Genomic DNA, 72,089 nt, shown 5'->3' on the forward strand with positions numbered 1-72,089 from the left:
TCAATGTTTTTTTTTTGTGAAAGCCCTTAGCAACAAAAGGAGCTTTGTAGCAAGCTATAGAGTCATCAACATGTCATTTAATCCGAAACACCCATTTGGAGCCAATGATATTATAGTGAGAAAGATGAGGAATGAGGTAATAAGTGTGATTAAGTTGGAGTGCATGAAACTCATTTTGCATGATCATGCACCACTTGAGGTCGACATTAGTCTGTTTAAACGATGTAGGTTCAGGTGTGAGTAAAACAAAGCTAAAATAGGCAAGGGATAGAGGATAGCGGGTAGTGGTGAACACACGGGGTTTAAGAGAGTTAGTCATAGATCGAGTGATCATGGGGTGAGTATGGTCAGACAGACGATTTATGACATAATTAGGAAGTGCAGAGGAAGAGGGGCAGTGGTGAAAAAGAGTCTGATGGACCAGCAACGGGGACATGACTCACAATAAGGGAAGGTGCAGACGAAGCAGAAGAGATGGGAATATCAGGTGGAGCTGGCAGATTAGAAGGAAGTGATTGATCTAGATCCAGAGGAGGTAGGACAACAGTTGAAGAGAGACCTCATTTGAAAAAATTAGGTGAGGAAGTATAAGCAGACATATAGATGGCTCCAAGAATAGATTCGTCAAAGTAAATATGATGAGAAATATAGGTGTGGTTGTGAGACGGGTCAAAGCAAAGATAGCCCTTGTGGCGAGAGGCATAGCCAAGAAATGTATAGGGAGTAGTCTTTGGGATAAAATTTAGAGGTATGATAGAGTGTTAAAAGTGGGTAACAATGGGCACCAAAGACACAAAGATGATGATAGTCGACCGGTTTGTGAAAAAGAAGCTCGTAGGGAGACTTATGGTTAAGTGCTAGGGTTGGAAGGCGATTAATGATGTAAACTACAATACGAAAGACATCTACCATAAAGAATATGGCAAAGAGAAAGTGTGTAGAAGACTGAGCCTGATTTCAATGGCATGCCGATGTTTGAGCTCAACAAGCCCGTTCTATTTTGGGGTATACATGCACAAAAATCGATAAAATATTTTATGGTCTCGTAAAAAATTTAAAATTCACGAATGGTAAATTTGCCTCCATTATCAGATTGAAAAATACGGATGGAAAGTTGCAGTTGCTTTTCAGTGACATGATTAAAAACTTTAAAACACTCAAACACTTGAGAAACAAGAAAAATCATTTATTATGAGAAGATAAAAGTGAAATCCTTCACGTGAGGAAACTTGAGCAAGTCTCTGTAGATGAATCTTGCCTATTTGACGATCCTTGACTTAATGAGTCTAGATCCAGGCTATCAAAATATTCTTTATAGTTGGACCAACATCTGCTCCAGATCCATTTGAGCCATCATTGTAACCAGAGCTAAGTCCTGGATCCGAATTGATAGGTCATGTACTTGTCATTGGGAACCTTATAATCCTCGCATTGGAGGAGCAAATTAATGAACCTAGAATTAAAGGTGACAAACAAAGCTCAATTTTTGAAAACTAAATGTGTCCCATGAGCTTGGTTCATAAGTTGACCGGCAGTGGGGCATTAGTTGGGGCAGCACCTATGTGTGGATTTTAACTACATTTGATCCATAAATGCCCGATATAGAATTCTTTGAATCTGTATCCATTTTTGCCGTGCAAAATTTGCCTGAAATAGGTCTATATATCGGTAGGACCAGGTGGGTGTAGGTGTGATCTATCCAACCCAACATAATGGTTCCCTTAACCAGGCCCTCTTACTCCATGTGCCTCGTTCTTGCTTGACCTGATCTGGATCAGGTAGGTTTTCGGTCCAATCTAGTTAGTTATAACCCGAGCTCTTTTCTCAATAAGAACTTGTATATATATAGTAAAATGAAAACCTACAAAATGAATACATCGTTAAATGAAACATGCTATTGGATTTTCGGTATTTTTTGAAATTTTGACCATACTTGTTTTTATAGGAATCACTTCTTGGAGCATTTGATTCAACAGGATGGATAGGTTTTTATAAGGTTTCAAAAATCAACGGCCTACAATTTTCATAAATTTTCAAATTTAGTTTACCTAAGTGGGCTTTTGGGTTTAGTTTACCCAAATTTGACCGCATTCATCCTAGTTATAAGTCTGTTGGGTGCACTAGATGAGTCCATGTCTTGATGGCTGCCTGGATCAAGACTGGTTTGGGTGTAATCTCTCAAATCTCAAATCTGAGCAAGATCCTTGGATTTGGGACACGAGGATCTGAGAAGTGGCCCTTCTCATCAGTTCTCAAAATCAAGATCTCGGGATCCCATCATATCCCCGATTTGAGATTTCATGTTTGAAAGGCCTTGGATCTTGGCGTAGGGTATGGCTGTATTGCCATGCCTAAATCACCTCAGATTCTCGGATTTGAGATCTGAGTAGGGCTGGTAAATGATCATTATGGTTTCTGATTACTATACATTTAAACAAAAAGTGCTCAAGAAATCATTTTGATTTTGACATATCTTTTAGTGGGTGTTTTGATAAATTTTAACATAGCTGCAATTGCAGTAACATGGATTAGACATTCCATTCAAGGCATAGCAACTGAAAATAGTATGTTACTTTAAAAAAATAAGCAGGGAAACCCTTTATCCACTGTGATGTTGGTTGAACATCATCCTTCAGTGATTGATTTTCTTCAAGCAAACCAGCACTACGTCACCAATGGCCTCATTAGGGATGGCAGTGGACCGGGGGAAAGCGGGGCCCTGCCCCGCCTCGCCCCGTTTGGACCGGGGATGAAGGGTATGAAACGGGGATGGAGGCGGGGGTGGAGGATAAAATCCATCCCCGCCGTGGAGGCGGGGCGGGGGTGGACGTGCACTTTTCCCCGCCCCACCCCGTCCCCGCCTAATCCCCGCCCCAACCACTTTTCCCCGCAATATCCCCGCCCCGCCCCGCCTCATCCCCGTTTGGACCGGGGATGAAGGGTATGAAACGGGATGGAGGATAAAATCCATCCCCGCTGCGGAGGCGGGGCGGGGGTGGAAACCTTGTCCCCCCCCCCCCCCCCCCGCCCGGCCCCACTGCCATCCCTAGGCCTCATAGGGCTAAAGCTGCTAGTATCGATCTAGTGAATCAACACAATTCATCAAAATTCCGACTTTGTTTCCTTAAAGGGTCAGTTAGCTATGGAGGGACCTTTTCAACTATGTACATTTAATTATGACAAGCAAATCTCCAAAACTTAGTTAGCAAAATACTATTTGACCATATATAGCAAAATCATTAGTTGGTAATTACCATGACAAACGTGACAAGACATGCTGACACAAGCACGGAAGGCACTAATGGGGTAATGTTGGCTAGCCTCGTTTGTAAGGAACTCTTAGTAAAAAATTGTAACATTTTTACTTTTTTTTTCAGGTTTTCTTTTTCACATATGTCCCTTCAGATGTGATCTAGATATTAAGTTTGATGGAAACCAACCTTTGGATCATGGTTTTATGATGTATGTCATATTTTAGGAGGGTTGAAAAATCAATGGCCTACAATGTACTAAATTTTCAAACTTTCAAAAAAACATAATTTTTAGAGTGAAAAACTATGATCCAAGGGTGAATTCCAACTGTTTCGACCATGTTGAACACATCCATAAAGTCAGATTTTGGTTAAAGCAACCTCTCCCTGTGAATTCCAACAACTAGGAGGTTTTTACCCGCAAGGGTAGCAAATGCTATCCCAAAACTAATGAGTAGAAATCACTTTTTTCTTCAAATTCTTTTGATTTTTTTTGTAGGTCAAATGTTACAGATGTGATCTACATGGTTGTTTAGTAGAAAATTCGTTTTGAATCATGTGATTATAAGTAATTAGGTTTTTAAAGGGGTTCAAAAATCAATGTCCCACAATGTGCCAAAATTTCATAACTCAAAATATCACATTTTTACATTAAAAAAGGCATGATCCAAGGCTTGATCCAAGGCTTGATCCTCATCCAACAAACTATGTTGAACACATGTATGTGGTTAAATTGTGTCAGAACTTGTATCTATGATTTCTTGCTCATTAGTTTCATACCTTCATTAGTAGCCAATATTTACCCGATATATATATATATACACGAAAATGTGTAGGTGCATGATTACTTTGGAACATGACCAGAACAAACGCGATGGACGATCAGCACAAGTTTGCGTCAACTAACACCTTTAGTGGCAACAAAAGTCGCTACTAAAAGTGTTTTTGCAAAAATAGTGTCGCTGCACGTGATGGACGCTCAGTGCAAGTTCATTTTGGTCATATTCAGAAGTGGTCATTTACCTACGCACTATATATATATATATATATATATATATATATATATATATATATATATATATATATATATATATATATATATATATATATATATATATATATATAAGGCATGTTTTGTTAGGTTTGGTTAGACTCCTTCAAAAATCATAATTTTAAGTATTTTTTCTCACTTCTGACACCGTAGATGTGATCTATAGGTTTTGTTTAGTGGGAACCATCATTTGGATCGGCGGAATCTGGCATATATACAAGTTTTTTCGGTTATCCAAAATCAATAGTTATGATGGTACAAGTTTCTTCTAACCTAGGAAAATATGTTTTCATAAAAAAAAAAACATGATTCAAGAGTCGATTCTCACTAAATCGAGCATGCTAAACACATCTAATGGTTAAGATCTATCATAAAACACCTAAAACCTATGGGTCAGAACAAGAAATGGGGCCTAATATGTTCAGTTATCATAAAACACCTAAGACCATACCCGGACCTGATAAGAACTACATGAATCAGAGCCTGACCATACCCGATAAAGTAATACTTTTTATCATTTTTACATTGAAAAATTGCAGTTCTTAATTGAAACTCGGGTCTGGTATAAAATTTCACAAACTATACCTTTATCCATGTACTAATTGGACCTTCGGGGACCGGACCTGGGACTTAATTGAGTCTTCTTATTTGTCACCATACCGGACCCTATTGTTGGAGGAGTGTGGAGCCTCTTCCCTACCTCGATATGAATCCTATACTTATTTAATTGGATATGAATTTTTTTAAGGTAGTTTTGTAATTTTATCTTAGACTTCTTGTAGCCTAGGATCATACTACAAAAGTCACATAGACTCCTTGTAATATTCGAACTACTCTTGCAGATTTTTTTTTAACTTTTTGGCTTCCTCTATTTAAAGAGGGTCATCCGCTCTAGTTATAAGGCATCTCATAATCAAATAACATGGTTTCAGTGTGGCCGGAGATATAGGCAATTCTTGTCAAACCACACAAATCTTTGTTCCTCATGTGGTTTGATCCCTTCTTTTGCTTCTTCTCATTTATTTGTTTGTCGATTCGTCGGTTGTGTGCCTATCATTTTCCCAACACCTATAGGATTTGGTCTGGGTCCGGTCCGGTTAAACCAGACCCGTTGACACCCCCCTAATGGCAGGGCATGGTAACAACAATGCTAGCTGGTTATATGTACTCAAAACCAAGTGGGTATCCTCCCAATCTGGGGATACCATTCAACTACTTGCAGAATGTCACATTTGGTAGCTTGTTCCATGCTGGAGACTGAAGTCGACGTTAAGGATTTCTGGGCTGCCCTTGACCAGGGATGTCTATTCTTTTGCAATTTTGCATATGCCTTGGTGCATTCTTTTTTGTTGTATACCTTTGACAGATTCTTAATAAAGGTAACTATTTTTTTGAATAATTTAAACAGCAGTAACTGACATGAAACTTGTTAAATAAGGAAATTAGTGGTTTTCCTTTTAGCTAGGGTTTGGCAGACCTCAACCAGTTATACAACCATACCATTTTGGGTTCGAACTTGCAACGTCCCAACACAAAGTGACGTGCACTAACTGCTCTTGGCAGACAAACGGAGGCCCCCTGTTGGTGGAAATTATAGGTTTTCACTCTCCATTGAAGTTGGTTGCCCACTTCAATATGGTTTGACTAAATATGAACATTAAAAATAAGTGACTTGTATTTAGATTGATGGGAACCTTTGATAGAGAGAGGTGTTGTGTGGGCATGAATCAAATTGCGCCACTCTTGAAACAAACGGAGGTGGCAGTGGAAAATATGCCTTATCTTGTTATTAACCATACATATTTGAGGGTCACCATGCACTCCATTCCATGATGGTGCTCTCCAACAGATCAATCCATTCTTCATGGTTTCATGGCATCCAAGGGATTCAAGGTGGAGACCTACATGTGGATGGAGATTCATTTGCTTAAAGGTGGGCGTTGACATGACTAGACCTTGACCACCTTTGGAGACATAAATCTCCAAGTTCTTATGCTTTTCTTAAAGAGGGTGTTTCACTTTGAAACAAAAATTAAAGATCAATATTCTATTCTATAAGAAATACGAACACAATGCTCGGAATTATCTGTCATTCAATATTCCATTGTGAGGAAATATATACAGTTTATCTTAGATTATAGGAACAAAAGAAGCACCTTATTCAAGGGGAATGAAAACCTACCCACTAGAAAACCTACCATACCTACCCACTAAGAAACATTTTATCAAATTTTCGGTGCTTTTTTGAAATTCCGACTTTCACGCCTGTGTGCTTGTGTTTTTATAGGAATCAGTTCTTGGAGCATTGGATTCCCTTGCATGGGTAGGTTTTTACAAGGTTTAAAAAATCAATGGCCTATACTTTTTATAAAATTTTGAGGCTCCAAATACCATTTTATCATCCAAAATGCATGATCCAAGTGTAAATTTATAGTAAATCAATCATGCTGAACACATCTGTAAGGTCAGAATTTCGAAAAAACACTGAAAATTCGATAAAATGTTTCTTAGTGGGTAGGTTTGGTAAGTTTTCTAGTGGGTAGGTTTTTATTTCTCCTTTATTCTATACTTTGCGGGGTGGCCAGTTGGTTGTGTGTAAGGAGCAGCCGGATCATCATCCCCTTTTGGTGCTCGAGCTTGTCTGTTGCATTTTGATGATCGAGGAATGTAAGGCAGGGTGATTGTAAACCCCAACCAGAGTTTACCTCACAGTGAAGCAGGTGGCCTCGTTCTCAGAAGGGTTCCTTGTCATTAAAAAAAGAAAGAAAGAAGTGGGGGCGCTTAGTCTGGAGGTGGCATTGTTAAGCAGGTTAGTAAATGTCTCAAAGTTAATACATTAATGTAAGCAAATTATGATTGAAAAATGGCTTGCCTTTTTGGAATGATATTGTGATAAATAGAGCAGAAGGTTTTTATCAATGAGTTATTTTGCTAGATATGGCTTTCCAATATTCATTGACTCTGCTAGAATGGTAGCTAGGCATGCACACGAGCCGAGTTCGAGCCACCCTGGGCTGTTTGAACTCGGCTTGCTTCAAAATGCTTGTGCTCAAGCTCTGCTTTAGCTCGGAGCCGAGCTTGAAAAATATTATTCAGATTCGGCTCAGATTTGAGCTCGAAATGAGCCGAGCTTGGCCATTGATCCAAAAAGACTATTGGTAAAGGGTCCTGCAAAGGGTATAGAGAAAAAAGACGTAGGGCATGAAATTCGATCTCTAACACTTCTTGAAGAAGAGACTAGTGCCTTACCCATTAAGGAAACAACAATTTTCTGATTTTATCTTATATATATATACTTTTATGGGAGCCTTATCGAGCTTGATCAAACTCAACTCGATTATTCATACTGATGAGCTTAGACTTGTGTTCAAGCTCGACTCATTTATTTTTTCGAACAAGCTTGATCCGAGCTTAAACAGGTTGAGCACTAGTCAGCTCAGCTGGTTGTCCATCCCTAATGATAGCTTGAAAATGAAATCAAATGAAAGGATTGAGAGTGATTTAGTAAGGAATCAAGTAGTTGGACTCAACTGGACAAGGACCTTTTTTTGTGTAGGATGCTCCCTAGCTATCCATGAGAGACAAGACCACTTGGTGAGCACTCCTCACATTGGGCCCCTTGTGGGGGCCTCACACTCCTCACTGCACAAGAAAATGTGGGTGAAATTCTCTTTGCCTTTTCATGGAAGCAAAACGCTGGGTCCTACCCATGTTGCTTATATCACTACTTGTCTCTCTCAAACACAATCGCATTTCATTCTTCACCACTATGCACCCCAATTATAGTAGTCTTCCCTCTTTTTCCTACGTCTAAAATAATCACTAACAAGTCTAATCTAAAAGCACCAAAGGCTATAACTTCAAAAACTCAGATTTAAGAAAGGTCAGAGTTCCAACGTAATCACTTTAACAGCATTTTAAAATTTGAATTACACTTCCCCACTCGAGACACACTTAGCTTGACCACTATGAAATTTGGTAATTAGACAATAAATTTTTTTTATCAATCTATTTTTGACCTGTTCATGAGATAGACGAAAGGTGCTTTGATCTCTTATGTATTATCAAACATGGTCAAAACTCAATGTTTTTGTGGGTCAAGTGTTGATATGCATATATATTTCATTTTTGTTCACAGAGTCATTGACTCTTTTTTCAAATGAAAGGATGGAGAAACCACCTTCTAAGTAAGAGACCGGGTCGTGATAGACTATGTCTGTCATACTTACTGTCACTTCTCCAGTGGTGTAAGCCATGAAGGACATGAAACTGGGATCGAGGTGGGGATGGAGGTTACAATCAAAACTTGTGCAGGGATGGAGTGCAGAATTTTGGGACGGTGCGGGGGTGGAGGCCTTGTTCCCCACCTTCGCCACGGTTCACTACCATTTCTACTTGTATTATTCTTTGAAAATTGAAAATTACTTAATTATTCTATTAAAAAAATATAAAATTTTAGTGATGTGATCTATGTACTTGATTTTATAGGGATCGGCTCTTGAAGTGTTGATTCCGACACATGGATAGATTTTTATATGGTTCGAAAAATCAACAGTCCAAAATCTTTGTAAAATTTTTAGGATCCAAATATCATTTTTTTCATTGAAAACACATGATCCAGTTGTGGATTCCTTGTAAATCGATCATGCCTAATACATTTGTAGGTCGGAACTGCAAAAAAAATACCGAAAGAGCAGAAAAACCCATCAAGCACGTATCACAAGCACCGAATATATATATATATATATATATATATATATATATATATATATATATATATATATATATATATATATATATATATATATATTAGTGCCTCTTTGAAAAGTTAAATGTCGGTTATGACTTTGTTGTGGGGAAATAATTGTTAGAGTTGAATGGAAACGTTCCATTTACATCTTTCACAAAAGTAAAAGTTTCATAGAAGCACAATTGAATGGTTGGTCTTAAGTTTCTCGGATTTTTATTGCTGTTGGAAAAAAGGTAGTGATAGTAAAGATGGTGTGGAAAGTTGAGAAGAGAATATTCATTGATCTTTAAGGCCGACCAACTCCTACATTGTCTGCATTTTCTACCCCATCCTGGAAGAATGGCTTTGAATTTGCTTTATTAATTTCTAGATATACATGTAAGGTAGTTTACCAACTGATTTGTTCCCCCCTTTCATCCGAGCCCAGAGTGAATCGGTTTTTGTTTTGGATTCACGGAATTAGGTTGAATTGGAATCCAGTTTCATCAAAATCCCCCCTTCTGTTTTCAATAGAAGAGCTTTTAAAGTGATTGGAATCTGATTCCACCCAACTCCATCAATCCAAACACACCTTTAGGAGAAGGAAAAGATCATTGAAACTAGGAAAGACGGGAAGTTCTACTGGATCATTCTAATAAAGCCTATCAAAGATCAATAGAAGCAGCTTGATGTATATCAGTTCTGCTTTTGCATACATGAGTTTGGTTAGAATGATCGCTGGTGGATCCAGATTCCGTATTGAATTTTGCATCTGAATCCCTACTAAAATCCAAATCTGAATATATGTAGGATTTTTTAGTTATATTAAGATTCAGCTTCAGCTGATCTCCATCCAACTCCAAATCTGAATTCAATTATGTTGGATCCAATTAGGTTGAACTCGGTAATGCTTAAAATGGAACCGAGTCAGACCCATTTACATCCGTAGAGTAAGAAGAGTTGTTTTCTTCTTATATATATATATTGAAAGAAAGAAAACTTTTATTAAAAAGATAATAGCATGGTTAGTACACTCACCAGGAGGCTAGTAATCACCCCATTTTTTTTTTTTTTGGATAATCCAAGGGAAACCCCCCACCGACCCACCTTCTCTGGCCTCCGGTTGCTAAAACCCTTAAGGTCCCCCCTGCTGACCGGGAAGTATGCCCAGCTTTGATCTTGCGATATGGGTTTCGAACTTGTGACGTCCTGTCAACTTGGTGACATTCACAAGTTGCCCCTACCAGATGAGCGGAGCCCTTGTGGGCTAATCACCCAATTAACATAGGAAAAGCTGCAAAAGCTGATTAGGTTCGGCTAGTCTTGTGTTGGTTAGGACCAACATTTGACAAATGGTTGAGTAACCATTTTGTAGGCTCCAGATATCTTATTGTATCTTATGATTCAATATGTCATTCTTAGAGATAAGTTCCTCAAAATATTATGTTACTTTAACTTGTCCACATCAGTCCCATTAATGATCTTTGACTTTTTAGAGGCATCCATTATCATCAACTTTAATGCCATTAAAATTATATTTGAGCATGATGTTTTTCCCCCTCCTCTTTTGGGATGGTTAGGGCCTTAGTACTTCAACTTATTTATGGTGATGTATGCACTGCAAGTGGCTTATTAATCATGATTTATGGCCTACAAATTATAAAATCAAATTGTTGAAAATGGAAAAGAGTGTGATGAGGTTTTGATACTTTTATGTGCATTATTCTACTATTTTTTTTTTTTTATGATGAGGAACCCTCTCCGAAGCGAGAAAAAACTCAGGCGGGGCCTCATGACCACCCTGCCATACGTGGCCTACCTCTAAAAAATATATGTAATAAAGTTGGTATATTATCCCACTAGAGATCCGCACACCTGGCTAGGTGGGTTGGATTAAAATGTTCAAGCTGCACAATGTCAGGAGTTTGATACTCAGGATTTTGGGTCCCTTGCTGCGAGGCCAAAATGGCAGGCTCCCTGGTAGGTGAGGAGGGTGGCCTCCTGTTTTTTAGAACTTTCCATGTGGCAGGTATCCCAGCTTTTTCTGAGTAATAAAGCTAAACAAGAAAAAGGTTATTATATCAATCTTAGTTCAGTGATCAAGCCTGCATTGAATGAGCTCAGTCGTCGTCTTCACTCAACTTTATTCCAAGTTACATCACATGTTAGAGAGCCTACCTTAATTATCTGTCAATGTAAATTTTGTAATGGTTGAACCTACTTCTATGTATTCCACTGCATCTTGATGTTTCTAAGAGACACTGTGTCATGTGATCTACCGTGTATGAAGCATGCATGTCATCTGTCAATTTGATGCTAAGACTAGGAGGAATATCCACAGAACTGCTATTTAATTGATGGTTGACTTCCAAGTAATTTAAGGGCACATTTATATACATATTTATGAGAAAGCTTATTAATTTGATTGAGAAGAAATTGTCCATCGTTATGTTGGCATTTCGTTTTCATCATCTATCATGCATGAAAGCTAACTTAAAAGAAGAAGATTTTAATTCCTACTGAATTTCTTTCAGTGATCATGGTGCTGTTGAAAAAAACACCTACAAAACTTAAAAGTATCTGTGAAGAGCTAAGAGTAAAGCTTTCATCTTCTCTAAAAGCAAAGCTTGCCTTTTGTTAATGACGTGACCTGAAATTTTGCATGGAAATATGATGTTTGACATTACTGTGAGAAAGTTTAGTTAATTCCATCTTGAGATACTTTGGCTAACCTAGCTATCATTTTTTTTTAAAGGAAAATTTTTCTTCTAAATATTGATAGCGACGACATACTTTTGTTTAGTCCCCCACTCAAAGGGAATGAAAAAGTTTCCCCCTATTGCATGAGTTGTTCCATCTTTAGGTGACTTGATTGAGAGCACTGAACAGCACGCAGGCCTTCACTCTACCTTTCAGATCATATCCATATAACATATTTCAAACCAAGTATGGCCAAAGATCACATTTCCAATCTAGCCTTTGAAACAGTAGCGTGTTAGACCGCTTAACTCTTTTCTTTTCTTTTTTTTTTGAATGTCAGGGAGAAACTACAGACTTTTGGGCAGTTTGATAGCGCGGGTAAAATTCTCCCCAAGGTAAAACTTTTCATTTTTTTAGTGGCGTCCACACATGACATACAGAGTGAATCATGTCAAACACCGAGGAATCTCACCCAGCATTTACAACCACAAACCCCACCCTTTGTGGAGGAATCTCACCCATCGTTTACAACCATCCTTTGCTCAAGATCTAATGCCTTTTGAGGCCTTGCGGCAACCCTCCTCATTATAAACTTGTAAAGTTTTTTAACAATGATTAATACGGAACAAAACATTTTTCATAAAATGGGTTTTGCCTTTCAAGAGATTTTCTCAAACAACTAGTAATAAAAAAAGATTATTTTTTGCCAAAAAACCTTGTTTTCAAAAGATTTATATTTTTAGTCAAATAACAAATAAGCTTAAAACTCTGTGGGCTTACCCCTGACCCTAGGGAGTCACTATGCTTCAACATTAAGGTGATTAAAAAGTGATAAAAAATTAAATAAAAGTATATTTTTACTTAAATACAACTTTTTTCGGCAAAGGCTCCACACACCTAGTTACCTGAGACGACTTAGGGTGTTCAAGTTAAAGGTTGAGAGTTTGATACCTTGGTTGCTAGGACGAAGCAAACTCCTTGTTGGGTGAAGAGGGTGGCCACGAGGTCTTAACCAATGTTGTCCGTTCTGTATCGGCCTAAAAATAATAGGAAGTTATTATGTGTCAATCATAACGTCACACATGTTAAAACAATTAAAATAATTTTAAAATAATATTAAAAGGATATTTTCTAGTATTTTTATATTTATTAAAAAATAGCCGATTCAGGTCAAATTACTGCTGATACAAAGCGTATATGGGCCGACCGATACGCACCCATATTGATAACATTGGTCTTAACCAGTTGGGGTTAGGACATATGACAGGATGTCATTTTCTCTCGAGCCCCCCACCTGAACTACGATTTTCCCTTGTTAAAATATTAAAAAAAACTTAAAGGCAACTTTTACCAAGAGTATATATCTATCATATATAAGTTTTATAATAAAAATGTTTAAAGAAAATCATACAATTTTATAAAATTAAAAGTTTATTTCCAACATCAAGAAAGTTTATCTTTATACTTGACAAAAAACACGCTTTTTATTTTCTAAAACAAGCTTCTCATAAAGTTTTTAATTTGTGTTTCTCAAACAATCTTATGAAGTTTTTATATGCTTCTAAGTAGGGGTTGGCAATGGGCTGGGCGGCCCAACGGGCTAAGCCAACTGGGCCTGCCATGGCCTGGTTTGGGTCAAGGTTTTAGGCTTGGGCCCGTTAGCTACCAGGGCAAAACCCAGCCCATTATATACGTCAACCAGGTTTGGACCTCAGCTATTTATTAATTTTTAATAATATAAAAATAAAAAAATTAATTAATTGCATAGTAACTTAGTAATTATTATTACTACCTAATTAATTGTATTAATTTTATAAAAACTAAAAAGATAATAAGTTGGGTACATGAGAACTTGTTAATTATTTATTATATACCTAATTAGTTGCACGATCTGGGACGGGCCCCGCTTCACATTGGTTTATTTGGCCAATAGGCATGGGTCATGGGCTGCTCTTCAAACCCGAGCCCGTTAAGAACCGAGCCAAAGCCAGGGCCATTAGTAAATGGGTTGAGCTATCTCCGGGCTGCACCGCACTTAAAGCCCGACAAGGCAAGCTCTAAATAGGGTTGGGCCGGACCGAGCTCTAAACAGGCACGAGCCCGACCCACCCTTACTTCTAAGACCTCTATTAAAAAACATATTGCACTACAAGGAAAATGCATATTGGCGACAGATGCTATCCATCACTAATCCGTCGTTAAAAAAGGTAGCAACGTATTTTGCGACGAAATAGCGATGAATTACATCTGACACATAACCCTAGTCGCTAAAGTGCGGCAGTATTTATCTGTCACCAAATCGTTGCTAAGTGGCGACTGCTTAGTGACAGATCTTGTACGTCGCAAATACATCGTTAAATAAAGACTGATTCGGATATGCGACAGAATTTAATTCGTCGCTATGCCGTCACTAATGTTCGTCGCCAAATTGGCGACGAGCATTAGCGACAACTTAAATTCCATCGCAAACCGACGACTGCTTCAAAGTTAAGCAAACCTTAACAACCAAATAAAGTCCTTGAGAAGTTATAATTAGTTATAAGTTTGTCAAACAAATTAAACAAACAAATCTAATCCTCACCAAGATTTTGGGCATCATCATCTTCATTTTCTCGATTTGCCCCTCCCTCCATGCCTCCATCAACTCCTCTACGTTGATCATCTCCAGCATCCTACAAAAGAGAACCAAAATGTTAGTATTTATAAACAAAATTTAATGAAATAAATTATATGCAATCCACCTAATCTAATGCAACAAAGTAAATGGTTGAATGACACGTAGACTAGTAATAAACTGAAGGACATTAACAGAATTATAAGAAAAAATTTCTAGTAATTCAATCATGCATACCTGACGGGCACCTGAGCTCATGTTGAATGCAGATGAAGTTCTCCTGTCTTGAAAAAAGGTGCACAACTCATTACGGACAATGTTGAGAATTGCTTCATTTAAAAAATATTGCATTTTGTCCTTAAGACGCTGACAGACACCATCCCAAGATATAGCAGGGTCAATCGAACGTTGGGAGTTGATGCTGGAGGGAGAACTCTGTGAGCCATGGCTACAGGAGGCAACGACCGGTGTGGTGTTCATGTTACTCCCAAACCCGAACACACGACTCTTTTTGGGTTTATCTGTAGCAGTCACTCATGCTGCAAGATCAAAAAGAAGATACTGAGTGGAGTCATCGCCATAACGTTGCACCATTTGCTGCTCGAATGACTCCTACAAAGTAATAATTGGAATATGAATAAGAATTACAATGTTTATGATAACATAATTCAAAGTAACTTGTATATTACAATGTTTATTAATACAATAAATACATACCGATGTCGCTCTCGCCTTCTCTGATACAAAATCTCATGTGCTCTTACATTTATGTGTTTTAACAAACACATCCTTGTAAGGCACAATGCCTCCTTTTTCTGCTTCCTGCAATGTTACATGATAAAAAAAATTGATTAATAAGTATGCAGAAATACTTACAAATTTGACAATATATATATATATATATATATATATATATATATATATATATATATATATATATATATATATATTAATGAGTTACCATTTTCTTCTGGTGGCTCCCAAAAGTCCTACATCCACCTGTGTGTAGCTGGGCATCGCTGCTTGATTTTGTGCAGCCTTTGCTGAGCGATTTCAAAAATCATTGCTCTCCCACTTGTCGCACATGCCCTCCCAATAATCTCTCCTGACAGTAGAAGGCCCATGGCCCTTCCACTGCAGTGGATCATCTATCCCACCAACTATTTTTTTTATTGCAGTCTTCATATTGTGCGTGCCTTTATATAAGAATAAGGGTGATATACAAGATTGCACAAACTATCGTGGTATAAAACTCATGAGTCATACTATGAAACTTTGGGAGAGGGTGATTGAGTCTAGGTTGAGGAAGGTTGTCATGATATCGGAGAATCAATTTGGTTTTATGCCTGGAAGATCAACTATGGAAGCTATATATCTTCTTAGACAACTTATTGAAAGATATAGAGAGAGGAACAAAGATTTGCATATGGTTTTTATTGATTTAGAGAAGGCATACGATAGAGTACCTAGGGACGTTCTCTGGTGGACAATGATGAAGAAAGGTGTTTCTCTCAAGTACATTAGTATAATTAAAGATATGTATGAAGGAGTAGTAACCAATGTCCGCACTTGTGGAGGGGTGACAACCAATTTTCCGATAACGGTTGGGTTACATCAAGGATCTGCTTTAAGCCCTTTCCTATTTGCGATAGTGATGGATGAGCTTACGAGATCAATTCAAGAAAATGTACCGTGGTGTATGTTGTTTGCTGATTATATTGTTTTGATTGATGAGTCTAAAGCTGGGGTTAATGCTAAGTTAGAATTATGGAGACAGACATTGGAAGCTAGAGGTTTTAAGTTGAGTAAGAGTAAGACTGAATATATGGAATGTCGGTTTAGTAAGCAACGAAGTAGGGATGGGAGTGTAGTGAAGCTTGGTGAGCAAGATATACCGGTGAATGATTATTTCAAATATTTGGGATCTATCATTCAAAAGTATGGAGAAATTGATGGAGATGTAAATCATAGGATAAAGGTTGGGTGGATGAAATGGAAAAGTGCTACTGGAGTGCTGTGCGATCGTAGAATGCCATTGCGGTTGAAGGGAAAGTTTTATAGGACGACTATTAGACCCGCTTTACTATATGGTACGGAATGTTGGGCTGCCAAGAGACATCATATTCAAAAAATGAGTGTAGCTGAGATGCGGATGCTTAGATGGATGTGTGGAAATACAATAAAAGATAAGATTCGGAACGAAGAGATACGTAAGAAGGTAGGTGTTGCACCCATTGAAAATAAGATGCGAGAGAATCGTTTACGGTGGTTTGGACATATTCGGCGAAGGGCTAATGATGCTCCAGTTAGAAGGTTGGAGAAATGGGAAAATATATTAGTTAAAAGAGGTCGGGGTAGGCCTAGGAAGACTTGGATGGAGATGATAGGAAAGGATATGAATGCTTTGAACCTCACCGAGGACATGGCGTTGGATAGAAATGATTGGAGGAAAAGGATTCATGTGGAAGACCCAAAATGAATTTCTTTTTTGGTTCATATCGCTGACCCCAATTGTTTTGGGATGAAGGCGTAGTTGTTGTTGTTGTTGTAGTCTTCATATTGTGCAGCATGTTGGCAAATCGATTGACAACCACCTTCTGTCACATTACCCTCGCGTCGTTCTCCTCGATTCCACTCGCGAAGCGATGAGAAGCCTACACATACTTTCAGAAAGTTAGCACACATAAATATAAAACACTTCTTGTTATTTTAAATAATTGCATACCATGAATGAGAAAATTAATCTGTCCAACACCTCTCTCGGGTACTCTTTCCATTGCGCTACCGGTCCTGGAAGATAATGCAGTAATGACTTCGTAATTCCTTATATTACTTTTTGCTGCTCAAACCTCACACTACACATAAAAAGATACACATTAACAATCGACTGTCAATATACACTTTTTATAAGTTAAATATTGGATAAATGGCAATGAAATACTTACAATCGACCATTGATATACACTATTTGAATTACTTGTCGTGTGTCACATTGAGAAGACCCTGCATCTGACGTAGATGGGTCATGTGTTGGCGAAACAGCACCTACAGAACAATGAGTTAGAAATTCACATAATGTACATTTCAACTAATCAAGTATACAATTATTTAAATAATATACGTATCGAAGCAACCTGTGAAGATGAAGGCTGAGACTGGCTACCACTGGGTGCTCGATGACTGTGTCATCCACAAACCATATTCTAACAAATAAAAATGTACTAGCAATATATTCAAACATTGCAATACATTTCAATATATTCAAATCATTACAATACATTTCAATATATTCAAATAATTCTAATTATTCAAATCAAATTGAAAAAAACTTCATGCAAGACATTCAAATATTGCAATACATTCAAATAATTCTAACACATTACATTTACATTTAATTCATAACTCTATACTTATCGAACATATATAATAAATTCGAAAAATAAGTTCATGCAATACATTCAAACATTGTAATATATTTTAATATATTCAAATCATTATAATATATTTCAATACATTCAAATCATTCTAATCATTCTAATCATTCAGATCAAATTGAAAAAAAAATCATGCAAGAAATTCAAATATTACAATATATTTAAAAAATTCTAACACGTTACATGTGCATTCAATTCATAACTCTATACCTATCGAACACACATAATCAATTCGAAAAATAAGTTCATGCAATACATTCAAACATTGCAATACATTTGAATACATTCAAATCATTACGATACATTTCAATACATTCAAATCATTACGATACATTTCAATACATTCAAATCATTATAATACATTTCAATACATTCAAATCATTCAGATCAAATCGAAAAAAAACTTCACGCAATACATTTCAATATATTCAAATCATTACAATACATTTCAATACATCCAAATCATTCTAATCATTCAGATAATTTAGGTATGTATTACAAGATGTATTTCACTAGCTCATGAATGATTCATCGTCACTTGTCTGACTTTCATCCTCTTCTTCTTCATCCTCCTCCTCTTCGTCATCATCTTCTTCATTTAGCGCCCATCGACTTCGTATATCATTTGGATCACATTCTTTCATGCATGCGATATCGAACAATGGAGATATGATATGCATACCATGTGCAATATTGTGACCATAAGTGAAGTCATACATATCATCTGATAGATAGTAATCACCATCTTCAACAATCTTGTCTTCCTGTAACTGATCATACTCGGGGTATAGTTTAGACTTCACCTTACAAATTGTCCACCATTCATTTGTATCTGACTTTCTTGTACTCGGATATGAAATATAGTAAACTTGTTGAGCTTGCGAGGCTAATATGAATGCTTCATATGTTTTAAACCTTGATTTATGATTCACCTCCACAATGCCTAAGACTTTGTTGACTCTTGTTGTTGTGGGATCAAACCAATGACACTTGAATAAAGTTAAGCTATTATTTGTGCCTAAGTAAGTCAACTCCATTATTTTTTCTATAACACCGTAGTAGTCATGTTCATTTTCACCATAGTTGCTACCCTTGACGCACACGCCACTATTTATCATTGACTTGTTGACACCATAGTCTTTTGTATGGAACCGATAACCATTTACGATGTACCCGTTGTAACATTGCACAACTTTAGACGGACCATTTTGTAAATCACATATTCTTTGATTTTTAACATCACCATGGTGGACCTACAAGCATAAACAATGACTATGATCACGACCAATTAAGTATCTTATTATTGTTTAAAGGGAAAGAATGTATACAATCGTCCTTACCAACTCTTTCAACCATGTAATAAACTTATTTTCACATCTTTTTGTACCTCTGCATCAGTGAGATGTTGAAGTTTTCTTCGCAACTCCACATCAAATCGTTTGCACTTAACATAAACTTATTTTACCGAATTATGTACGCACGAACAAAACTTAGTGTTATGTATTAAGTATACTTACTCGATGTATGGGTCGATTGCTGAGCAATTAGAAAGGATATAGATTTGTGTTGCGTCTTGCTCTCGATCTTCCAAGAGTCTTGATCGGCAATTGCCAAATGCATGCCCAAATGGTTGAAATATAGACAATTTGTCAGTTACAATTAATTATTCTCCATCATCAGTACTTTGTCATTGTACTATTTGAGTTTCAATTCTGGTCTTTTACATACTACTTTTAAATCCATGCGTGTCTTCAGATTATCCTTCATTTTTTCTTTCACATTCATTATTGTATTAAACATATTATCAAACACATTTTTTCTCCATATGCATGACATCGAAATTATATCATATCAATAAGGTCGACCCATATGGTAATTCCCTAAATATAAATTTCTTTGTCCAATTGTGATCCTTCTCAAATCCAATAAAGGGCATTGGCCTACGGGCATCTGTCGGTCCACATGAAAAGTATCACAATCTTCTTGAAATCTCTATGCCAGACAACCTTGTGGGTGGACTTTTCATTTCAGTTGTGTCTGCTCGAAACACATTCTTTTGTCGTCAGAATGGATGATCGCTGGATAGAAATCGATGTTAACAATCAAACCAGCACGACTTCTTTCCATGTGTCAATCTAAATGATTTTGTATCCTCCATGCAGTACGAACATACCAACCTCACACGTGTGCTCCAATCAGATAACATACCATATGCAGGGAAGTCATTGATTGTCCATAGAACAATAACTTTCATATTGGAGTTTTATTTTTTGTGGGCATCATACGTGAGAACACCATCATTCCACAATATTTTCAGTTCATCAATCAATGACCTTAAATATACATCAACATTTTGGCCCGAAGACGTCGGACCAGGGATAAATAGAGACAAGAAAAGATTTTAACGCTTCATACACAAGCTTGGAGGAAGGTTGTATAGGGTGACAAATATCAGCCAACAAGAGTATGAGGTTGATCTAACCTCCAAATAGATTAAATTCATCTGTACATAAACTTAGCCTAACATTTTTCACTTTCAAAGCAAAGTTTTGATGAGTACGATCAAAGTGTCTCTAAGCTTCTACGTCTACAGGATGTGTGATCTTGTCTCCATCATGTCGAACTTTATTTGCATGCCATATCATTTGTTTAGCTGTCCTCGAAGACATATAAAGTTGTTGCAATCTAGGGGTGAGAGGGAAGTAGCAGAGTGACTTATATGACACTTCTTTTGACCTTGTGCTACCATTTCCCTTTATCTTTGGCTTGAACCGAGGATGTCCACATGATGGACATGATCTACTATTTTCTTGATCTTTGAAATACAACATACAGTGATTCAGACACGCATTTATCTTTTGATACCCCATACCTAGAGCATTGACCATAACCATCGTACAATAGAGATTTTGTGGTAATTTCTCATCTTTGGGCAACATACTCTTCATAATAGAGCATAGACGGTCAAAACATGATTGACTCAAATTATACTCTGACTTCAAATTCAATAGTTAAAGAACTGCAGACAAGATAGTGTGACTCTCACAACCATTCCACAATGATTTATTAGCATCTCTAAGTAAGTCATAAAATGTACTAGTTGCATCGTTTGTTGTTTCTTCATCTACCCCTGTTGGTGCATCACTATGTCCCATAACAGAACCCATTTCTGGTCCTACAACATTAAATATCAAATCCACATATGGATTATCGTGTACCACATCCACCCGTGCGTCAAAATTATTCTAAAATTTTTCACCATGAAGCATCCAATTCTGATAACCACTAATAAAACTCTTCCTGTATAGGTGATGTCTAACGCCATGAGATTTTACAAATCGATTATTCTTACACATCGTGCACGGGCATCTGATCTGACAGGTGGGATCCACTGTACTGACACTTGTCGTTGTGAATTCAATAAAATTGTCAACACCATTCATATATTCATGCGACACCTCATTATCAACTATCCTACGATACATTCATTCACGGTTTGCAGCCATTTTGTCCTATAATATTACAGATATTATCATCACCAGCATTACATAAAGAGGATATTTAGAAATTTGAAATCACATTACATAAAACGATACATTCATTTGAAAAAAAAATCATGATATAAAAACACATGGAAGGCATAATCAAGCGGATATTTAAAAATTTGAAATCACATTACATAAAATGATACATTCATTTGAACAAATTTTTTTTGTAGCATCACCACATAAATTAATGCTATGATGATACATAGATTCTCTTTTATACACATCAAGAGGATATTTAGAAATTTGAAATCACATTACATAAAATGATACATTCATTTGAATAAAAAATTCATGATACAAAAATACATGGAAAGCATAATCAAATGAAAAATAATTTTGTGCAAGCATGAATACAGAAACATCAAACATTGCAATACATTCAAATTATTCATATCAAAACATATATCAAACATGTACCTGCAGCAAACACACTCCAACATCCTGCTAACTACTACCATACTGAGCATGAAATCCGTACTCCAAAAATAAGAACACTTTTATTTTCATACATTAAAATCATGTTTAGCATGATCTCCAAACTCTATCAAAGTAGTCTTAGATATCCACAACTAAGTGAGTGTGTGAACAGAAAAGTGTTGCATCTAATAAATTAAATAACATGTGATGTGCTTGCATCACTTACTCACCATAGGTATTTACCCGATTTGAATTACTTATGTTTGTGCATTTTTTTCTTATTTCTTTTTGCATTGCATTTTTAGCCACATGCGATGCTTAGCATTAAGCATCGCATCTCTTTGACTCAACAATGTACCTGCGAAGCACAAATATACAATACAATACAGGGAGGCGGCCCAGGGGGTTACCTGCGAGGTCGTCGGAGACTGGATAAAAGCATGAGGGATGTCCGAAACACGAAAGAAAAAAAGGGGGAAAGGAAATGTTCAGACGGGGGTGTCGGCCTAGGTCGGATGCGCGACAGAAGGGGCTCGGCAAGACTGTCGAAGAGGGAGTGGGTAAAAGTGAGTTATGTAGGAGAGTCGACGGCAATGTTGTCGGGCAGGGGGGCGACAGGAGGCAGGCCGGGGGGCTACGGGCGGCGGGTTGGGGGTTAGACAGGCGGCGGGTCGGGGGGGGGGGGGCGACAAGAGGCGGATATTAAGAAAGGGAAATCACAATCTCTAGATTCCCTTTTGGAGTGTGCTCTTTCCTTTTCTCTGATAATTCTTGTATTAATGTTTGGTTTTATCAAGGAATTCATGTAAAAATTCACGCTAGGATTGTTCAAGAAAGGGGTCCATGAACAGAGATGTAAATAGGTTGGATTCATGTGCAAAGCTGCCAACCCAATTTGAATAGGGTTTGGCCAAAATGGGTAACCCCTCTTGAGAGAGAGAGAGAGAGAGAGAGAGAGAGAGAGAGAGAGAGAGAGAGCAACTGAGTTCCCTTGTCTGGCAGGAGCAGTTAGTGCACGTCACCTTGTATTGGGACGTAGCAAGTTGGAATCCCAATGGTATATTGTTGTATAACTGGTAGGGGTCTGACTAACCCCAACTTTGGTTGTCAAAAAGAAAGCGAGAGAGAGTTGGACTTATGGCACGTTTGGAAGCTAGAAAAACTTTGGTAAGAAAAGAAAGTTTTGCCAATGAGAGTTTTTTATATGAGAAGTTTTTCAAAAGAAAGTTTTTCGCTTGTTTGTATAACATGAGAAAAATCGAGTGAAAAACTGTAAAAAAATGAGAGAGAGGAGGAGGAGGGTGGTGGTGATATGGATGATAAAATGGTGGGTGGTGGCGGGGAGTGTTAAAAATAAATTTTCTCTTGGTAGAAAACATTACTTCACTTCTCTCCTAATGAAAAAGTCTCTCATTTGGAAGGATCAAAAAATCCATACAATTTTTTATTTGGCATCACTTTTCCTACATCTTTCTCGCTTCCAAACATAACAGGTGGGTGCACAAAAGTTGAAATACTCTTACACCCCAGACCTAGACAAGTGGGTGCATAGAACTACTCTTACACTACTTTAAACAAGTGAGATCCTAAGAAACTGCGTTAAGCTCATAATTACCGGATACGAAAAGCAATGCATGAAGCTAAAGAGAGAGAGGAAGCAAATGTTAAAAAAATAGTATGAAGCAAAATACAGTTGTGAAGTAATTGTGCAAGCACATGAAAAATAAAAAAGAAAACTCATAAAAAGCAATATGAGGCACAAGTATAAGCAAATAAAAAATGATGTGAAAACAACAAAGAAGTATAAAACAATAAAGCAAGAATTTTATTATTTTTTAACATGAAAAATTATGACAAATTGAGATGGTCAAAACCCATCAACCGAGTTACGGCCAATCTTACGAATTTGCCATGGAACCCACCTGAGCCAGTTGACCAGGCAGGTCACCCATTCACAGCCACACGTCTAGCATGAGGTAAGTCTTTTTTTTTTTTAAGGTAAGCTGGGGTTAGGCAGACACCTACCAGTTTATACAACTATGCCAATGGGTTTTGAACCTGCAACGCCCCAACACATGGTAACTTGCACTAGTTCTTCCTACCAGACATGCAGAGCGCCGTTGGTCAAGTCTTTTTAAGAGGCCTAAACTTGGTCTACAATGAAAAGGGAAAGTTTGAGAAAACTGCTTCCAAAATATGAGAAACTTGTTTCTCTTTATTGGGAAGCCCACTTTCTCCTCGCTTCTCAACTCTCTTAACACTTTCCTCTCACTTCTTGTGGCTTCTCACTAGCCTTTCCCTCAGTTCTGAGCAACTGAACCGTAAGGGTAAAACGAATATGTTCTATATGACTATATAGTCAAAAACATGTTTTAGAAAGTTCAATCACATTGTATAAGCATATTTTCTATTTTCTAAAAGCTACAAATTCACGGTCTACAATTCCTCGAAATCACACGTTTACCTTGAAACCACCCAATCCAAAAGTACATTTCTAGAAAATAGACCATGCTTACCTTAATTGGCCAAATAAAGTTGGCCCCTATCTGATGCCCGTAGGATGCAAGCCAGTAGAATAGTTTCAGGCCCGGTTCAAAATTGTCTCAATTATAATACTACATGGTATTCATGATACTAAACATTTTGTGGTCAATTACATGCGGAGATAAGACTGAATATGGGTAAAGGGCATCATACCATTTGATATGATATGGCATTCACTTCGCTGGAAAGTGGTAGAGTATATAAGGCTGCCTAAAAACATGAGTGCCACCTATATATATATATATATATAAAGAGAGAGAGAGAGAAACTAGAATACGAGAATTGTCATGTGAACTGAGCATTTTCAACATTTTTTTTTTAAATCCAACCATGTAGATGTGTTCAGCATGATGAATTTGCTAAGAATCAGCAGTTTTGGATAATGTATTTTCCATAAAAAAAATACTATTTTTGGGCGCTTGAATATTTATGAAGATTATGAACCTACCGTTGATTTTTAAAGCCTTAAAAAAATCTTGTTTATGCATCATATTCAAATAATTCAAGAGTTGGTCCTTATAAAACCAAGCATGTAGATCACATCCATACGGTTAGATTCAAGAGAAAACAACAAAAAATCCATGAAAATCACAAAAAATCCATGAAAATCGTGGTTTACAAAGTACATTTTCAGTTCTCATATTCCGGTGATTCTATATATATATAATCAATCCAAAACTGCCTGAACAAGTGAACGAGGAACTCATCCCTTGATTATTAGCGCCATCTCATATCCACTGTATAAGAACTTTATCTCAACCGACTTTTCAAATTGCGCGGCCAAATGAAGCTTTTTGTATCAAGAAAATACTAAAAAAGTAAATTGTCAACTGCAAGACCATTGTATCAAGAAAGTCAGCAATGGAATCTCTTAGTTGTTGAGGGTCTTCTTCCACTCCTGTTTCCACCTTCCTTTCATCTAACCGCCCCCTCCCCCACACCCACACCCCGCGGCCCAAGGACCTCTTTTCCTTCATCTTCCTTCTTTCCGTTGACCAACCACATCAAGAAAACGACAACACCATAGCCACCAACACAATCCATTGTCAGATTCCAACCCATATTTTATCATTTGATCTGCACCATCCAAGGTTTCTTACAGTATGGTGTAGTAGATACCTGAAAACAAGGTTGGAATCGGAGCAGAAATGAAGAACTACTGCATCAAATCAAAGAGGCAAGCGGCTGGGAAGCCTTCTCTTTATCAGGAGATGATTGCCCAGCCTTCTCAATCCATCAAGGGATGGTGGGGATCTGAAAAAGAAGTTGAAAAGATCTCGATCACCGAAAATTGTTGGGCGGCACTGGATCACCTAAAAAACAAGGAAAAGATGGAACCAACCGGTCACAGAAGAACCCTGTGCAGAAGGTGAACAACAACAAATCACCAAATTACATGAAGCCCACAAGCAGTTCAGATAAGAGGAAGGAGAGCATGCAGTTAAGCACCCATGTACAATCTAGTAATAGAAATCAGAGTTCTGCACATTTGAATTATGCTCGTAAGAAAACTAGCATGCACGGGAATCACTCGAAAACAGTGTCAAAAGATTTGAAGTCATTGGCAAGGTCCTCTAGCTTGAAACCCAGAAAGCCTTCTATGAAGGCCACTGGGGTTCCATTATATTTGGTGCAAGACATCTCCAGAGCAACTTGCTCTTGCACTTTAAAGGATTCAAAGCTCCCTGACTATGTAGACCTTCATCCTGGAGGCACAGAATCTGAAGGAACCTCAGTCATGAAGGTCTGCCCATATACTTACTGTTCCCTCAATGGCCATTTTTATAAACCTTTGCCTACATTAAAGTGCTTCCTGTCGGCAAGGAGGCACTCGCTTAAGGCCCAAAAGAGTATAAAGATTAAAGGAATCACACCATGTAGAATTAAGCATGCCACAAAAGGTAAGAAGAAAATTGATACAGGGCACAATTTGGTGCCTGATCTAATATCAGAGGCAGGTATGGTAAGCTCACCAAGGTCGCTAAGCAGTTGGGATGAAGAACAGAGTGGATTGCTGATGAGAGACTGGAGTGATGAATTATTTGTAGAGATATATGCAAAGTCGATACCTGATATTACAGACTATGAGGGATTTGAAAACTGTGGAATTATGGAACACAGCCCTTTAGATGTTCCTCAATCAAGCATTGAAGAAACTGATCTGAAGGATTTCTGTGAACCATCAGTTGTTTCATATGAAAAAGTACTCTCTGGATGTGGTCACAGAACTGATACAGAAACAGAGGAAGATTGCTTAGATGAATCAGAGATTTTAGCCAACGGTTCATACTGTGAACTTAGCCTTGATGATGGTGACAATGGTGATGACCCACGAGGTCAGAGTATTGATTTTTTCTTTGCAGATGCAGATTTTGCAAATCCTTCATTAGGAGCTCCTCAAGACATTGATGGCAATAGGGAGGAAGAGAACCAGCCTTTGAATGAGAATAGCAGTTCTCTTCAAGCAGATAATGTTGGGTCGGACGGGGTTTCCACCGCCGGTCTGGAGCGCCGGCGACTGTGCCATCACCTGATCCGGCGAAAGCCCTGCAAAGAACAGAAGAATAACACAACAGCATACCTGAGGCGGCCATTGGCGGAGAGCGGAGGACGTTGTCGGAGAAGGGCGCTCTTCAACTCAGTCGGTCTGCAGCCACCACAAGCGCAGGCTACCGAATGTAGACGATGAGTCGACATTCTTCCCTCCTTTACTGTTTTCTCACAGAGACTGCGTGTTTTTCGCTGTTTTGGGTTGCTTATGAAACCCCTTTAAATAAGCATAGTATGGGAACAGTTTGCATAACTGTTCCCCCTTATCTATGCTAGTTTATCGGGATGGATCATCCCTGATGTGGGGAGTTACCACATCGTGGATAACCACCATGTTTTACGTGGTGGTTAATCCAACATTCTCCCACTTGATCCGATGATAAACTCTTTAACCAGAAAATCTTATGGGAATAACTTGATGAATAGAATGACCTTTTTATTCTATTCTATAGGTCCTTAGTTAAATCTCTAATCCTTATGAGATTAACAACAATCATAATGAGAAATACAAAGAAAGTAACTAACTATCTAACAAATTAATTAATTAATTAATGCTAACATACTATATGGACATACAAACTACTTTAACAAATTCTGAAACTAAAGAATAATAAAAACTAACCTATGCTCGCTATTCGAATTAACTAATCAATAAACAAAATAAAGAATCCGCTATATGTATTTTAAAATAAATAAACAATTTTGAATTGAACTAAAACTAACTATTGAATTAATGTGATATTAAAACTGAAGCTAATCAATTGAATTAAATCAAAATTGATCTGCAGCTAATACGATTGCATAAAAAATAATGTTAACTATACTAAAACAGAAAATCGATAATTGAAATATAGAGCAAATTGGCTAATTAATTATTTCTAATCTAAATTAATTTTAATCTAATCTAATTTAATGACATTAAACAAACAATGCTAATTTAACTACTGTGAGAACATGAATTAACTAAATTAAAAATGCTAATTAAAAATCAGAAATAACGATTAACTATCTAATTTGACTAATTATTAAACCTAATTAAAAATAATAATTACAATAAAATAGTTATTTTCTAATCTACTTGCTACAATTAAATTTTTAGAACTAAATATTAATTATAACTAACTAATAAAAATAATAAATAACTCTAATCTATTCAGCTTAATTAAAAGAATTAAAATAACTAACAATTTATACTACCGATTTCTAATTTAAGTTAGTAATTAAATAAAAACTAATTAAAATTAACAAAAACTAATTGACATGTACGAAAAGTAATAAGAACGTGATTCAATCAATAAAGAACTAATCTATTAATGAAAATAATCAAGAAACATTCAGATCTAATTTTTGAAAAATAAAAATAATAAAAAATCTACCAAAAACCCTAATCAACTATTTAAAAAATTCTAAATAATTAATTAAAACTAAATAACAAATTAAAGAATCTATTATAAATTGAGTCTAACCTAGATATGAACCTAAACTTAAAAAAAATCATAGAAATAATAAAAATAACCTATTCTACAACTAACAATTTCAAGAAAATATGACAAATATGAAGAAAAATATTAAGAATCGAAAAACCTTAATTTTTGCCTAATTTATTTTTAGAGAAACCTAAATCCAAAAACCAAGAAACTCATATTTGATATAAATCTACTCTAAATCTAATCTAATCAAAACAAAAATATAAATAAGCTATGCTACGAATCAATACATACTGTTTTTATATATCAGAACTTACTTGACAGGTCTTTTCGGTTGAGTTCTTCGACCGAACGACTCAAGACTCGATTAAAATACCAAAAAAATGATCAGACACCATAGATTGACTCTAAATGACAAATAATACTTAATATCAAAATCCCAAAACAAAATGAAAAAGAAAAGTGGCCAAGATTTATTTTCTTTATATTTTTCTAAAAAGGTAAAAATAAATCAAAAAGTAAAAAGGGGTGAAAAAGAGCAGACTTAAACTTCAGATTGCATGTCATATGCGTAGCTTTCTTGTTGAAATTTTGTTTTTGTTGCAGCATGCCTGGAAACTGAGTTAACGAAGGGAGAGATCAGTGATGAAAGAAAGAAATCAGTCGGTTGCAAAGGAAGAGGGTTCTCGGCCGGCCAATCGTGAAGGTAGATGGTGGTTCACACAAAATCCAAGGGTTAAAGCTTCCAGCCATGTGTACCTATAATAAATACGAAAAACAACAATGAAAAAGAAAGTTAGAACTGTGAAAAAAAGGATGGTATAGAGAAGCAAAATAGCATAAAGAAGGGAAGCTGAAAGGAGGGAGAGGCAGGGAGGAAGAAAGGGGAAAGGGGGATCTGGTAAAAGGGGCATGAAACCCTAGGTGTAAGACAATGAGAGCATGTTGGACGTTTTCCTTTTATAAAAATTATAAAATAGGTCCCCATTTTAACTAGTTATAAAATAGTACCCAAAACCTTCAAAAATTACTAAAAAGTGCCTACACCATTTTCAAAGAAGTTTTTTCTAAATTTATTTATGTGTGGATATTAGATTAAGGTCTAGAGGATGAGTGGACCAAATCTCAATGCTATTTGAATAATTTTGGATTGGATCTAGATTCAGATCGCATCAGTACAAACCTTATTTCTCAGAAAATAATTTAATTTCTTTGTTTTAACTCTGATTCTGATGAAATTTGAATCATAGCTCCTTCACACCTAAAACAACATAAACAAGGGTGTTTAAGTTATAAAAGTTTATATGAATGCATGATTTTATGATAATATGATATACATTTCATGCATTATCAAATGTGTTTAAAGACAGACTCAAAAACTGCATAATATAATCTACGAGACTGTGGTCAATGTTCTATGGGGTTGTAATACCTATGACTTTGTTTTAGTTTTAACTTTTAAATTCAGGTTAAAATTAATTTTTAATTCAGGTAAAATTTGAGAGTCTAAGTTGACTAAGCAGTGTTTTGGACTCAAACTAAGTTTTAGAAGTGTCTTACAGGGGTCACGCTCAACCGAGTGGGGGTGCCAGGCATGGTCAGTGTGGCCCACAGGGGCTCAAGGGTGACTCAGAGATATATGGATCTTCAATAGGCTAGGTTCAGATCCAAACTTGAGTTTGGATTCAGTGTTATTTTTTATCTTTAAATATATTTTAGATGTGTATCTCTTTGTTTAGTTCCTAGATCAAACCCAAATAGAGATTGGATCTGGATCAAACTTTTAGATCTAAATTGGATTTTGGATCTTGATCATTTTGGATTGGGACTCAAGTGGGATCCGCTCCAGACTCTAGAGACCTAATTAGGAGGGTCTTTAAAACCCTAGAAGATTCTAGAGAGGGTGGGACACCCCCCCCTAGTGGACTCCCTCAACTAATTAAATTAATTAGTTAGAAATTAAAGATAAATTAGTAGGTAATTAAATTAATTAATTATTTAATTAGGTAGTTAGTTAGTGAAATTCTGGAATAGGATTCTTAGGTTAGTTTTGAAGAGGATTGGGCTCTAAGGAGAGGATGCCCCCCCCCCCCCCTTTGTGGACTTTCTGATATTAAAAAAGAAAAAAGAGAGAGAGGACTCTCTCCTATATTCTTCTTCTTTTTTTCTTAAGGCTTTTTCAACAGTCATTAAAGTTGATCCAAGGTGCTAGGATGAGCGACGAAGGTGTTGGTGGTTCCAAAAATACGTTTCAGGTAAGATTCATCCTACACGTATTATAGATCCAATGCAAATGCATAAACTATGTGTCTTATCGATTCTATGGGTTGATTCATGGTAGATTAGATCTGAAATAGGTTTGAAAAAAGTTTTGGAAGTATTTTTAATTCAATATCATACTTTAAACCAGATCTACAAAATTGTTTTTGGTAAATCTATGCTCGGACAGCTAAACGAGGAAATCGGGTAACCCAAAACACATAGTTTTGTGTTCCTACATAAATTTAGATGGTTAAATCTTTATTTTCATCATGAATGAATGTATAATTTGCTTTCTTGCATGTGTTTACAGTATGAATCTTGTTCTTGCAATTTTATTTTATGTGTTTTATGGTATTTTAGCATGGTAGCATCTTAAACTAATTATTTTGTGCAAAAATCATTATTTACATTGATAGTTTAGATTCCAAAGCATGTATCATGATCATATGACATCTCTTTATGATTGTAGATAGTGTTTATAAATTGTCCAAGTGTTGATGCATGATTAAAAATCGATCTTTCATATTTATGCTTGAGTTTTCTTGTTTTTCTCATGACTTATATTATATTTTCCATGCTATCTTGATTTTCTTGACCGATCCGTCATGGTAAAATAAATATACCTCTCAAATTGGATCACCAATGGTCAAACCCTTTCATGAAGACCTTTCAGACATCTGGAAGGTATCTCAAAAAAATATTGAGCCTTATTGGTTGTACAAAAGTGAGGGTTATGACTGCTGCAACCCAAGACAGAAATTTTGTCTTGTGTGCAAAGAGATTCTTGACAGTCGGTTTTACACAGAATCTAATAAATCAATAATTTTAAGTTAATGGCTGATTTTTAGATATATCATTTAAATCATATGAATAGATCTTAAAAAAATAAAATAAAAATATGTTTCATTTTCTGTAAATCTTGAAGGCTCACACAAATCATGAAACATTCAAGATTTTACAAAAAATATGGAGATGAAACTGTCTCAGAAAGGGTCCGGTTTAGAAAATCTAGAAATTTCATATGATGGAGTTTTTCAACAAACTCAGCTGATTATGAAATCTAATACGCATACCTTTCTCTATAAAATTTGAAATGATGAAATCCCTCTCGGATTGTGTTTGATAACTACTTCTTTGGGAAGCAAAATTCTAGCAGGTTATGTCAAGAACAGAAAAATAGTTTTAGGTTCGTGAATTTCCACAGGCAAACAAAATTATTTTTCTGAGATCTACCATTTTGAATTGAAATCTAATATCCTCTTATATGACTATAAATTTTTATAGAGTTATATTTGTTCATTTTGATGATCTGTTAGACCCGTGAACAACATGCAAAATATGATATTATATGGTTCTTGATTTTAGTTAATACCTTGACTTATGAATTTATTTTTTTAAAATTGTATACTTGATTATGATGTGAGATGTTAATCATGTATATATTGATATAATATTTGCCATGAATATGTTGTATGTATGCATGTAGACTGTTTGGGCATGATGACATATGAGACTGCATGTTAAACATGAGAATTAAGCATGATAATTAGACCAAATGGTATACATGATCATGCATGTGTTATTCTTTAAAATTGAAATGAATCTCATGCATCATGGAGTGTGGTATGTGACATGTGATATGTTGTAAGTCATGTGAGGCATGCATACATGAGGATCAAATGCAAGTCAGGTTCAGTGGAACTAATGGGGTACTTGTGAGTACCTGATTTGGCTTTGTTAAATATGCCCATATATACACACACACTTTAACTAAACTCTTGGTTGCTCCTTACTAGAAAACTCATACTTTGAGTTGAGTTCAAATGTGCTATATTAGGACACCTTAGTGACTATAGGGGGTGTGGGTTTTTGCCTTACGAGGTTGTAGTTTGAACTGCCCATAGTGGAGCTTGGGGTTGTAGAGCATGGTACTCAGTACATCCAGTGTTGTAGTTAGACCCAATATAAATAACACCTCATAGCTCATTTGTTCAAGTGGCTTACCTTGAAGAGGGTAGGAGGTACACTCACCGATTGACACATTTTGAGGGCATTGACACCTCTTGGCCTCCCAGTCGTTGGTGTAGAAGGCTGAGGTTGTCAATTTATCCTAGGTAAACAGTCAGGCTATGCATAGTAGGAATCAATTTTCTGGACCACTATTAAGTTTTCTCTCTCGGTTAAAGACCTCTTCAGTGGATGTTTGGCCTAGCTCTTCCAAAATATCAGTTAATTAAAATAGATAGCATAATAAACCTTCAATTAATTATTGAGTCAAGATTATGTTTGGAGTGTGTACCCTTTAGGAAAGAAAATAAAAGTAATGCATTAGATTAGGTTCACCAGTGGTTAAATAACTCATTGAATATTAGCATAAATTTCTATGCATGTCATGTATAACTTCTAGTTCATGCATATATTGGCATACATAAATCCTTTTTATTATTGTCTTCAATACTAATGCTATTACGCAGGTACATTACTTGATTATAAGAATAAAATATTATTTAATCCTGCATGATTAAATTATTATTGTTGTTATCTTTGACTGTGTTGAGTTTATATGCTATAACTTGCTATGATTTATTTGCATTGAGAAAGATGTATGTTTTATGTACTTGTATTCTTTCCATGCCTAGGTGTAGGGTATTTAACTACTGGGGTTATGGCTAATGCCCTTATATTTTATTATTTTAGGTAACGAATAAGCTGAAGGGCAATAACAAAAGGCTCAGAGTGGTGTCAGGAGGGTCATAGTCATTTAGGTCGTTGGATGGACTAAATTATTTTATTTACTTTATTTTTCTCTCTTTAGTCCCGTGAACTCCGATATTTGGAAGACTAGTATTTGATTTATTACAATTCAATTAATGGTTTGATTAAATTATTCTAGTTTTTCAAGTGTGTGTTGGTAATTGTAACCCGCCCAAGGTTTGAACCGAATAAAAAAAGAGTTTTCACTGTGTTATAAAAAAAATTGTATAACGAGATTTAAACAAAAATCTCTAAAATTTTTAATTTAAAAAATTGGGGCATTACAGGTTTGGTATTAGAGCCTAAATAAAGGATTTGTGACTCTTGACTCATCGAGCATTCAATCATCATTGTAAGTGTGATTAAGCTTAATTATTATTTCTTTTGGTATTATTGTTGTTTGAAAACTGTAGTGTGATATATGAACTTAGAAATATGCTAGGAACACTATATTGGGAGTTTAATATAAACTCATTTGTTTCTTTGCTATTTTTCATATAGATGGCTTTGCAGTCAAGGTGCAATGACATAATAAACATGTTGAATAACCTTGTTGGGGTTGTCCAACATCAGGCCACTACAATGCAGGCCATGGACAACAATCTACAACAGGTTGCCCAAGATTGACAACCTCTATCGGGAGTAGGTGGTGGTACCACTTACAAGAAGTTTAAGGACATGGATCTACATGCTTTCACGAGTACCACTTATAAGAAGTCCAGAAGTTCACAAGAAATTATAGGAGTGATCTCCAAAATTTTTTGGAAATGCATATTATCCAGTACATCCTTATAAGACCCCATTAGTACTAGAAACCATGAGTATAATTTGTGCCAGAAGAATCGATGCACGTAGGTTGGTGGAGGCTTATATGGATGCAAGTACATGTGCACATATTCAGTAGCTATAAGGATTTCACTTAATGAAATGCAAGTACATAAACACACAAATAAACACATGGCTGCATATATAAACACACAAATACTTTTTTTCTTTTGTTTTTGAAAGACGACTCGAATATGTTGTTTCAAATCTTATGTTCATGAATTAAGCTTATACACATACACACATAAAAACATCAAGTGGTTCTTTAATGCTTATAAACATCAAGTAGCAGTTATATACAAAATAAATGTAGAAATATACCTATCCCTCAGCACTAAACATTGTTTATTGTTGTGACCTCCTACTTCAAGCATGAACTCTGGTCGAAGGAGGAACCACCTGTGTACTATGTAGTATCTCATTGCTCTATTCTACCTCTGGGCTCTCACTCTACTCTACATTCAGACCCATAATCACATATTTTGCTTGAGGACCCTCCATAATTGCCCCAACCTTATCCTCACTCTCCTCGATATCTGGGTGACTACTCTCTTTCAATTAAAAAACATCTTGAAGAACTGCCTCTATCTCCATCTTGCCACTACCACTAAAAGTGTCCATGTCTTCATCTTGTTGAAGCTAGGTATTGAGCTTGGCAACAACCTCACCATGAGCCAATGGTTTAATCTGCTTTACCAATTAGCACCCCTCCCCCTTCTTCGATGCTTCCAAGATGGGAGACAAATATTTGGCTATAATTATACCAACTTTTTTTGCATATTCAACAACACTTGTGAGCCAGTCTGAAAATTTTAATAGCTCATTAGTTGGAATTGTATATGTCTGCTTGGATGAGTGCATGTTTCTATGTTGCAAATAGTTGAGGTTGTAATTTTTGTGGAGAAGATCTGACAGATAAATTTTTGATGTTAGAGCAGGATTCCTCTCTATTAAAATGACAAGGCTATTGTACGTGTCAAGATATGTCTTATGAAACACCACATAACCATCAAATGCTACAGGTCCTTCAGGCTTATGTTTCCTTTTAGGTTGATTCTGCTCAATATTATTTTTCTTCTTTGTGCTGACAGGTGTAACTTGTATATTTTTTCTTTTCTTTGGTGCAATCTCGTAATAAAAAACTTAATTCCTATGATAACAATAGTAAACATGATAATATACTTGGAAAAACTGATGGCACCTATACATACAAAAATCGGAAAAAAACTTGGCTGGCCTTACCGATAACAACTGGATAATATAAATGCAACAAACTTTGGTGCCATATCGTAATAAAAACTTATAACAATAGCAAAAAAATATGTTTTTACTGGAAAAACAACGGTGAAAAATTATTTCATTAAAAAACCTAGTTGTTGGTAACCTTACCAGAAAAAACTCAGTAGATGAATGCGGATGAAGTCGCTGCTGATTGTTTTAACAAAATATTCACTAGAAAACTCACTAGAGGAGGGCCAAAATTGGAGGATTTCCATTGTCGATGAGCCGCTATTGATGAACAACCACTAATGAGGGATTTTCACAGTCACTACCCACTGGAATATTCACCTGAACGTCATCGAAATGTCACAACCTCTGCTGCGATTTTGTAATATCGGAACCTTCAATGCGATTTTGCAATATTGCAACCTTCGATGCGATTTTGTTGACGAGTTTCATTGGTGTATTATTTTAGCATCATGATGTGCAAAAATAAAAAAATTCTAACATGTGAGGTAAAAAATTAGCAAGAAAAAATTAAGAACTTGTGTTATTATTCATTCTGCAGATTTAATAAATTGTTGGGCATTTTAAAAAATGTATCATTTTTCTCGTACAGTACAGTCGTTTTCCAAACAATATTTTGTGTCAATCAGAACGTGACACATGTTAAAACCATTAAAATAATATTAAAACATTAATTTTATGCATTTTTTCTCTCTCCTAACCCAATCCCTATCCCTATCCCTATCCTTAGCTCAAGAAATAGTTATTCAAAATGCCTATGTAGGATAAACATTTTCAGTCGTTGACAAGAATGCCGAGAATGTAATTTAATATATGAAACAAATATGAACCTAAATAAGGTAAAAAAAAGTCGTGCTTATTTGGGTATACAAGTATGGATATGGCATTGGTGTGATAATTAGAAATGGAGATGTTATGCATTTGCATTGCTAGCTAAACGGCCCAAATTAATCACATGGACATGATCTAAATTACACTGTTTTGAATCATAACATGCTTGTTGATATATATTTTAAGCTTGTTATTTCTAGATTCTGTCTCCATTAACATTGAACTTCCGTTATTACTTTGTTCAACAACCACTCTTAGTAATCACTTCTTTAAATTAGAAAATATGTGTCAATACGCTAAGCTGACTAGGGTGGTAACTGGATAGTTTAGATTAAGGTCTTATCGGACTCAATTCTGAATCGGGTCTAAAAGTAGGACCCAAATCTAATTCGGGTTTGGGTATGACTAAAAATTGTGGACAAGTATGGGTTAATGGGTTCAGGTATCTAGTTGGTCCTTTATAATTTGGTCGGCTCTTTAATTGACCCATTTTGATTTGGGTCAGGTTCAGGTCTTGGTATGGCTGAAAAAAAAATAGACCCATATGTGTTAACGGCTTCATGTATCATCGGTTTGTGTCTTCACAGGTTCAGATATGATCGGTTTGGGTATTAAAAGGTTCAAGTTTCAGCTCGGGTCTTGATATGATTGATATTTTAGATACAAATAAATAACTGCCAATAAAAAAATAAGTAAATTAGAATCAACTGTATTCAAAAAGAAAATTATAAGCTAACAAATAAGAAGTTTATTAACTATTCTAAATAATGCCAAAAATATTTTCACAACAACCAATCATTTAAAGTTGAAATAAAAAGTCATCATATTCAAAATGTATCGTAGGTTTGGGTTCGGTTTAGGTCGGTTCGCATAAAAAACTGGCTTGGGTACCTAATAGGTTCGGGTTCAGGTAGGGAGCAGGTTCAGGTTCGGGTCGGTTCAAGCATAAGATGGGTTTGGGTACACAATGGGGTCAGGCTGAGGTCGATGGGTTTGGTTTTACAATATGGAGAACCATGCATTTTGAGTCATGTGTGTAAAAAGCGGGAACGGTTTCAAGACTTTATTTGCAATACCGAAAACCCAACCCGTTTTCATTACGAGCGCATATATACTTTGAACACGACCTTAACCCATGGGTCCACTGAATCGGTTCGGGACATCGGGATACCCGACCCAGTTAGACCGTTAGAAATGAGAAATTATAATGGATACATGCTTGATTATTTGGTGAACCCAATTCATTTAAATAGTCGACAAAATTTTCACGTAAAAAAGAGAAAGGCCCTCACATATATTTGGCCCAAATTAACTGGTTGTAGACGTACACAAAAACAGGGCGAACCCATGCAAAAATGGGTCTTTCGGGTCGGTCCGAACTGAACCACATGGTAACCCTTGCCTTAGTCTTGCTCATTTGCCGAACAGCTGTTACTTCCAACCGCATGTAACCCTTAACAAGACATGCGCTCCAATGCTAGTAATAGACTGAAGAAACAGCTGTTAGTTCCAACCATGAAAACCCCATCTTAGATTACGTGAATAGATGGATAGCTGGTGTGCCAGCACAACATTAATGGATGTTCAGTTACAATTTCCCTCTTAATTAACAACCTTCTCTGCTTATAAATATTCCACAATTTAGCATCACTAACATGGTTCATACACTCAATACTACCAACATGGCAATTGCACCACCATCTCACCACCTATCGTCCTTCTTCCTCCTCATTGTGCTCACCGCTCATCTTCTCCTATCATACTCAACCACCACCTTTGCCGCCGCTGACATGACGACGTCGACGGCCTCCCTCGACATTCATGTAGAGTTGATTCATGTCGATGCACACCGCAGTTTTACCCACTTGGAGCGATTACACAGAGCAGCTAGCCGAGAGAAACATCGGCTTCGGAAGCTGCATGAGAAAATCCGGCATGGTAAACATCAGGCACAAGGTGATGATGATGTCGAAGTTTCGGTCGAGGCCGGAGTCGGTGAGTACTTAATGAATCTAGCTATTGGAACACCCCCACGCTCCTTCTCCGCCATGGTTGATACTGGTAGTCCTCTTGTATGGACACAATGCGATCCATGCATCAATTGCTCCAACAGAGAACCAATATTTAGCCCGTCAAATTCCTCCTCCTTTTCGAGGATGCTATACTCCAATCCTCTTTGTGCCTCCCTAACTTCGCGTGTAACTACATTGGATAATTCTACTGGTGGATGCAACTACAGGCTTGAATATGAGACTCCAGCTACTTCCCAAGGATACCTTGCCTTAGAGACGTTCACCTTGGGCACGGGGAATCGAACCGTATCGTTTAAGAATATTGGGTTCGGCTGCGGCAATCACAACCAAGGTTTCGATGAGGGTGCTGGCATAGTTGGGCTAGATCGGAGCCCGATGTCACTCGTCTCTCAACTTGGGTCGTTAATCGATAACCGATTCTCCTATTGCTTCACTTTGTTTAATGACTCTGTTTACAAATCGAGTCGACTCGTGTTGGGCCACAGTGCCAGCTCAGACGCCTCGACAACGACGCCGCTGGTAGTTAACCCGCTCTTCAAGGATTCTTATTTAGTGAACTTGAAGGATATCAGTGTCGGAGGGAAGCGTCTCCTGATACCCAGTGGTTATTTCCGGGGCGAGTCTTATGGAGTAGCAGTAGGTGGTACCATCATCGACTCAGGCTCAACGCTTACCAATATAGTACCACCCGCTTACATGTAAGAAATTGTCTCACTTTAATTTCTTGCTCTAATTTGGGGTAATGGGGTACCTAAACCCATGTTCATTGAACAAAACTTGCAACTAATGCGTACTTAATATGGAGTTTTACTTGTGATAGGCGAGTGAGGGATGCACTCGTGAAGGCTATCGGTTTACCGGTTGCTGATTCCTCAAAGGCGGGGCTTGATCTCTGCTACCAATCATTGCCAGAATCAGCGCCCATCCCTAATGTTACCTTTCATTTTGAGGGTGGTGATCTTGATGTTTCCAGAAGCCAATATTTCGTCCGCGATCCAGATACTGGCTTGACTTGCTCAGTGTTGGTGCCATCAACGGTGCCCATAGTTTCAATAATTGGAGGCGTCATGTTGGCCAACTTCCACGTCCTTTACGACCTTGGCAACAACCTCATCACTTTCACACCTGCAGAATGTGGTAAACTGTGAACCAAGCTTTCTATAACCCTCTTCTGTTTGCTTGGAAGCTCCATGAATGGGACTTTTATTTTTTTGAAAGAGTGGAAGTATTTTTATTCGCTAGTTTTGTAGCAGGGTGATACCTCATCATCATTCCTGCAGACCTCTTGTACTGATTTTACAGATCAAGTGATTTTTATCCTTTAAAAAACAAAAATAAAGAGTGGAAGTTGTTCATTCAATTGGAGTTTCAGCAAGCACATGTATTTGTACTAATCCCAGTATTTTCCTTTCGGCATTTAATAACATCTCTCTCTCTCTCTCTCTCTCTCTCTCTCTCTCTCTCTCTCTCTCTCTCTCTCTCTCTCAACAGTTGAACACACTTATGATTTGCATCCGAGCAAGACTAAATGAGGTACATTTGAAGGAAGCATAGAGTTTGAGTCTCTATCAATGCCAAATTTATGTTCAAAATCGTGCACAAAAGAATTACAGAGTTCTCACAAATGATTCATACAAGAACTAAATCCAAGATAATTCATACAAGAACTAAAATCAATAATTTTTGTCTCAATGGATTTCAGAAATTTCTTCATTGTTCTGCAATGAGAGATGACACATCGAATATTCTTAGTCACTCGTAATTGCAAAAGCAACATGCTAAGATTATTTGAGCACTCTCACTTCTCATAGACAGACTTCAGAGCGATTGTTTTATTCTCTGTATGAGTGAGAAATTAATCGCTCTATACGAGATTCATATTAAAAAGTTAAATGTGAGACCCCTTAGTATTCATAATTTCTAAGACAAGCATATTTGAGTCATTATCGTTAAACTTTGGTAGAAACGATAATACTGAGTTGTTTTGTCTTCACAATTCACAAAGAATTAACTTCAATTGGTGAAACTAGCAGATCATGTAACCAGAGTCAATTCAACATTATACCTTTGGGTAAAAACATACTTCAAGAGCTTATATACACATCTACTATTACACTCTGTGTGAATTTGAAACAAAATGACCTACCTTTAGATAAAATCGTTGTTTCATAAAGTAACACACAATCGTAATATCAAATCTTAATATGGTTCAAAGAATCCTCAATCAACACAACACAACTCAAATCACTTTGGTGATTGCATGAGTCAGTCAATGAAAATCATTTACCGAAAATATATTCGTATTATGGAGCATACCCATGCACACATGATAATGCATGTATATTCATGACAAAATATGCATTATATTATCAAAATACGGGTCCATGCTTCAACTTATATGCATAAACTAATTTTGATGAAAACACATTAAAAATGTCATGAATTTAGTCATAATTCATGCTTAAAACATTATGCATAACTTAAATAACATAAAACACATGTATTAGACATGCATAAGTCATGCTTCTTTAACAATAAACATTTATAAAGCATGAAAAATAACAAAAACATACTCTTACGGGTAAAATCTGAGGTTCATAAGCTAGAACCGGTCTGAAATGAAACTTATGAACTGATCCAAAGCATGAACAAAAGCTTATAAAACCCTATAACCGAATGAGAAGATCCTTGTTCTTTCACGGATTCATGAAATCAGAGTCTCTACATCTCGAAACTGATGAAAAACCGAAAAGAATCGATCTAATATGGCTTTAAACCTGTCCCGAAAGGTGCAGTATCGGTCATACAACTGGTTCAGGTGTAAATAGTAAACAAACCCTTTTCGGATCTGATCTGATCCAATCCGGACCCAAATCTAATTCCAATGGATCTCAGGTTGGATGTCTCTGATCCGAATCCAGACCCATAATGACTGGGTCCTGAATTGGATCCAATGATCCAAACCCAATTTGGATCCAAATCTGGTTCATAACAGGACCCGGGTCGGGTCTAAAAACCATACTCGATCTAGACCCAGATCTGGTTGGATCTGGACCAGATCCAGACCAAACATGGATCTGGATCACGACCCGATCTATCTGCATCAGACCAGACTCGAACCCCAAATGGGTCCATATCTGATACAATCGGGTCTGATCTGATCATCGACCCATTGTTCGGATTTGACCCAGACCCGGAACCCAAATGGATCTGGGTCTGGTCTGATGCGGATTGATCGAGTCGAGATCTGAATCTGGGTCTGGACCGGGTATGGTTTCGGGACCCGACTCGGGTCCTATTACGGATCGAATCTAGATTTGGATCTGGTATGGATCATTGGATCCAATCTGGGACCCGATCATTATGGGTGTGGATCTAGATTGGATCTGGACTGGGAACATCCAACTCGGAACCCATTGGAATTGGATCTGGGTCTGGATTGGATCGGATCAGATCAAAAAAGGGGACTATTTACTATTTACACCTGAACTGATACGACACCTTCTAGGACCGGTTTGGAGCTATATTTGACCAGTTTTTATCGGTTTTCATCGGTTTCGAGATGTAGAGACCCTGTTTTCATGAATCCGTAAAAGAATAAGGATCTTCTCATTCGGTTATAAGATTTTATGAGCTTTTGTTTATGTTTTGGATCGATTTATAAGTTTCAGAACTGATTCAGACCTTTAGATGACCGGTTCATGACTGTTTTAGACCGGTTCCAGCTTGTGAACTTTGGGTTTTACTCGTAAAAGTATGTTTTTGTTATTTTTCATGCTTTATAAGTTTTCATTGTTAAGGAAGCATGACTTATGTATGTCTAATACATGTGTTTTATGTTATTTAAGTTATGCGTAATATTTTAGGCATAAATTATGAATATTTTTAATGTGATTTCATCAAAATTAGTTTATGCATCATGAACCCACCTAGAAATACGAAAAAACTATTGGGTTTAGCTCCAACCCTTAGTATGACCCGGTTTGACACTAATGAAGGATTAGTGGGCCCATAACCCAATGTTGGCGTATATTATAGAATTGAAACTGGAATGCAAAATCAACAAATACAGGTAGACACCATGGTCAATGCGACATGCGGGTGCTCGGCATTTTCCTGAGCCTATCAATGCCCACGATGAGCTCAAGCCTTCAAGTCGATGGTCAACAAGACGCTAAACCCAAATAAGAATTACTAGGACACAGGCTATAGGTGCCAAGCCTCATATGTATAGTGGAGGATAGGGGGGTTACTTATAACCCCTACTTCACTGAATCTCACTAATTGCCTCATTAGTGTCAAACCGGGTCCCAAACCCAAATGTCCACCCTTGAATAATCAGAAAAATATGAAAACCTATATTGGTGATAGAAAAGAGGGCATTTAAAACCAAAAAAAAAATGCGTTCTTCATTTCACCTGTGAGGAAGGACGGCCTGAAGGAGATCCCCATATCGGAGATGAAGATGCCAATCGTCTGGTCTCGTCAATGTGAGCTCCATCTTCTCCGTTTCACCTTCTCCCCTTATCAAAAATATGAGAGAGAGAGAGATGGCAACGTGGAAACCGTGGAGATGCCAAAATAGGTTCGAGCAGTGTTAAAATCAGTTCACTAGGTGAATCGGTTTCTTAAAAAAATATCAAAGAATCGAATTGATTCGTTAAAAAAACAGATTTTTTAAATAAATGCAAATGTTTTAGATCTTTATTTTTAGCAAAAGAGGGATTAATGCATAAGAATTTAAAAAAATGAATTTAAGGAGGAATATGAAATTCTTAGGGTTATAAATAAAAAAAAAAGGAAGAATATGAAATCAGCCGATGTGTGTATATATATATTGAGAGAGAAGGGGGTGGCAGGAAAATTGCCCCCGGCGGCTCTTTTCTGGCCAATTGAAGAGATAAAACATGAGAGAGAGAGAGAGAGAGAATTACTGGCCACGAGGGCACCGGAGGGATTCGATTCGGCGATGGGGGAGGGGCTCAGTTTGGCACAGGACGGCTGCAGATGGCACCAAAAGGCAGGGCGAGTAGGAGACGGGGTGAAGTAGGCTTCGGTAGGGCTGTCAACGGGTCGGCTCAAGGCTGGGTCAGGGATGACCCAGGCTTTCCCATATAGCTAATAATCGGATTCCGGTTCCTTCCGGTTTTATCAGGTCACAAGAATAAAATTTCAAAACCAAACCCACATAATTTAAAATTTTTATATTTATTAAAAATATACATAAAATACTTAGGTCAGGTCGGATATAGGGATGGCAGTGGACCGGGGCGGGGGCAGGGGGCAAGGGACAAGGTCTCCACCCCCGTTTCATGTCCTTCATCCCCGATCCAAATGGGGCGAGGCAGGGCGGGCCCCATTTTCCCCGATCCACTTTCATCCCTAGTCGGCAAAAGAGCAGGGTGGGTTCAAGTACCTGGCAAAAATCATGACCCAAACAGGACCAGCATATTGCTTGGATTGGGTTTGAGTCAACCGGGATATTTTTAAGGTTGGCACTTTTCATGCCCATACCCCCAAATTTGGGTTCCCATTAGATTGGGTATCCAATATAAACCAAACCCGTTGACAGTCCTATGCTTGGGGCGAGCTTTTTCTTTTTTCTTTTTTATTAGGGAACCTATTCAAACTGATTTGGACAGAATCCTTCAATTGGACCCAAAATCAGTGTTTTTTGGAGGGGGGTCGAATCAGCCACTTCAGAAAATTGGTAAAGAGCTGATTAGATCTGAATCAGCCGATTCAGACCGATTTTAACAAAAATCGACCAATTCCCGTAAAATACTGAAATGGGGGTCAATGAAAATAGCTCCATTTTTTCTAGGAATTGCTCAAAATTGGGCCGATTCTATCTGAGATTGCTGGACTCAAACGAGTCAAACCAGAAAACGACTCGCCAAGTACCGTTTGGTTGTGCAAGAATTGCCACAACTATCATTCCATATGACAAATGCGAAAATAAAGCATTTTTAACATGTTATTTTCAGGTTCTCTGGAGCTAGGGGTGTCAATGGATCGGGTTCGGGTCGGGTCGGGTCGGGTTTGGTTCGGACCCAGGTAAAACCAGACCCAAACCTGATTTGAGATGATGGTACCAGGCTCAAACCCAGGTCTAATCAGACCCACCATAAGATAAACCATACCCACATCCTATAAAGATAACATGAACCAGACCTGGGGCATTGAAAATTTGCGGATCTTAATCGGAACTCGGGTCAGGCCCGGGTCTAGTATGAAATTTCACAAACCATACCCAGCTCCATATATTAATCGGACCCTTCAAGTCTGACCCTGATTCTAATAGGGCCTTCTTATTTATCACCAAGCCCTGACCCTATAGGGTTTGGTAAGGGTCGGGTTTAAGTCAAACCCGACCCATTGACACCCTTACCTGGAGCCATGAATTATCGTCTGGACTGTAGGAAAGTTGATCTTGTTTGAGTTTGAATCTTAGGGGTTGGCGGGTCATGTCGACGGGTTGGCTGGTCAGCATACCTCAACACGAACCCGACCCGTTTATTAAACGGGTCAGTTGTGGCAAACTCGAACCCGACCCATTTATTAAACGGGTAACCCGACACGACACCGTTAACCCGTTTAATAAACGGGTCGGGGTTGGGTAAACAGGTTGGCGGGCGGGTTTGGGTAAACGTGTAAACAGGTTGGCAAGCGGGTCGAGGTCGGGTAAACGGGTTGGCGGATCGGGTTCGGGTAAACGGGCGGGTTGGGTAAATGGGTTGGCGATCGGGTTCAGGTAAACGGGTTGACCCGCCCACCTAACCCGTTTATTAAACGGGTCAGCCGGGTTGGCGGGTTGGCATACCCCTAACATGAACCCGACCCGTTTAATAAACGGGTTAGGCGGGTCGACCTGTTTATGACATGAACCCGTTTAAGCCAAACCCGAACCAGGCTAAGAAGCGGGTTGACTGGTGGTGTTGGCGGGTCGTGTCAGATTTTGCCACCCCTAGGTTTGTTGTGGCAAGATATCACGATATTTTTTAAAAGAAATTTAATAAAAACACAATATTCTATTAGAAGTAGAAAAAATGGGTTGGTGGGGACCTCTGTAAGTCTTGGCTTTCGAAGTTGAAAAATGAATAGGCCGTGTTTTAATGCAATATTATATTTTTATTAGCAATTTCCTGTGAAATATTTTGGTAAGTTTTATTTCATGTATTACCAACAGAGGCTCCGCTTGTCTGGTAGGAGCAGCTAGTGCACGTCACCTTGTGTTGGGACGTTGCAGGTTCAAAACCCAATGGTATTGTTTTGTAACTGGTAGTGGTCAGGGTCTGCCTAACCCCAGCTTGGCTTTCAAAAAAAAAAGTTTTATTTCATGGATTGATTCGAGGGTGATTTTCAATGACAAACTTTTCCACCATTAAACAAATAATGTTATTTCTCTAAGGAGTTTAGCTTAACCTTGGGCATAGTTATCAAGATGCTAAATGGATACGAGAAGCAATGCATGAAATGGAAGGAGGGAAGTGAATGTTTAAAACATGATTGTGGAGCAATTATGGAAGTGAATAGAAACTCGGCCAAGATTATTAGGAAGCGATATAAAACAAACATGTAAGTTTGTTCTAGAATAATAGGGGAATAAAAACCCACTCAATAGAAAAACCTTCAAATCCTACAAAATAAAAAACATTTATCCTATTTTCAGTATTTTTTCAAAATTCTGACCTTAAAGATGCGATCTATGCACTTGTTTTTATAGGAATCAGTTCTTGGAGCATTTGATTAAGATGCATGGATATGTTTTTATAAGGTTTCAAAAATCAATGGCCTACAATTTATAAATTTTCAAGGCTCCAAATACCATTTTTTCTATCCAAAATGCATGATCCAAGTGTTGATTTCTAGTAAATCAATCATGCTGAACACATGTAAGGTCAGAATTTCAAAAAAAAAAAATACTAAAAAAATTGTAAATGTTTCTTATTTGGTAGGTTTGAGAGGTTTTTTATTGGGTAGGTTTTCATTTTCCTAGAATAATATATATATATATCTTAGGAATTGAGGACAAAATGTTTAAAAAGAGACTATGAAGCAAGAAGGAATCGAGTTGAGAATTGAGGAAGGAACACACCTTAGGGGACACTTCTAGTGACAATGATTTTGGGTGAATTTTTTTATTTTATTTAAAATTGATGTAGATCAAAATTAAAAAACAAAGGGAATGGAAAGGAGAGGAGGGGGAACCATGGTCCAATAAGATCCAAATTAAAATGCTTTACATATTTGATAAAACTAAGAAAAATAAAGAATCTTTTTTATTTCTCATTTTTAGTTATTAGAAAATAATGCTTCTAATTTTATAAGAGGTTCTCGATCATGAATTCATTTTAATTTTTTCCTTGTGGGATTTCCTTGCAAAATTTTCTCTTTTATAACCCGACATATTTTGCCTTTACACATGAAAATAAGTAAATAGCACATGTTTTCAATAGAACTATCGTCACAAGAATGCAGTTCAAACCGGTTCTGGGGCCCTATCGTGGAATTCAAGTTTGATCTGATTTCGTAGATGGACTTGTTAGATGAAATGGATCGGGAAGAGCTACTTACCAGAAGTGACCATAGACGATCCGAACAAGGCTTCAGTTGAGGTGGATGGTCGGTGTTCTCCTCAGTCAATCAACATCATAGATGAGCCCAGGCTATTAGGTCGAGAGGTGAGCAGGACCTTCGAACCCCAGAGAATGAGAGAAATAGGTATTACTCATGTAGTACTCATTACACTACCGTGGGTCTCCTATTTATAGTGAGATCTAGTAGGAGGTCCATAATGAGTATGCATGGACAGTTATGAGACCTCTAACCCCCAAAACAAAAAGGCCTCTAATATGTTGTCCTTTGATATGCTCATGTCAATACGGGTCACATCTAAGTTGGATATGATCCGATCTAAAATTTCAACATTCTTCCACTTGAACCATTGACATGAAAAAACACATTATCGAGGTTCTTTCATTGTTATCTCAATTCAATTTTCATGTGGGTTTACATGATATCTTGTATTACAAGAATGAATCATACGAGTCATGGAGATGGATATCTCTATACAAAATGTCATATTTTCATGTACTACAATATTATTCATTTTAAGTATCTAGCATGTTAAGAATATCTTTATGAATTGGTTGGTCTCTAACCAATTATATTGGTTATTTTAATATTGTTATTCTATTATTCTCTCTTCAAAGCAAGAGACACTTTACACAGAATCAACAATGCACAAAACCATAAAGAATCAATTTAATTTCATAAATATGATCACATATAAACATAATGTATTGTCATACATCATAAAGAATCAAATAGACCCATCCTCATTACATATTAGAAATATAATCTTGATGCTAGCTCTTTAGTAAGAGGATCGACAGTAAATTTTTTTGTACCGATTGTATCTTTGCATCGATTATATTAATACACACTAAAATGATTATCAATTCTTTATTTAACAACAAAGTATTTTAACTCCATGTGTCTACATGAAGTGAAACTCTTGTTGTTATTAGAAAAAGACACTTCAGCATCATTATCATAAAAGATCTTCAGTGGCCTTTCAATAGATTTCACAATACCAAGACCTCAAATAAAGTTTTTAATCCATATGGCATGAGATGAAGTCTTGTATAGAGCAATAAATGACCCTAGCTTTATTAGAACTGACGAATTGAGCCTCAATGGCTTTTAGAAGTTCCTTTATTGTCCTGTAATGGAGGATGATGTCTTGAATATTCTTAGCTACTCATAATTGCAAAATCAATAGGCTAAACCTATTTGATCGCTCTCACTTTTCATAGTCAACCTTCTGGTCGGTTGTGTTATCCTTTGTATGAATGAGAGGTTTGTCGGTTCTTAAAGTCAAATAAATGTTCATATAAGATTCGTATAGAAAAGGCAAACATGAGACCCTTTATTGTTCATATTTTCTAAGGCAAGCATAATAGTGTCATTATCCTCTCACTTTAGTTAAAACAATAATACGCTGAGTTGTTTCGCCTCCTCAATTCACAAAGAATTGACTTTAATTGGTGAAACTAGTAGATCATGTAACCAGATGCAATTCAGCATTCTACCTTTGGATACGAATATGCTTCGTGGGCTGGTGTACATACCTATTATTACATTCTGTGTGAAATTGAAACACAATGACCTTCCTTTAGGTAGAATCATTGTTTCATAAAATCACACACAATCGTAATAATGAATATCAATCTCAGCACGATCAAAAGAACCCTCAACCAACACAACTCAGATCACCTTAGTGATTGCAAGAGTGAGTTGATCGAGATCTTTTACCACAAGTATTTGCAAGGCATGTTACAACACAAAAATAGTGTTTTATAATCTCATACTTAAAAAAGCATGGATAACTCAAATTAACATGAAAGATACCAAATATCATGCTAAAGTCACCAAAAAAGTAAGAGAGTTATGATAAAGACATGCATTTATAAGTAATATCCGGGATTGGGTCTAAAAATGGCCTCAACGAGTCCTTAAAGATTCTTAACCGGTTTGAAAAATCCTTGAACCGGTCCCAGAAGGTCTCAGGATGTATGAATCGATCCTATAAACCACCGAACCCATTTTCAGGATGCCTGAACCGGTTCAAGAATGCCTGAACCTGTTCTAGAAACCCTATAATCGGTTTCTAGAAGGACTGAATTGGTTTTAGAAAGACTGAATCAGTTTCAAAACTAGTTTTGTTCCAAGATGAGTTAATAGGGTATGGTTTTGAACCTGATCTGACCCATAAACCCTGGCCCGATCCACTCAAAAATCAAAATGGTTTTGGGTTAGACTCAGACCCGATCCACCCAAAAAACCCAAAATGGGTCCAACCAATTTCGATCGGGTCGGACATGGATCTGATCCACCCGAGAACCCAAAATGGGTCTGGGTCCTAGACTCACTCTAGCGAGGTCAGTGTCTGACCCGATCCACCTGAAAACCATGTATGGGTTTCGAGTCCAGGATCGAGTTACATCAAGGCAGTACAGACTCGAATCCACCCAGAAAAACTCAATGTATTGGCTCCAGGTTTGATCAGGATTCACTCTAGCTATAGTGTCGCAGTGAATCCTGAACCCCACCACCCCAAAACACGTGCAATAGAAGCACGATGTAGGCCCATAACCCAATGTTAACATAAAATGGATCGTAAAAATGCTACTTACGGAAAGCGGCCATGAGCGATCTGAACGAGATTTCAATGGAGGTGGGTGGTCGACGTTCTCCTCAGCCAATCGACGCCCTCGATGAGCTCATGCCCTCGGGTCAAGAGGTGAGTTGGACCCTTGAACCCCAAAGAATGAGAGAAATAGTTATCACTCCTGTAATACTCATCACACTACCATAGGTCTCCTATTTATAGTGAGATCTGATAATGGGCCCATAATAGGAGGTCCATAACTGTCCTGTAGCCCTCAAAACTGAAAGGCCTCTCCCATGTTGTCCCTTATGTGTTCATGTTAATATGGGCCACATCTAGGTTGGATCCGATCCGAATAAAAAATCCAAACATGACTCTTTTGAAAAAATTTATATAGTGTACGGTCAAGCATGACCCAACACAGCAGACCCGTTTTCGAACCCCATCAGTAATTCAATCAATATCCCAATCAGGTTAGTTAACCCGGCTCAACATGTCCAAAACTCAAGCCATGAGGCACGGCTCTGAAAATGAGAAACAGAGAAAAAGTTTGACATCTAGTGGGCCTGGTCGGACCTTCTCTGCCTTGATCCTGGTCTTATCAAGGTGAGATCCAACAACAACCAGGCCCATGTATAAGTATACTGGGATTGTGATTGGTCAAGTTTGGTTCAGGACAGGCCCAGGTCTATACAGGTGTCGGGTTAAAGGTCCCAAAAGGGGTTAGCATAGTGGGATAGGGCCTAGAGTGTTAGACAGGCGGTCTAGGTTCAAATCTTGCAGGTGTCACTCCCTTGCACAAGCCGACGCCCAGGCATAGGCCCTCAGGACAAGGGTCCTAGCCTTGGAGTTTTCCGCTTCTGAGACAATGATCGTAGGTATGCAGGCCGAGCCAGTGCAACCAGGTCTTCAATCCCAGACACAGGATCTTCTGGTAAAAAAATTCAGGCTAAACTGAGACCATCTTGGGCCTGGTACCAGAGCAGACCCTAACACAACTCAAGATCTAAAGACAATAGCAAAACACAACCTGCAAGGCTGCAACAAACAAACAAGCAATAGATAAACACAAGCATAATAGATAATCAACTTCTATCCAGTGTCCAAAATGCACCTCTGAGATAAGTTTTGATAATAACACCCAAACAAAACAGTGGCTACAAGGCCACAAAAGACAATAATATCTGTATATTGTCTTCCTTTCTAGGTCCATGTTTTTCATCAGAGATGGCACTGAGACCTTAAGAACGGAAATGCTAGGGTGCATTGCCGTGTTCATCACTTCATCTATCACCATGCCACCGAAAAATTAATGCGCAGCCAACATTATATGCCACACACATCACAGTTTGCATGAACTATAGCTGCAGCCGAAGATGCCGAGGAGTTTCGGCAGCGGGTATAAGAGAGCACCACACCGTCCCATGGGAGTGCATTATACCATCATCTGCTGCTTCAGTAACAAGCTGCACAGCTCCATCCCTCCTGCTAAAAAAAATCTGGGTGTTAAATGCAAGCTAAAGTTGAAATGGTGAATACAAAGAGAAGATCATTAAAGACTACAAAAACCCTTGGTCAAGTGCCTCATATGTTCCAATGATGCTTGAAAATGAGAAATCCACACTGCTGTCTTTGCTGCCAAGGCCACCTGCTACTCGTTGGTATTTTCATCATATCCAGACGCTAAAATCCAATTCTCACTATTTTGTGTTATATCAGCAGGAAATGGCATAGGCTATGGTGTTTCTTGTAAAAACAGTATACCAGCAAAAAGAACTTGAATAATCCAACATACAATATCACAGGAAAAAAGAAAATGGTATTCCACATTTGAAAATAATTCATCTTGTTAAAGGGTTTTTGTTTTAGTTGCCTGTCAGAAAGCAAGCATAAAATGACAAACCAGCTGGAAAAACCTTACCATTTTAGACTGGTCATGAAGCAGCAGCATAACCGCCGTCCCCCGCCCTCCTGGTGGGCTAGCAGGCTCAACCTGAGCCTGCCTCACTGGATTTTGCTGATTGTTATTCTGAATCATCCTCCAATGCAAGTCCATCATCAGAGAGATCATCAAATGACCTCATATCAAGTTGATAGCGGAGGATACCACCAATACCGCCAAATCCTCTGCAGAACTGGGAACCCTCTTGAGATTTGTTGGTAACAAATTCTAAGGAGCAACCAAAACACTTGTACTCGCTTGCAAACCACTCCAAGAGCGGCATTTTCTCAACTACTTCTAGGACCACTGATGAAGCCTGATCAATGAAGTTGCTCTGATCAGACTCTTGTTCTTTACTCAAATGTTTTGTAATAATGTCACCAGTCACACTGTTTTTAAGTGTGTGCCTATTGATGTCCAAATTCTCCCAGACAATGAGGGTCTCCACTGCACCCATTTCCAAGGCCTTCAAGGTGTCCTCCACCCCAAAGACATACTTCCCTGTGTCTTGGCTTATCTCTTCAAAATACTTCCCTATTAATTTCTTTTCCTGTATGAACTTCACATTTGACAATATCTCAGAAGACAACTCAATGGCCTGATTGAAACCATTCTCCCCTCCATAAGAAACATCAACAACATTCAACACCTTACCCTGTAGGCGTTGATCAAACATATCAGATTGACTCAACTCTGTCTTGAAATCTGCAGATCCAGCTAAAATCAAACCAGCAACATTTGGCTGACTTGTGGCAGGATTAATGAAGTACTGTGTAGCATATTCTGCTGTCTTCCTCACGTAATTGTGGCGTTTCTCCATCCGAAGCCGAGCAAAACGAAGTGCTGATTGTCCTCCTCTACCATGTTTCTTAGGAAGATCAACCTGAAATTTATGAAGCACCTCACGAGTATTGCCACTTAAAGTGCCAAAAAGTGCACCATTGCCATCCATGACTATGAAACCAAACTTATCATCAGACTCTAACAGTTCATTTAGTGCCTCAATGTGGAACTTGTTATCACAAAGATAAAGGGAAGCATTGATGGGCTTGAACGGTTCAAAATCAATTGTAACCTTCTTTTCTTTCCCATCTTCTGTCACAATAGTTCCAGTGTATAGCACCAATCCATTTGGAGGAACCTTGTTGTAAAGTTTCAACTTCTGCTGAGCCGAGGTGATAGCACCTAGCACAGACTGCCGATTGACCCTGCTCTTGATATTTGATGCAGTTCCAAATTCGTCTCCAAGCATCTTGTTTACTCGAGATATTTGATCCCGTGGAGGCATAATCAAAGAGATCATGCTGGTCCCATTACCTCTAGCAGATTCAAGAGCTTTAATTAGCTTCTTAACCTTCCATATTTCTATGTTCTTATCAGTTTCGTGACCATCAGCCATTGCAAGAAAGAGAGATACTACTAAACACAACTAACAGAATAACCCTGCACAAAAATCATAGTCAGGTTTCATGCCAGAGATATCAATCATGTCAAAATTTATTTGCACTACTACAGTTTGGTTAAAATCATGTGTTAAAACACATTGATATCCACAGGTAAACTGAAAAGCTGTACTAAATGAGAAGTACAACGTATACATAGTTTAATACCAGAGAGGTATAGAATTAATCTGCATTACTACAGTTTGGTTAAAATCATGTGGTAAAAATACATCAAAATCCAGAAGGTAAACTGGAAAACTCTATCTTAAATCATTTGTACTGTTGTGACATCTTGAACACTATCGTGGTATAAAACTCATGAGTCATACTATGAAACTTTGGGAGAGGGTGATTGAGTCTAGGTTGAGGAAGGTTGTCATGATATCGGAGAATCAATTTGGTTTTATGCCTGGAAGATCAACTATGAAAGCTACACATCTTCTTAGACAACTTATTGAGAGAAATAGAGAGAGGAACAAAGCTTTGCATATGGTTTTTATTGATTTGGAGAAGGCATACGATAGAGTACCTAGGGACATTCTCTGGTGGACAATGATAAAGAAATGTGTTTCTCTCAAGTACATTAGTATAATTAAGGATATGTATGAAGGAGTAATAACCAATGTCCGCACTTGTGGAGGGGTGACAACCAATTTTCCTATAACGGTTGGGTTACATCAAGGATCTGCTTTAAGCCCTTTCCTATTTGCTATAGTGATGGATGAGCTTACGAGATCAATTCAAGAAAATGTGTTGTGGTGTATGTTGTTTGCTGATGATATTGTTTTGATTGATGAGTCTAGAGCTGGGGTTAATGCTAAGTTAGAATTATGGAGACAGACATTGGAAGCAAGAGGTTTTAAGTTGAGTAAGAGTAAGACAGAATATATGGAATGTCGGTTTAGTAAGCAACGAAGTAGTGATGGGAGAGTAGTGAAGCTTGGTGAGCAAGAAATACCGGTGGATGATTGTTTCAAATATTTGGGATTTATCATTCAAAAGTATGGAGAAATTGATGGAGATGTAAATCATAGGATAAAGGTTGGGTGGATGAAATGGAAAAGTGCAACTAGAGTGTTGTGCGATCGTAGAATGCCATTGCGGTTGAAGGAAAAGTTTTATAGGACGACTATTAGGCCCGCTTTACTATATGGTACAGAATGTTGGGCTGCCAAGAGACATCATATTCAAAAAATGAGTGTAGCTAAGATGCGTATGCTTAGATGGATGTGTGAAAATACAATAAAAAATAAGATTCGGAACGAGGAGATACGTAAGAAGGTAGGCGTTGCATCCATTGAAAATAAGATGAGAGAGAATCGTTTATGGTGGTTTGTACATATTCGGCGAAGGCCTAATGATGCTCCAGTTAGAATGATGGAGAAATGGGAAAATATATTAGTTAAAAGAGGTCGGGGTAGGCCTAGGAAGACTTGGATGGAAATGATAGGAAAGGATATGAATGCTTTGAACCTCACTGAGGACATGGCATTGGATAGAAATGATTGGAGGAGAAGGATTCATGTGGAAGACCCAGAATGATTTTCTTTGTTGGTTCATATCGCCGACCCCAATTGTTTTGGGATGAAGTAGTAGTAGGAGGAGCAGCAGCAGCAGTAGTAGGAGTAGGAGTAGGAGTAGGAGTAGGAGTAGGAGTAGGAGTAGGAGGAGTAGGAGGAGGAGGAGGAGGAGGAGGAGGAGGAGGAGGAGGAGTAGTATAGTAGTAGCAGTAGCAGTAGCAGTAGTAGTTTGTTGTTGTCAATGAGCAAAAGATGAAAGTGTCATGTGAAACAGTGTACAAGTTCGTAAATTTGACTCAAAAGAGTGCATCAGAAATACGGACAAAGGATTCATGTGGAAGACCCAGAATGATTTTCTTTGTTGGTTCATATCGCCGACCCCAATTGTTTTGGGATGAAGTAGTAGTAGGAGGAGCAGCAGCAGTAGGAGTAGGAGTAGGAGTAGGAGTAGGAGTAGGAGTAGGAGTAGGAGTAGGAGTATTAGTAGTAGGAGTAGGAGGAGGAGGAGGAGGAGGAGGAGGAGGAGGAGGAGTAGTATAGTAGTAGCAGTAGCAGTAGTAGTTTGTTGTTGTCAATGAGCAAAAGATGAAAGTGTCATGTGAAACAGTGTACAAGTTCGTAAATTTGACTCAAAAGAGTGCATCAGAAATACGGACAAATTTCTTTCCCCTGCTTAACATGCAATGTTAATTTAGCAATGCATCACTTTACACAAAAATAAGAAGTGCATGATTTAGGGAAGAACATAGGAAAAGTAAACATTGAAAAGGAAAGAACCAGGGAGGGGAAAAAAAAGAGGCTGCATATTCATTAAAAAGAAGACTGGAGACAGAGAAAGTGATAATTTAAAAACCTGGTGATTTGACCTGGTCAATCCGCTAGGTTTTAAATACACAAAATTAATGCAGTGGATAGGAGTTATGATCGGAGAGGAGTTTTGTTTTATTTGCATATGAACTTATTCTCATGTTAACTTTCATTAAGATACACTACTGTAGATTTTATAATTATTATTATTTACCATTTTATAGTTGTTGTACCATTTTAGATTTGACCAAGGCGTAGTTGTTGTTGTTGTTGTACCATTTTAGATTCTGATACTGCTTTATGTGATAGTTGATTGTGGAATTGAATAAGTTTACAACTTTACATATTAGCGACTCATAAACATGACAAATCTACTTTCTATAGTATTTTGTAATAAGTGTTACATCAGAAATGTGGTCTAACTGTTAAATTAGATGTTAGTACTTAGTTGTACAGTAGTATACATGACTTTTTCAATTTATATAAAATACTTATACTGTTTTTTATATATAAAGTACAAGTTAGCAAAACCCAGACAAACCCAAGTTGAGACTTGTTTGGTTTCAAAGCTATGGGCACAATAACCATATGGACTTAAAACACTTTTCAGAGCTGAGAAACCAGACTGTGTATTAATGTGTAACTAAGCTCATATCACGAGATAACAAGTTCTTCCAATAAACATAATTTGCATGCATCAACTTTTGGACAAATCTCTCATACTTCATATATAAAAACATAATCGGAGGAATCCAATTTCCTTGCTTCAAGCAGGGCTTAAGCATTAGACTAATAGCTCCAAACAAATTCCATTTAAACCATCCTAGGATACCTTCTACCTCATCTAGAGTATTAATGTGTGGGAACAGCACTTGAGTACACTTAAACATATAAACAACAGCATATTGTTATTGGGTCAATACTCTCGCTTGGAAGAGCCTTTTAAAGAGACTCAACATTCACCTATGAGCAACATATATAGATCACTATATATTACCAAAAAACTATGGAAAAAAAACCCAAATTTCAAATCATCCTGTATTACACAATAAAAAAATATGGAATATACTAAGAAATTATCCACAATAGCTTCCCCGTAACTTTACCTATGAGCAACATAGGTCACTTTATATATTACCAAAAAACAGAAAAAAAAACCCAAATTTCAAATCATCCTGTATTACACAATCAAAAAATATGGAATATACTAAGAAATTATCCACAATAGCTTCCCCGTAACTTTATACAAATCAAAGAAATCAAAAACAAAAATATACCAAATTGTTTAGGTTTTCAGATCATAGTGTTTTTCAAAGGATACATCAACTAAAGATTTGAAGCTGCAGATGATGCCATGGCCCTTATTGCAAGCAAGAACCACAAATCACCATTAACACCACTGTTCCATTGAAGAACATACAAGTTTAGGATTGAGATTGCACCACATAATAGTTTCTCCGGAAATCCCTTGAGCAATCCAACTACTAATTCCATCCAGACCGAGAAACTTTCACGGATAGAAATTATCTGCATATGACGAATCTTATATATTCTTGTTTTTCAGATAAACGGAACAATCAATCAGTACACATGATTCAAAAATCCACAGCCTCGTGCAAATTTCATCACTTTCAAAAGCGTGCTTCATCTATTACACGAGCATCTCCATATTATAAAGACAGATCCCATCGTTCCAAATCCATAAGAGAGTACACGTGCTACGAGTCTACCACGGTTGTTTATAAGAAAAAATTTAACAGTTCTTAGAACCCATGGAACCAACGAAAACAGTGCAAAAATCTATCAATACCCAGATGAATCCAATAACCAAACAAACCATCCAACAAAGTTCACACCTAAAAAACATAAAAAAAAAACTAAAATCTCAAGCTCTCCCAAAAGACACATCAAAGCGGACTACCAGAAAAGCAAAACTGAGCCACAAAGTAAAAACCCACAAAACCACTACCACAGAAAACCCACAAAAACCCAATATTCAGAACAAACTATCAATCCCCGGTATATTGAGAATACAAAGCAGGAACCATCAATAAAACTACCCAAGCGTTAAAACCAAACCATCAATTTACCTTCTCCTTGTCCTCCTCTGTCCCTTCCTCCTTTAGCTCCAAACCCCGAAAAAAAAACCTATACCTTTACTTATAGAGAACAAATTCCGTGCAAAAGAAGTAATTGCATCAATAAAGCCAAAAAGGAAAGAGACACACCTCCCGTCTTATCTTTATATGTCAAACGATCATAATTATTGCGATAAATATCTGCCCACCCTTATATAGAAGGGGTGCTTTTGATGAAACCACCAATCAACAAAGTCATTAACAAGACAAAAACTAATAAATTAATAATCCAGTTAGAATAATTCTTAAACCCGGGAATTAACTAATATATCCTTATAATTGCTCGAATTCTACGGTGTTAGCTTCCTCGTTGAAGGGGCAAATTTGGATTCATGAAATAAGTTTGGTGAAGACTGAAGAAAAAACTCAAAAGTCCACTATGACTTGTTATGGAGTGGCGTATGTTAGAGTCAGCTGGTGAGTGAATTTCTGACAAAAACTGCCGGTTTCTTAGAGAATAACGTTAAATTCGGTTCCAGGTACACCGCGCTTGGGAAGAAGGACCAACAAGGATTTATTATAGCAACCTCCCGTTACGGTGAAATTCGAAAAACAATTGCGTAAGGTCCTGGTTTTTCGATTGCCAGAACCATTTGAAGAAGTCGACGGGAAACCCATCAACCTCGGGTGCCTTTGATTTGGACAGGCTCCAAACCGTCTCACGTATCTCCTCCAGCGAGAAAGGAGATTGCAGATAAGCATCTCTTGATCATGTAGGCTGACGAAGATTGAAAGAGGTAGAGAGCCCAGTGAGGGGCGGGGGGGGTCTTGGAACCATGATTGGAAATACGTAGTGGCTGCCAGTAAAATGTTGTTGAGCCCAAAGGACTGATCACCAATATGCATGAGAGGTATCTGATTGATCCTGGCTCGTTCGGAGGCTTGTTGACGAAAGAATTTGGCATTTTTGTCCCCTGGACGAAACCATGTGATACGTGAACGTTGTTTCCTGCGAATCTCATCACGTACCCTCCACTCTCCAATGGAGATTGCAAGGTGCTCAATCTGTTGGGGGACAGTGGGATCAGTCGCGCCACCAATAGAAGTGACATCGACTAATAGCTTGGAGAGGTTAGAAATCTCTTGCTCCCACTTCGTGATTTGATCAAATTTATAGATTTAGCAGTCTCGTAACCTGATAGACCACCTAAGAAAATAAGGTTTGGTGAAGATTTTGAAGGATGACCACGTACCTTCAATCGTCAGGATTGGTCCATAAAGCCTCAATTTTGGAGCAGATATCTGGTTCCCACCGCCACCACTCTTCGAGCATGCCACTCTTCGAACATGAACTGCTTACGATTGTTAAAGCCATAGCCCCAACTGACTGTAACATCCGATAGTCCTCGAGGAAATGAAGCCAGAAATGTTTGGGGCCAGTTTTAGAAGCTGGGTGCTGACTAAGGCATGATCAAGCTTTCGAAGACAAGGGTTGGCCTGTTTACTTTTCCCCTCGAGGGGAATATCCGCCGGAGAGAAGTTGACCATGAAGTCTTCGAAGCCAGCGGTGAAGGTGGCGAAGGCTGCCAGCTTATTGCTTTCCCCTTGCTAAATAATACAATTGCCATGAAAAATGTATGAGAGAGGCTACAAGGCGCAGTTCCTGCCAGAACTCAAGTCTTCTGGTGGTAGTGGAGGGTCCATAAACGAAGGTTATAACGATCAGTGAATCCCTAACTGCGGCTTCAAACAAAAAAGAAGAGGTTGGTAACCAACCAACTATTTTTCCAAAGCATGAGAATTCCAACCGATCTGCCAATGGCCAGGAGAAACTCAAAAGGAGAATGATCTCCAAACGTGGTTGCAGAAAGATTGATCCACAGCGAACATGTTGGATTGGATGATGCCGACCACATCCAAAGCATGTTGACCGATCCGACTGTTGAAATTTGATTTAGGGAAACATCTTTATTTGTCCCTAAATTTGTTCTTGCTAAATAATTGAAAAGATAAAAAATAAATAAAGCATAACGCTGAAGCCTACTCAATCCATGGCCCGTAAATTTTGATGGGGTTAGATCTTTTAAAGCCTCTATTGGTGGCATTTTTTTTTTATAAACCTAATGACAGGAACAATTTCCTTTCTTGATGAAGAGAAAAAAGAAAACAACTATTATATATGGTTTTGAGGATCATAACCTAATTTTAACCACCTTATAATCTTCTTTCCAATTAACTCATCATAAAATTAAAAATTAACATATAAGAGCACATAAAAGGTATCTACACATTATTATAACCATAATTTATAAGATGTCATATAGCCCAACCTATATCAGATCATTTTAAATGGGTTTTCACGTTAAACAGTTTATAATGAGTAATTTACCATACAATCACGCATTATATAATAACCTTATGATATCAAAAATATTGTCTTATCAGATGATATCTCTAACAATCTGATCTATTGGTCATATCAACATGGAATCAAAGTGATCTTTATTATATTCATCGTAAATAAACCAATCAATGATCACATATATTGACATAACCAACGACATAGAGCAAGTATAGATGTGAAGCATGAAAATTATACGTAATGTGATCTAAACATGTATATTTCCATCTGATCTTACTTTATTTTTTAGTGAGATCACAATAAACGAGTGCAGAGTGAAACTGAAACCTGAGCCTTATACTGCAGTAATAAAATAAAACTTTATTTTATTATTGAACATCAAAATACAAACTTCCACTAAACCAATATATCATTAAATGATATAACACCCATTCGAACAGTATGCTCGTGAAAGACCTTAGGTGGTAAATCTTTGATAAGCGAATCTGCAATCATGAAGTTTGTACCAATATGTTTAATAGATATTTGACTATTCTGCACGCTTTCTTTAACAACAATGAACTTAATGTCTATATGTTTTGATTTTGATGAGCTCATGTTGTTGTTGGAATATAGCACTGTCGAATTATTGTCACAAAACAACTTTAATGGTTTTTCAATGTTATCTAAAATTCGTAGCCCAGTGACAAAATTGTGCAACCATATTCCATGTTTAGATGCCTCATAACAGGTTATAAACTCTGCCGCAATAGTGGAAGATGCAATGAGTGTCTTCTTAGCACTCCTCCAAGAAATAGCTCATCTGACCAATAGATAAACATAACTCGACTGTCTTGGCACCGACAAAGTTAGAATCAGAATACCCAATGATCTCTAACTGATTTGATTTCCTATATATGAGCATGTAATCTTTTGTTCTTTGTAAATATCGTATGACCCGTTTGGCTACTTTCCAATGATTCATTCCTGGGTTACTCAGATATCTGCCTAACATCCCAACAATGTATGATATATCCAGACGTGTACACACTTGAGCATATATAAGACTCCTTACAGCAGATGCATAGGGAATCTTTTTCATATCCTTAACTTCAAACTGATGTTTGGGGCACTAAAGGGGACTAAACTTGTCTTCTTTAGCAACAAGGGTGTCACCTGGTTTATAATCCTTCATGCTAAATCTATCAAGAATCCTTTCGATATAGCTCTTTTGTGATAATCCAAGAATACCTTGAGAACGATCTCGATGTATTTGAATTCCTAATACAGCAGATGTGTCATCAAGATCTTTCATTTCAAAATTTTTTATAAAAAATCTCTTGATTTTATGCAATAAGCTTATATCATTACTGACAAGTAGTATGCCATTGATATATAAAACCAAGAAAAATGTATTTACCTCCACTGAATTTATGGTATATACATTCATCAACCACATTCATCTCAAAACCAAATGAGATGACAACTTGATGAAATTTATGATACCATTGGTGGAAAGCCTGCTTAAGTCCATAGATGGATTTCTTTAATTTGCAAACCATTTTATTTCTATCGTTTGAGATAAATATTTTGGTTGCACTATATATTGTCTCATCAATGTCATCATTAAGGAATGCAATCTTTACATCCATCTGATGTAGTTCTATATTAAAATGAGCTACAAGTACCATCATTATTCTGAAAGAGTCTTTCATAGAAACTAGAGAGAAAGTCTTTGTATAGTTAATGTCTTCTCTTTGAGTAAACCCTTTTGCAACAAGACGTGCCTTATATCTTTCCACATCACCCTTCGAATCCCTCTTGGTTTTAAATATTTATTTGCAATCAATGGGTTTCACACTTTCAGGTAATGGGACAAGAACTCATACGTCATTGTCTTTCATAAATTTAAACTCTTCATGCATGACATCTATTCACTTTTGAGAGTTAGAACTCAGTATAGTTTGATAAAAGTTGATTTGATCTTCTTTTAAGTCAGTATTACTCTCATGTTCTTGGAGAAAAACAATATAATCATTTAGAATTTCCCTTCTCCGCTCTCTAGTGGATTTCCTCAATGGCCGCCCACCACCAAATCCAGATCATCTGACGATGGTATGAGGCGAATGGCCGGCCCAGACCACCATCGTCAGACGCTGGCATGCATGGCATCTGACAAGGGTGACCCAGCGAGGGCCAGTTGGCCCTCCGGTCATCGAATTGCAAAGGGGAAGGGCTGGATCGGCCCCTCCTCCATCCGAACGATGCTAGACATTATGGGGAGGGTCGTCCGGCCCTCGTTCGCCCATGCGCAGCCAAACGGCATGAGGAGGGTTGTTCGACCCTCCTTCGCCTGAGCTCTGTCGTCGAATGGAGGAGGGGGCCTGGCCCCCTTCCAAAAATTCATGAGAGATCAGGGAGGACCATTTGATCCTCCTTCTCTCTCCTCTCACCCTGTGTAGGCACCTGATGGTGCCTGCGCATAGCCGAACGACATCCAATGGCCTGCAACCACTAAAGGAGTGTGCCGCCCCTTTTGGTTGGTCACCGGTCCCAACAGCCCTCCAAAGACGTTGTCAACTTCGGCAATGTTTTTTTTTTATAAACAGTCCCTAATGTCGGCAGTCAAAGGAAAAAAACTGAATCTGATAGAGTTCTGGCTACCCAAAAGAAATATGTAAATCTTGATGGGGTTAAATCTTTTAAAACCTTTATTGGTGACATTTCCTTCTTCTCTAAACCTAATGAGAGAGACAAATTTTTTTATGAAAAGAAAAGAGAGAATAACCACTATATATGGTTTTGGGGATCATAACCTAATTGTAATCGCCCTATATTTTTCTTTTCAATTTAGTTCATCATAAAAATCGAAAATTGATATATGAGGGCAAATCAAAGGTATCTACACATTATTATAACTATACTTTAAGATCACTTTAAATGAGCCTTCACCTTAGACAATTTACAATGAGTGATTAATTACATATGTAGGCCCACATAAAATATCTAACACCAACTACAAACTTGTTTTTGTTTGTCTTCCTAGTCGAAGCTTTCATGTAGAGATCTTCATGGCGAGAAATGAATCTAAAGGCAGCCCTATGTCGTCTGGTCGACCTACGAGGTACCAAAAACATCCCTACCTTGTTTGATTTTTTCTAAAATCATTTACATTTTGAAATCAATGAAATGTCAAGACAAATACACTGTGAGGGCATTTTTTATGCAGCGGCGCTGCATATGTTACAATGTCACCATTCACAGCCACCCATCCCAACATTTTTCGAGATGGAGATCTAGGGTGCACAACTAGCGGAGATAGCTCAAGCTCAACTCGAGTAAGTAAACGAGCAGAGCTTGAACAAGATCTCAGGCTTGTTAAACATAAACGAGTCGAGTTTGATGAAGCATTGAAACTTGTTATAAGCGTGTTTCACAGTTGTATAATGACAAATATTTGCACATGTCTAAATCCTAAAAAGTGGTTTCACCCAAGTGGTTAGGGCATTGCGTGTAAGGAGCGGGGTTTGAATCTTGGCCTTTACGCACTTATTTGAAAACATTTTTTTGAAACAAGTCAACTCGGCTTGAGCGGAGCTCAGCCAGGCTGAAACTTGAGTGGAGCCAAGTTTGTACATTAGGTGTTCAAGCTTGGTTCAAGCTCAAGCCGAGCTTAAACACAATATTTTTTAATGAACCGAGCTTTTTTAACTTGAGCCCAGCTAGTGTGCACCCCTTTGGAGACCACACCCATCTCTTGAAATGGCAAGATGGGTGAACATCTGCGCTACTGCATATAATGTGAACACATATCACACATAGTTGTGTGGTGGTCAGGGTTTCATTCTCATAAGTGACAAACCCCTTGCATTAATGAAGACAAGGCATAAAAGTCCCCCGGGTAAGCCCTTGCGCAGCAGAAGTTGGGCTACTCCCTGAGGGAAAGGGGTGCACCACCGGTTTACACAATTGGGAAAGACTGTAAGTATGTCTAGCTGAGCCAGCAAGACTAGGTCTCTGATCCTGATGGTGGTTTCCCTGTCCTTCATGAAAAAAAAGGAAGGGGTCATTATGAAATAAAGTTAATTAGTGTGTTTTGGTCTTCAACAACGAGTTATCACTATTGTTGAAGGGTTTTTTAATTGCCACCAATCTTATTATGGAGATTTTTTTTGGCAAAGGAAAATCTCGCTATAAACAAAAAAAATATTTTTCTCAAAAAGTATCAGCATATCAAAATTTTAAAAATATATGTATATATAAAATATAAAGAAAACAAAAAATATATAAAATACATAAATAGCACGTTCTTAATGAAATAGCATTACAACAAAATAGATGATATTTTGAAAATATTGCTTTTCTTGAGATTATATCAGTTTTTAAAAATCTCACGATATATTTGAGACACTCTCCCAATACGGATGACAACCGAGTTATCTACCATACTCTCTGGGAAACAAAATACCAAGAACCTAATAATAATCTGAACGAAAATATTAGAGAAAATTAGGAAAAACAACCTAATTTATCAGCTATTTACAAAAGCACCTGACCCTTGTGAGTTACTACGTTAAGCTGTCTATTTTATCTGATCGCGTTTCCATATATGCCTGAGGTATAAAATGATATCTTGGTACCACCGAGGTGGTATCCCATATGTGGTAAGCGAGGTCCTATGCCAAGCTGAAGGCTCAGGTTCGAATCACTCTGCCACATGTTATCTGGTAGGGGTCGCCTGCCCCTGCTTGCCTTTAAAAAAAATAAAATGATATCTTGGTCTTTTTTTCAGAAATTAGAACCAACCATCTCGTCACCTTTTGAGTTTTTGTTAGACAAATCAAGAAACGAGGGCACTTTAGTTATTTTATTTTATTAAACAAAGGTCAGTTGAATGATTTTAAAACCAAGCCTGTTTTTGAAATATAATTTTTAAAGTCAAGTGGCTAAATGTAATTATAGAAAAGTCATGACGCTTTCTGTAAATCCCACCACCCCCAACCAAGAACTCTCTCTCTCTCTCTCTCATGTCAACTGGACGATCAAGGGAAACTGAAAAGAATAATAAACTAAAAAAAAGTTTCATACAGTTAACAGAATACTTCACATTTGTTCGCCTACCCTGAGGTGGCAGCCAATACATGGATTCCCCAAAACGAGAAAAAACCCATCCTCTTTTCACCAGTAAAACAAAGAACCAGTTTTTTTTTTTTTTCCATGACCCCCCCGCCCCCTAAGTTTCAAAATATCTCCCATTGCTGTTGTTATTTGGAGGCAGCAAAGGGACTCGACCTGAAATAGCCAAACCATAACCCTTGAGCCCATTGTATTTTCCGGGGTTGTTAGTCATCAGCCTCATCGTTCTGACACCCAAATCTCGCAGTATCTGCAAAAACCAGTCATGTATGTGATCACACACAACACACCAATTGAGATCAGGTGCAATGTAATTGCACACTTAAGTGTGTTGCTGTTCTTGATTACCCACCATCTAATGTTGGGCCCCATATCTGATAAGCTATATCCCAAAGATGGTGGGTGATCCAGTGCAGCAGCACACTAAAAGTATACAGTCACATTTCACCTGAGCCTCACTTCCTACTTATAATATGTTTTTAAAGTCTAGTAAAAGAATGCATTGCCATCCAACACGACAGGGACCCAATGATCTATTAACTCCATCTCCAATGTAGTCACAGCATTCTGAGTGGGGCCCATATAATGCTGTCATATGATTGGCAGGGATCACATGAGAGATGAGTCAAGAGATTATTTGAGCACTGTGTCGAACCAACAAAGTTAATATCACTGATTTTTTAAAAAGTAACTCTACAACAAATGTAGCAATATGAAAAGGGTAATTTACATACTGTCACCCAACTTATTACGCTTAGCTGCCTAGCTTTCAAACTAAGATAAACGCCTACCTTTTAAAAAAAAATACTTAGATGATTGCTCTAGTTATTTTTCATATCAATTAACTTTATTTAACTCTTCAAAATGATACTTTTAATCTCTTCCTTTCTTTAAAATGATTGAATGCCACTTTTATAGCTCTTTATTTTTTCAACCATACTCAAAAGAAAAATAATTTCAAAAGGTGAAAGTAACACAAAAGCTAATCCAAAGTTACTGGAAACTTCTTAAATAAGTGGGAAGCGCGCTTCCCAGAAACTTGTTTCAAAAGTGCTGATACTCCTTGCTTTCAAAACTTGATGAGAATTTCAATTATCTAACGTTTCTCCTATGCTTTTCACACGATTCTTTCATGTTTCCTACATGCTTCATATATGTACTCTCGTGTCTCTTTTCATGTTTTCTATATGCTTCTCACTCACTTCTCATGTGCGTTTTCTAAATTAATAACCATCATTTTCAGATTTTAACAAATTTTAATTCTTACACTACAAAATCATGAAATTAAGAACAATCATTTTTATTTTAGTTTTTATTTGCTTCTCATTCGATTCTCATTTTGCTTCTTATTTGATTTTCATATTGGTTCTTCTTCAATTCTCATTTTGCTTTCAAATATATTTCTTGCTTTTCACTTTCTATCAATTTTATAACATCTCGCTTCTGCTTTCAGCATCGTTTCCGGCTTATGCTTCCTAGTCTAGCAACCTTGAGATCATCCAAGTAATTCTTAAAAAAATAGGTGTTTATCTTAATTGTTTGAAAACTGAGGCAACTAAATGTAAATCCATCATGCATGATACATTAAGGGATTACAAGTAAATTACCCATATGAAAAATATCCAACTAGAGAAACTCAAGATAAGTTTCACTTACCTGTGCACCGATACCATATTCTCGAGAATCGATGGGCAATCCCAGATCTTCATTGGGTTCCACCATAGTAGTATCACGCCCACCATCTTGGGATGTGTAAGGACGTAGCTCATGGCCAAGCCCAATTCCCCTCCCCTCATGCCCGCGAAGATAAACAAGCACTCCTCTTCCAGCTGACTCGATTTGCTGCATAGCAAGTGCGAGCTGGTTCCCACAGTCGCATCTGGTGCAACCAAATATGTCGCCCGTCAGACACTCGGAATGCACTCGCACCAGAATGTCTTTCCCGTCTCCAATCTCTCCCTGTTCGCGAATATGCAATCAGTGAGTGAAGATGAAGACTACCTGCTCAATTAAAGGCAATGATATGGGTAGTGCCCACTGCCCATGAAGAAAATTACAACCTATGGGTAAACAGAGTAATACCAAAAGAACATTAACTGACGTCAAGCCCAAAGACGATTAAGGTGGCTAGCCCTATCTCATGAAGTTCGGTAATTAACATACCAGCACCAAACTCACAAATTTCCTTGGGAAAATCCAACGGTATTGTCAAAGATCTGTTTTTTCTCGAAAAAAAACATCTGAAACATCAGTACATAAAAAATATAAAATGTGTTTTTGAATATATATATATATATATATATATATATATATATATATATATATATATAACGATAGAGTAAATGTAGAAATAATTTAAAAAATTGCACAAAAAGGTTTTAACATGATTTTAATGTGATATTAATTCATTAAGAATACATATCCAAAATAGCCACTTCTTTTAAATATCAAGTGTTTAGCAGCAAAAACAACAGCCACTGAAAATATCGCATTAAATTTAATGTCCCAAGCACCATTTTTAGCGACCCCCACCCCCCACACACACACCCCTGCAGACTACCAATGTGGACTGATCCGATACGGGTTGTATATCCAACCAGGTAGGTAGATTCGGGTTGGATTAGTAACCAGGATTCAAATCAGTCATACATCTAAATCCAAACTGAATCTAAATCTGAGGAAATTTCATTTAAGTAGAAAGTACATCCAATTAACTAGTGATAGTGCTATGGAAAGATTAGCTAGTGATAGTCATATTTGGATTCAGTTTTATCTTTATCTACGTGGATCCAAATCTTACTCTGAGTCCATCAGGAAACTCCAAACATAATCCGACACATTTACATCCCTACCTTCCACTAGAAAGACACCTAATAAAAAGTTACAAACAAACATGTGTGCACATGCACACACACACAATCATGCATATGCAGCTATACAAACACATACTGAGAGAGAGAGAAAGATGACCCACCTTTACGAAGGTTATGTGCTCGACTCCATCCAAGTGAGATTTATAGCAGAATGCCTCAAAGGGACCCCACTTTGTAGGTATACGAGCAGCAGAAGCTCGTTCCACCAGCTTCTCCCTTTTCCTTCTATACCTGTTCAAACAAATGTTACAGTCTATACCGAACAATTCCACAAGGTTTCTAATGATGATGAAAACATATAGCAAAACTTATTCAATCCAAGGTGACTTCTCAATTTTACACAATGGCTTTAAGCCACATAACCCATTTGGAGCAGTCTTGGAATCAACTAAATCGCTTGAAGTTCAAAGCCCAAATCTATCCCCCACATTATTAGTCACAAACGCTTTTTGACAGGCATTTGCTGCAATTGGTCGGGTAAACCAAAAACCTATTAACAAATAGGAACACATTCCCACAAGTCCCAAAAAATATGGATTTGTATCAAATTGGGACTAGTAACTAATCCCATCATAGAAGTATTGAAAAAACTCATATAAGCAAAAAATCATGTTGCCAATCCTGACTCCTGACTGGGATCAAACAAGTGAGAATCTGATTCAGAGTGTCCCGAGAACCAAGCCTTCAAGCAAAAATTCAAGCAATCTCCCCAAAACATATATGTTTTTTTTTTCTGCTGAATGCAACAAAACACTTCTCTTGCTTGGTGAAACATAGTTATGTTTTTCTTTCCATGAGGAGAAAACATAGTTATGTTTGGTCCTCACATGTCTTTATGTCAGCATTCCATTGGAACTAACAGGAACAAGCAGAAAATCTCTCTTCCCGATAAACTACAAGGGTTTCTACTGCTTTTTAGCAAATGTTCTACTAATTCTGAAAGAATCATAACAATCAGAATCCACAAAAACTTAGTGGAAAGATAACAGATACAATTGCTGTTGGCATTTTCAAGTAGTTTAGTAGTTAGTACTTAATTTCCCTAAAGCAAAGATTTAGGTACCTGACTAAGTCAGCTATTGATATAATTTTCAAATTCTCTTTCTTGGCAAATTCGCGGAGCTTTGGCAGCCGGGCCATTGAACCATCATCATCCACAATTTCACATAAGACACCCACAGGGTCCAATCCAGCCAGCATGGCAAGATCAACAGATGCTTCTGTATGTCCAGCTCTTTTAAGTACACCTCCCTCCCTGTATTTCAGAGGAAAGATATGACCTGGACGGTTGAAATCATCAGGCTTCGAATCAGGAGATGCAAGGGCCAAGATGGTCTTTGCTCTATCTTTAGCAGATACCCCAGTGGTTGTACCTACTTTTGCATCCTACAAATACGTAATTGGATTGAATGGCAACATAAAATAAGAATACAGAGTTTTCTAATCTTGAAATACATCATCTACAGATGTAACTCATTTAAATGTAACTTGAAATGGAAACTGCAGAGTTGAGCACCTTCATACGAGTATATCTGATACATAAGTTCCCTTTTCATTTACTTCAAGTATGCCAAAAAAGGGAAAATAATAATAGAATCCTATTAATTGGCCAAATGAAGAAGGATGGAAACACAAAAAAGATGATCATAAATGCGCTAGTGCAAATACAGAGCTTAATTTTTTGGATGGAAGAAAACCTTATAGTCTGTAATCAACGAAAACCACTTATTTTCATGGTCATTAACAGTACCAACCATGTATAAGCACTTAAATTTATGTTTCTGAGGAACAAAGTAAAACTAAAGTATGACATATAACACTTGGTCCACGATAAAAAGTTCAGGCCACATATAATATCCAGCAGCAGTGCATACCACTGATATTGTGAATGCAGTACAGAGCTTCTCTTCATTTTCCTTGCGAGACACCATCAGAGGAAGGTCTAGTCTCTCCAAGCGATCTCCCTTCATGGCTACACATACAATTCCAGTGCCATGTTTTACGATGAAGGCCATTGCTTCAGGTGTCACCATAGAAGCAGACATTATGAGGTCGCCCTCGTTCTCCCTGCTTTCATCATCTACAACAATTACAAACTGCAGAAAACCATTGACATCAGATATACAGAGTGATGTAGGATAAAAAAGGAAGAAAAAGAACAGCATGGCGCAAAACCGACTTTTCCTCGGCGAATATCCTCAATGGCTTCAGCAACGGAGGAGAATCCCATGGAAGGGCAATCCAGATCCCCATCACCAGCATCATTTCCATGTGCAAGAGAGCCACCATCTTGAACAACTTTGGCATCACAAGTTGGTGTTCGGGTGATCGTTTTTGAAGAAAGATTTCCGTCTGGGGAAGGATTGAAACTGCTCTTGTGTCCATCTCTCTGTGGAGTAACAGCTGCACCATCACCCTTTGTGCAAACGCAGAGCACGGTCTCCTTCCCTAAGTTAGCCAATGATGGTTTCCAAGTTCTTGCAGTTACCATTAATGGGTTATTCAACCTCACCTGTCTAAGCTCATTTTCAAGCTTCCGGGCCCTGAGAGAGAGAGAGAGAGAGAGAGAGAGAGAGAGAGAGAGAGAGATTTATATTACGTCCCATGTTAAAGTAATGAGATAATGAGAGCGCACAACGACCAACTCAGCCCCACTGAGGGGGTTTGGGATGCACCCACTTATCTAGATAAACGAGATAAGCTTGAAGGCTGAATCATGCTTGATAGAACATCCCACCTTATTCCATTTATCTAGATAAATTGGTGTGTCCAAAAACAGCTGCACCCCAATATGATATTGAGATGTATCTTTAACCCTCAGATCGATCAAACGCAGCCTAAAAAGAACTATCATCTGAACACGAAAACGAACCCAATTTCCGGAATTCACCAAAACCCACAATTCACATGTTCAGGAGAGGGAAATCAAGCAAAAAACGAAGCACCATCGATTTCTTAGCGGCAAAGAAAAGAGTACATAACTAAAAAACAGGAAAATGAAGAAGCAAAGAAGGGAGACAGGAATAGAGAGGGTCGTGATTATCTGTGGAAGAAAACAAACGATAGATTCTGATGAATCGTTACCAGAGTCGTGGATATAGCGAGTAGGAACACTTGGGGCTGGCGTTCCAAACGGCTGAGCGCTCCATCTTGGATTTTGGGTTTTGCTGCAAGGCAGAGAGATCAAAATCGCAGGGTCGACATTTTCCTGTTACCGCAGAGAATGGGTTCGGATCAGGTTATTTGTCAAACGAGTATTTTTCTCATCTGATAATCCCGATTGTTGAGAGATGTGTTAGGGTTCCCCACGTGTCACGTTCTTCTCCTGCCCAAACGTGGTGTAACGGCGTATGGCGTGACGCCGTCAACTTTTGATTAAAAAAAAGAAAAAATAGGGAAACACGAAACGCAAAGGCCTTTGGGTTTGCAGACAGGGTAACTCCTCTCTCTCTCTCTCTTGACAAACAAAGATAGCTAAAAATAAATCAAAACCAATTTTATTTTAATGGGTTGTCATGAAAACCATAGCGCAATACGGGGTACCAGACTAGGTGTGTTTGGAGGAGGTCATGATTGTGGGCTAGGTGGTGGGTTTAGAGGTGGTCATGGTGGTTTGGTGGTGGATTTGGAGGTAGCCATGGCTGTGGGCTAGGTGGTGGGTTTTGGAGGTGGGTCTTGTGGTGGCCTAGGTGGGGTTGGTAGATGCTCCGGTGATTTTGGTGGTGGTTTCAGTGGTCGAGTAGGAGGTGGTGCTGGTGGAGGTGTAGGAGGAAGATCTAGTGGTGGTTTCCGAGGTGGAAAGGGTGGTGGATTTGTAGGGGGGAGTGGCAGGTGGTGCTGACTGAGGGGGAGTCTGCACTGATTTTTCTTTTTCCTCAATGAATTAGTTTGTGTACGAAGATTTAGATTTTATTGTTGTGCATATCTACATGATAAAAGGCGAAGATTTGTCAATGTGCTAGATGTAAAAACTTTTTAGTCGTTCGACCAGTTGCTTGCATACTGATTATCAATGTTAAGTCCTTAAAAATTTTATTGTTTGTATTACTTTATTTTGAACATTATTAGAACATTAGTCATGAGATGTTGGTATTCTGTTATTATAACAAAAAAGGGAAACTCATATGTCAATATATTTAAAAAGTAGTTTCATCATTTGATCCAAGACATAATGTGCAAGGATCACCTGACATTAGTCTATCTACGGGATTGTGGTTGTATACTCTGGAATATGTAGTTGGACATGCTCACAACATTTCCATCTTTTTGGAATAAAGTTTTCAATCATTTACATTTTTCAAGCACTCCCTATGAACAACTGAGATTTCTGACTCATGATGCTGCTCCTACACAGACTCCCTGCTACCATACTGTGCACACATTCTTGGCTCACATGTATTGTTGTTTATTTGGCCTGTCACACATATTAGTCATCATGGACGACTTTCATATAACACGACATCACATATCTGCTCAATCTTCAAAACAACAAAAAGTATGGTTGGTGACCTGAAATTTCACGATTCTAGGATGAAATGAACAGAACTTTCAAGTTT

The 72,089-nt window shown here is 37.7% G+C and overlaps 2 protein-coding genes and 1 pseudogene across 4 annotated transcripts; 1 reads left to right on the forward strand and 2 right to left on the reverse strand.

The window, feature by feature from the left end:
* Nucleotides 1-37,867: 37,867 nt before the first annotated feature.
* On the forward strand, nucleotides 37,868-39,366 carry LOC149836731 (aspartic proteinase nepenthesin-1-like). The gene is made up of 2 exons (XM_090007902.1): nucleotides 37,868-38,916; nucleotides 39,039-39,366. Exons 1-2 carry the CDS (start codon nucleotides 37,868-37,870, stop codon nucleotides 39,364-39,366), a joined length of 1,377 nt encoding a protein of 458 aa, XP_089864028.1.
* An 11,091-nt stretch (nucleotides 39,367-50,457) lies between these two features.
* On the reverse strand, nucleotides 50,458-57,242 carry LOC149836732 (eukaryotic peptide chain release factor subunit 1-3 pseudogene; annotated as a pseudogene). Of its 2 annotated transcripts, none has more exons than XR_016432048.1 (3): nucleotides 57,196-57,242; nucleotides 51,316-52,779; nucleotides 50,458-50,879 (listed from the first exon to the last, which is right to left on the reverse strand). The product of XR_016432048.1 is annotated as a eukaryotic peptide chain release factor subunit 1-3 pseudogene, transcript variant X1 (transcript). The 2 variants fall into 2 exon arrangements; XR_016432049.1 differs by having other exon boundaries at nucleotides 50,458-50,882.
* Nucleotides 57,243-64,572: 7,330 nt separating this feature from the next.
* On the reverse strand, nucleotides 64,573-70,792 carry LOC149836733 (bifunctional riboflavin biosynthesis protein RIBA 1, chloroplastic-like). The gene is made up of 7 exons (XM_090007096.1): nucleotides 70,618-70,792; nucleotides 69,713-70,076; nucleotides 69,408-69,629; nucleotides 68,597-68,919; nucleotides 67,635-67,764; nucleotides 66,317-66,619; nucleotides 64,573-64,910 (listed from the first exon to the last, which is right to left on the reverse strand). The coding sequence occupies exons 1-7, from the start codon at nucleotides 70,680-70,682 to the stop codon at nucleotides 64,758-64,760; spliced, it is 1,560 nt and encodes a 519-aa protein (XP_089863222.1). The 5' UTR covers nucleotides 70,683-70,792; the 3' UTR covers nucleotides 64,573-64,757.
* Nucleotides 70,793-72,089: the final 1,297 nt, after the last annotated feature.

This window comes from Nuphar pumila, chromosome 5, assembly GCF_984573655.1.
Source record: "Nuphar pumila chromosome 5, dmNupPumi1.hap1.1, whole genome shotgun sequence".
NCBI classification, from domain to species: Eukaryota; Viridiplantae; Streptophyta; class Magnoliopsida; order Nymphaeales; family Nymphaeaceae; genus Nuphar; species Nuphar pumila.

What these genes read in the sequence shown, in the direction of transcription:
- LOC149836731 (XM_090007902.1), top strand. Translation starts at nt 37,868, where the DNA reads ATGGCAATTGCACCACCATCTCACCACCTATCGTCCTTCTTCCTCCTC. An exon ending in ATAGTACCACCCGCTTACAT is followed by an intron (nt 38,917 to 39,038) that starts GTAAGAAATTGT and finishes TACTTGTGATAG; the next exon opens with GCGAGTGAGGGATGCACTCG.
- LOC149836733 (XM_090007096.1), bottom strand. Translation starts at nt 70,682, where the DNA reads ATGGAGCGCTCAGCCGTTTGGAACGCCAGCCCCAAGTGTTCCTACTCG. An exon ending in AGGATATTCGCCGAGGAAAA is followed by an intron (nt 69,630 to 69,712) that starts GTCGGTTTTGCG and finishes GGTTTTCTGCAG; the next exon opens with TTTGTAATTGTTGTAGATGA. An exon ending in AGCACATAACCTTCGTAAAG is followed by an intron (nt 66,620 to 67,634) that starts GTGGGTCATCTT and finishes ATTCGCGAACAG; the next exon opens with GGAGAGATTGGAGACGGGAA.